Source organism: Erythrolamprus reginae, chromosome 1 (assembly GCF_031021105.1).
Source record: "Erythrolamprus reginae isolate rEryReg1 chromosome 1, rEryReg1.hap1, whole genome shotgun sequence".
Classification (NCBI taxonomy): Eukaryota; Metazoa; Chordata; class Lepidosauria; order Squamata; family Dipsadidae; genus Erythrolamprus; species Erythrolamprus reginae.
In genome coordinates this window covers 135,121,697-135,193,785 of record NC_091950.1, presented here as the reverse complement: position 1 = coordinate 135,193,785, position 72,089 = coordinate 135,121,697, and the positions used below count along the sequence as shown (strand labels likewise).

Sequence of the window (72,089 nt, the reverse complement as noted above, 5' to 3'; positions counted from 1 at the left end):
GGTGTAGAGCGGGACTGCACAAGCCATATTGGGTGCCCAAAGAAAGGCACCACATTCATTCATTCATTCATTCATTCATTCTTTCATTTAATTAGATTTGTATGCTGCCCCTCTCCGCAGACTCGGGGCGGCTCACAGCATACAATGAAACAATTCATAACAAATCTAATAAATTTTAAAAACTTTTTAAAAAACCCATTATTAAAACAGACTTACACACAAACATACCATACATAAATTGTATAGGCCCGGGGGGGTGCCTCAGTTCCCCCATGCCTGACGGCAGAGGTGGGTTTTAAGGAGTTTACGAGTTCCAGAGAGTCAGGGCCGCCACAGAGAAGGCTCTTCCCCCGGGACCCGCCAGATGACATTGTTTAGTCGACGGGACCCGGAGAAGGCCAACTCTGTGGGACCTAATCGGTCGCTGGGATTTGTGCGGCAGAATCTAATATATATCTTGCTCTAAGAACTGCACTGGGTACTTCCAGGTCCAATTTAAGTTGGCGGTTATTACTTACCGGATACCCATGCTTTGCTATGAAGCTGAACTCCTTATCATGGAGTAGAATGTCTAAACTCCCAGTCCATAGGCCGGATTAGTCGTGTGCTGGCCACGCCCAGTGGCAGTTGGAACAGAGTTCTTTTCAGGTGGGGAGGGAGAATAGAACACCTAACTCCTTAGCATCAGAGCATGTTAATAATAATAATATAAGAAATAACTAATGATCTGATGGTCATTTTTTTAAAAAAAAATTCTTAGCAAGCACTTAGAAGCCAAGAGGAACATAAGTGCCAAGTTTCAATTTTGTAGGTTTTACAGTTCTGGATATTTCATGATGAGGCATGAATGGCATTTGGCTTATAGATAGATAGATAGATAGATAGATAGATAGATAGATAGATAGATAGATAGATAGATAGATAGATAGATAGATAGATAAAGCCCTTCATGGCATGAGACCAACTTCATCCCATCACAAACAGCCTGTATCACTTCATCAGGAATCTTAGAATTTTATATTTCTTTGAAGTTTTATTATGTTTTACTCTCACAATTTAAAACTTCTTAAACCTTAATTTTAATATTCTTTTTTATAAAATTTTATTTATTCAATTTTTCAATTTTAAAAACCACAATAATTTTGCACAGATTAGAACCGATCTCTTATATTGTATCCGTTCCATAAATAGCTGTCATTATTTATATTTACATTATTTACACATATTATTCATATTGACATAATTCTTATATTTGTAAGTACTTTCACATTGCATCACCGTTTTTACATTTATTTTCCATCCAATTGTACCACCTTTGCCAGGTATCGTAATATTCTGAGTTATGTAATCCTTTGATCTGCACCGTCAGCCTATCCATTTCCGCACATCTGTACATTTTATGTATGACTCTGAATATTAATTTTAATATTCTAATGTTAACTTTAGATGCTGTTTTATATGTTGGTTATACTGAACGCAACCCAGAACCCCTCCTTGGGGGAGATGGGCAGCCTAGAAACATGAAAAATAAATAAATTAAAAATTGTATCTGTTGGAGTTCTTTAGATTGTGTCACAAGTTCTTATCAACTAACTAAGATTTGGGAAACCGGAGGTCCCTACAGAGAAATAAGATTGGTTTCAAATCCAAAGGGAATCCTTAAACAGCTAAATGTGCACTGGGTTTTGAAACTTGCTTGCCTTCCTGTTATTCTGGTTCCTTATAGGTCTGGCACAAAAAGGGAGGAACCCACAGTGGGTTATTTTTTTATTTCAGATCAAGCACCAGGAAACAGCAGCTGGGATCAAAACAGGTTACAGCCAGTCTCTTCCAAGAATGAGGAGAGGGAGAAAGATAGCTGACAACAGACGCAGGTCCATTTTCATCAATGACAATCACCATTTTTAAAGCTGCTGTCAAACACTGTGGCAGATTTATAAGTAAGTGCAGAAAGAGAAAGGATATTAGAAGGAGGTCAATTTCAAGAAATCGATCCTGAAAGTATCTCTATATTGTGCATACCTTTAAGCTGGTCAGGTGTGTAAAACAATAGTTAGTCCTTGACGTACAACATAAGTGCTGCTTATGACCTATAAAGCCCTACATTACTAAGGATCAGATTATGTTCGGGACTGTCTTCTGCCTCATGTATCCCAGCAGCCAGTTAGGTCCCACAGAGTCAGCCTTCTGCACGACAATGTCGCCTGGCGGGGCCTAGGGGACGAGCCTTCTCTGTGGCGGCCCCAGCCCTCTGGAACGAATTCTCTCTGCAGATACATACCGCCCCCTCCCTCCTGGTCTTTTATAAAGCTCTGAAGACTTACCTCTGCCAGTAGGCCATGGGGGGCCATGAGTGATGAGACTGTCTCCGGACAACACGAGATATGATTGGACTGGATGAATGTGCGTGAGTGTACATGGGGTCTTTTAAAAATTTTTTTAGTACATTTTCATAATTTTATACAGTTATTTAGATTTCTTATATATTGTGATTTTTAATGTTGTACGCCGCCCTGAGTTGCCTCGTGAAGGGCAGCATAGAAATCAAATCAAATCAAATCAAATCAAATCAATCATATAATTGGGACCAGAATTTATGTTGTTAAGCAAAGCAGTTGTTGAATCATGGGAATCATGCCACGTTTGTTAAATGAATCACTGCAGTTGTTTGGTGACTCATGCAGTCATTAAACAAATCTGGCTTCCCCCATTGACTTTGCTGGGAAAATTGCAAATGGCAATCAAGATGCTGCAACCATCAGAAGCACATGCTGGTTGCCCAGTGTCCAAATTCTGATTACATGACCCTAGGGATGCTGGAACAGTCATAAGTTGCGAGGATAGGTTGTGGGCAGGCTTGGTATTCCTACTTACCGCCGTTACCGGTGTGATGCGCATACAGCCTTGGGTGACCGGCCCATAAGATGCAGATCAAAGGATTACATAACTCAGAATATTTATTTATTTATTTATTCATTTATTCATTCATTCATCCATTCATTCAATCATTTATTTATTTATTGTTAGAGTTGAAAGGGACCATGAAGGCCATCGAGTTCAACCCCCTGCCCAAGCAGAAACCCTATAGTAGTTGGAAAAAAGTAACCTTTTCTTCTTTATGAATCCCACTGACATTTGGAAGCTTTGCTCTACCCTGATATTTTCAGAGATCCCAATCTAATCCATTTCATAAATCTCTATGTAAAAGTAAAAAGTTGAGGTTCGATGTTATTTCTTATATGGCTTCCATTGAGGACCTGTATACTGTACGAATCAAAAAGAGGGCCATGAAAATATTTACTGACCCCTCACATCCTGGACACAAATTGTTTCAGCTCCTACCCTCAGAACGATGCTATAGAGCACTGCACATCAAGATTGCTAGACACAAGGACAGTTTTTCCCCAAACACCATCACTCTGCTAAAAAAAATAATTCCCTCGCCACTGTCAAACTATTCACTAAGGCTGCATTACTGTTACAATTATTCTTCTCATCATTCCCATCACCCATCTCCTCCCACTTATGACTGTATGACTGTAACTTGTTGCTTGTATCCTTACGATTTATATTAATATTGTTTCCTGATTGCTTATTTGTACCCTATGACAATCATTGAGTTGTAACTCATGATTTTTGACAAATGGATTTTTTTTCTTTTATGTACACTGAGAGCATATGCAACAAAGACAAATTCCTAGTGTGTCCAATCACACTTGCCCAATAAAGAATTCTATTCTATTCTATTCTATTCTATTCTATTCTACTCTACTCTACTCTACTCTACTCTACTCCATTCCATTCCATTCTTATTCTACTGCACCAAAGGGAGTTAGAAGTCAATGCCTTTTTTCTTTTTCCTTTCTTCTCTACACTTTTCTCTTTCTTTATCCCTCGCCTATTTTTCCTATTATTTGCTTTTGTATTTTTGTATTTTATATTATAAACTAATAAAAAGGATTGACATGGGGTAAAAATAAATAAAAAGAATAAATCTCTTTCACCATTCCATAATGCCAGTAGATAATCCTTGTGGTTTTCTCCACTGATAAAAGTAAAGTGTTTCTTCACCTAGCAACAGTTACTATTAAAATTGATTTTATTGCAAATTTTTGAAGTGCATTATACTTGGGAGCCTTTAAAAAGAAAACTGCTTGAAATAACTGTCATCAAAAGAGCGCAAGGGAAAAAATGGATTCAGGAAAAAGTGGCATCAACAGGAATAGGTGAGTGGATGTGTACAGCTGTGTTATGCGATGGCTGGTATGCCTTCACAGATTTATGGCAAAAAGCCAGGAGGATATGATAAATGGATTTTTCCCCCCACAGAATTGTTTGCTTGGAATTTCTCAGAAATAAAGATGGGGATTTTTAAAAACGTTAGAATTAAAGGATTAAACATTCTTTAACATTAAAGAAAGCAATCAGAAATGAATGGAAGGAACCAGCTGTTCAAGTAACCTCTGGATTAAAATTGTTCCATTCTTTAATTCTGTCTACATATTTAACCAGAATTTGTATTTAAGTTGGAACTAAAATTAAAATTAGGTTAGAATTGTCATATTTTTAAGTTAGAACTATCGTATTTAAGTTAGAACTTAAACTAAAATTAAGTTAGAACCATAATTTAAAATGGTGATGGCATTGTATTTCTCTGAGCCACACAAAGCTTCCGGAAACCCCTGAAAAACATTGAAAATAAGCTGTATGCTAAAAATATGTCGCTTCTGCAGTTCCTGAAAGCATTGTGTGGCTTCAATACTTTGTTGGCTTGAGGAAGGGGAGAATGCTGCCTACATGTTTAGTAAAAGGCAGCCTATGCATATCTAGAAGTTATTCTTAAAGAAGGTTTTTAATATGGGGACTGCCTGTAATGGAAAACTTTATTGATAATTTGATACTACACACAATATTTAGGGGTACAAAGATAATGGGGAACAGAGAAAGTGCTGGAGAAATGCTTACAGTAGTATGGCTAATAATAATAATAATAATAATAATAATAATAATAATAATAATAATAATAATAAAATTAGACTTGTGTGCCGCCCCTCTCCGAAGACTTGGAGCAGCTCACAACAAAATACAAAGCACAAATCTAATACAGTGGAACCCCGACATAAGAGCTGCTCTACTTAAGAGCAACTCGAGATAAGAGCTGGGAGGGGAGAGATATTTTTGTTCTACTTACAAGCCCAAATTCGAGATACAAGCGCCAAGGAGCTGTCTCCTGAAGCCAAACGCTAACTTCCGCGTTCGGCTTCAGGAGACAGCTGCGAAGCGGCGCGCGTGTTTTAAAAGGTTGCAGCCGGCCTGGGGGGCTCGGGGGGGTGCTTGCAGCTTTCTTTCTTGCTCTTTTTCTTTCTCTCTTTTACCTTCCCTTCCTCTATTTCTTCTTTTCTTTCTCCTTCCCACCTTCTTCCCTCCCTCCCTCCCTTCACTCATTCCTCTCTTACTCTCCCCTTTCATAAGTTTCCTTGCTTCCTTCCTCTGTTCCTGTCCCTTCCCTCTTTCCTTCCTTCCTTCCCACCCTCCGTCCATTCATTCACCCATTCCTCTCTTGATCGCTTAAAGCCGGTCCCTGGTGCAAAAAGGGTTAGGGACCTCTGTCCTACAGGATTGGGTGGCAGAGAAGTTGAACATATGTAAATTTAAAAGTTTAAGAAAGTTTACAAGTTAAGTGAAAGAAACTTCATTATTCATTTATATGTACATGTACATTTCTTCATTAAAAACATGTCTTTCTGCATAATTTAGACTAACTTTGTGAGTTTTTTGAGGGCTGGAACCAATTAAAATTATTTACATTAATTCCTATGGGGAAAAGTCGTTCGAGATAAGAGCTGCTCGACTTAAGAGCCCAGGTCCGGAACGAATTAAACTCGTATCTCGAGGTACCACTGTACTGTATTAAAAACAATTATAAAAACCCATTATAAAAACAGTCATACCATCCAATTAAACCATACATAAAGTGAAACAGCTAAGGGTCAGTTATGTCCCCCAAGCCTGGCAGCATAGGTGGGTTTTCAGTAATTTGCGAAAGGCAAGGAGGGTGGGGGCAGTCCTGATCTCCGGGGGGAGTTGATTCCAGAGGGCTAGGGCCACCACAGAGAAGGCTCTTCTCCTGGGGCCCGCCAGACGATATTTTTTTGTCGACGGGACCCGGAGAAGGCCAGCTCTGTGGGACCTGATCGGTCGCTGGGATTCGTGCAGCAGAGGGCAGTCCCGAAGGTATTCTGGTTCGATTCCTTACAAGCAGCACCATTGCCTTTGGTTTATTGATGGCAAACACCCATCTGGAACAGCAAAGCAGGGTTGTCAGGATACAATTGAGGAGGGAGGGGGGAGGGGGAGGAGGAAGAGTAATTCCCTAGCTCAGTAAACCAATCCCAATATATCTGCAAAACACCAGAGATGTACCAAGGACAGGATTAAACAAAGTAACGATCACAACTATGCTGTGTCGGAACAGGGGGGGGGGGGGAACCTGAGCCACAATGGAATAAACTAGAATAGCAAGCAATCATCTGTAAACAATTAGTTCTTAATAATTTTAGTAGACTCCAAAAAACTTACACAACTTAAACATTCTAGAGTTTCAGTTTAAATTCAAAACAAACACTGCCTTACAATTACAAATGATACATTTTGTATGAACATTTTTTACATTTTATTTCTCAAGTAGATGCCATGCACTGACAGATATTTTTAATTTATTTGTCAATGAGGGGAACACAAAGCAATTCTTGTCTGCCAAGTGAGAGAAAACAATTTGAAGAGAATGCACTCTTTTTGCAGCAGACAAAAATAAGCTCTCTCTCTTCAAAGTTGGAAGCAGCAGCGATGGGCCGAAAGTACCTAGATGCTAGAATCGATCTTTCAAACAATTGTTTATGTTTTTTCAAAATGTTTATACTTGTACATACTATTTACTGTGGTTTTTAGCCTAGAAAACAGTGCATGTTTTGTATTTTAAATAATTCAGTGTACAGTATAAGGAAAGCTGATGCTTTTCCAGCCCCACAAACAAGAGCAATAGTTACAAGCTGCACATGCCAAACCTTTCATCCAGTATCATTTGTTCTAATGGCACCCAACATACTAACCAATACTTACTGGTGTTGCAACAGTATTTTTTGCCTTATGTACAATGTGAAAAAGGACACAAAACCAGCACCCTTCAACAAAGCTTTGGCTGCAATCCTCAAAAGTCTTTGTAAACAACTCTGCAAAAGTTGCTTTTGATGTCTACATTTTATACAAGTCCTCAATTTGCAACAGTTCATTTAATGACCAAAGTTACAATGACACTGAAAACTGTTTTTCACACTTATAATTATTGCAGCATCCACATGGTCACATGATCAAATCCATCTGCTTGGCAACTGGCTCATATTTATGATGTTTGTGATGTTCTGGAGTAAGGTGATCACTTTTTATCAAACAAAGTCAATGGGAAAGCCAGATTCACTTAGCGACCATGTTATTAATTAACTGCAGTGATTCACTTAACAACTGTATCAAGAAAGATTATAAGATGGGGCAAAACCCATTTTACAACTATCTCACTTAAAAACAGAAATTTGGGACTCATTTGTAATCATAAGTTGAAGACTGCTTGTACAAATTAATGTTTTGAGAAGAATATACAGGTAAATTGATGAAAATTTCCCAACTTTTTACACAAAAGCCAGTTTTTGTTTATTCTTCCATCCACTTGTTCGTTGAGTCATTTCAACATTTATATACTGTCTTCAAATCCAAATCAATGGTAAAACAATCATTTACTTTTATGAGCTGCCCAGAATTATTGGGAGTCAGGCAGTATAAAAGGTGGATAAATTATTTCTTATTAAAATAAAATTATATTAACATCATTTTGTTTTATCTCAAGTGCTGTTAACAGACATGAATATCTGGGCAGGCTGATATGCAATGATACAGTTGTTAAGCTATTAGTATTGATTGGAACTAATTATACATGTCTCTTGTATTCTCTAGGAACTTCAACACAATTTTTAATAAAAGCAAAGCAAAAAAAAGACAGAAAATAAGCTATTTTAATGATAAAATCCTTCACAAACATGTTTCTGGAGATCTTAAATTAACTATAATGATACCAATATAGTGTCCCTGTCTAACAAATAGTACCCCAAATTGGAATTGAAAGTGAACTGGCAAGCAATCAAATCTTCCAGGCCTAAATACTCCCAGTTAGGACTGTATTTGAACCAAAAGCTTCTGAATATTTCCCAAGGACATTCTGTGAATATTGTGAATGACACAGGTACCAAAGCATGAATCAAAATTGCAAGATTATTCCTGCACAAAAGAAATCCATGACTGCTATTACAGACTGTCAAGTACAACTCAACCTCAGGTGATGACAAAAATAAGGAGCACTCACAAATGGAAAAGTTTGAGTGTATTAAAACAGAATGAATTACTTTTTCCTTACACTGAAAACTTTCTACTCATGGTACTCTCATCTTATTAGGATTGAATTTCAGTGATGACCATTATACAGAGCATTAGTACATTGAGACAAAAATTTCAGCCTTCCTACTTACCTTTGACTCTTAATTTAAGGGACAAGGACGAGTATAGATGGATGAAGGGCCATGCTTAATAGCCTATAAATCTAAATGAATGAATGAATGAATAAATAATTAAATAAATAAATAAAATGTATTGCTTGAGGCAAAGAACAAGAGGTCTCCTAATTCCATGAATTCCTTATTGGTCTGGCAGCTGAATCACTAAGTTGACTGCTCCTCTTTCCTTCCCAGAATGTAACAGGTTAATTGAAGGAGAATACAGTATGGGAAAAATTTAGAGCACACATTTAGAGCTGAATTCGCTAACACATTACAGTAATCCCTCGCTACTTCACGGTTCATCTTTTGCAGATTCGCTACTTCACGGGTTTTCAAAGGGGGCTTAAATCCATTAAATCCATTGAAAATTCTAAATCCATTAAAAATTCATAAAATTCTTCTACATTACTACTGTACTTTATTAAAGAAACTGGTGTGATATCACATGTAGTTCCAGCTGAGAAACATTATAGAATGACTGTTTAATGCAAAGGGTGGGTTTTAAAAGTCCAAATACTTGTTAAATACATTTAAAAAATATCTTTCCTCTACTTCACGGAAATTCGTTTTTTCACGGGTGATCCTGGAACGCATCCCCCGCAAAAAACGAGGGCTTACTGTACTTCTATTCCTTCCTGACCAGCTTCAAATGAGAAGGTTGTCTTATTTTACATTATTCAGGGAGAACATTATTATTATTATTATTATTATTATTATTATTATTATTATTATTATTATTATTGTTATTATTTTTATTATCATTATCATCATCATTATTATTATTATTATTATTATTATTATTATTATTATTATTATTATTTATTTAGATTTGTATGCCACCCCTCTCCGAAGAAAATAATGTACAGTATAGTGAAAAAATTCGAATCGGAAATTTATGTCATTGACTGCTACTGTATTTGTTTAGTTTTAAAATGAATGTCACTATTTTTCTGAATGCTTTCAATCAAAAGATACGCACTGTTTACCACACAGGATAAAGAAGGAACGGAGCTCCTTTCATAGTTAGGAAAGATATAGCAAGAAAAGAACTTGTCTATCACACAATTAATGAGCAAATAATAGCAATTAAACTTCAAGGGCTTTTGGATATGACAATTACCCAACTTTATGCTCCAACCATTGATGCAGAATAGAAGGTTGATGAGTTTTATGATTAAGGTCAATCTGAAATCAACAGAATATGTAAGCAAGATATGCTACTTGTGTTTGGCGATGGTAATGCCAAAGGTGGAATTGATGAGGAGGAAAATGGAATTGGACTGTACAGCCCTGGAAACCCAAATGAAGCAGATTGACTTATCAATTTTTGCCAGTTCAATGATTTCCTGATTGCTAATGCAGTCTTTAAATAACTCAAATGACCTATATGCAGTACTGTATATGGATATCACCAGGTGGAGTATACCAAAATCAACATTATAATTATAATCAATTTCTTCTAAGTGATAAGAAGAACTCACTTATAGCACCAAAGATGTAGCTGATTATGGATCAGATAGTTCCAATCTCAAATTGTATGATTAAGGATGCCAATGACAGATAACAAGTAATTCAAAGAAGATCAAAAGAAACATTAAAGAAAGAGCACACTGAAATTGTGTACAATAGATACCAACATCCAAGATAAATTAGAATTTATTCTCTATTTAGAGGAATCTTTAGTACAGTGGTACCTCAAGATACGAACCCCTCGTCTTACGAACAACCCGAGATACGAACCCGGGGTTCAGAAAATTTTTGCCTCTTGTTATGAACTTTTTCGTCTTACGAACGCCAAACCCGAACTGTTTTAAAAGGTGACAGCTGGGCAGCGGGGCTTCCCAGCGGCCTCCCGAACCCCGACCTTTTGCCGAACTTCCAGGTTCAGCGTTCGGGAGGCAACCGAGAAGCCCCGCAGCCCGGCTGTCACCTTTTAAAACAGCCGGGGGGCTTCCCAGCAGCCTCCTGAACCCGGCATTGGGAGGCTGCCGAGAAGCCCTCCGGCTGTTTTAAAAAGGTGACAGCCGGCCTCTGAGAAGCCCCACTGCCCAGCTGCCGTCTCCCCCCAGCACTTCTCCCAGGACAACAGGCAGGGCGAAGCAGCGTGGGGCAGGAGAGGACCGGGCGACCGGAGCAGCAGTGCCGCCGCCACGCCCGGCTTGGCTTGGCTTCCCTGGCTACCGCAGGCACCGCGCGTTGCAGCGGCGGAAGGCGGCCGCTTGGCCGCGGAGGCTCGGCCGAAAGGGGCTGGAGCCGCAGAGCCGAGCATGCCTTCCGCCCGGGAATTCCTGCCCCTTCATCCCCGAAGGCCAGCCTTTTTGACTGGGAGGGAAGGTGACGCGTCGGCAGCCGGCTTCCGGGTTTCTGAAGCTTTGCCTCCCGCCGGGCACAGGGGCGAGGGGGGGGGATGAAGGGGCAGGATGTGGAGGAATGGGAAGCTCAAACCACCGCTGGCTTCATCTTCCCATCCGTCCACATCACTTCGCCCCTCCTGTCCGTGCTCAAGTGAGCGGCAGCAGACAGGCTTTGGGTTTTTGGCTGGGGGGGAGGGAGTTAGGAAGGTCCTACTTCTCCCCCCCAGCCAAAAACACAAAGCCGATCTGCCACCGTCCGCTTGAGCCAGGAGGAAGAAGCGGCGTGGAGGAATGGGAAGCTCAAACCGCCACCGGCTTCAGCTTCTCATTGCCCCACGGGCGGCGGCAGACCGCCTTTGTGTGTTTGGCTGGGGGGGGGAGCAGGAGAACCTTCCTAACTCCCTCCCCCCAGCACTTCGCCCAGCACCACAGGCAGGGCGAAGCAATATGCAGCAAAGGGAGGCTCAAACCGCCGGCGGCTTCAGCTTCCCATTGCTCCGCGGGCGGCGGCAGACCGCCTTTGTGTTTTTGGCTGGGGGGGAGCAGGAGGACCTTTCTAACTCCCTCCCCCCAGCGCTTCACCCAGGATGATATGCATGGCAAAGGGGCGGGGAGGATCGGGAGGCTCAAGCCTCCTTCGGTGGTGGCAGCCGGCTTGCACGCATTAATCACTTTCCCATTGATTCCTATGGGAAACAATGTTTCGTCTTACGAACTTTTCACCTTGCAAACCTCCTCCCGGCACCAATTAAGTTCGTAAGACGAGGTATTACTGTACTAGAAAATGATTTAGATCAGCACTCTAAACATTACCAAATTGGAAGACTATTAGAATTGATTGACTATCTACAGAAATATAGCAAGCAACAGAAAAAAAGTCTATAACTAATTTGGTTTTAACCTAGCTATACCAGCAAATCTGGAGAAAAACAAAGTAGTCAGCAGATTGAAAGAGGTCTATCCACCAAAACCAAAGAAAGGAGACAACAGATTAGGCAAACTATGTAAAGTACCCTTAATTTCACATGCTACCAAAACAATGTTTAGGATCATCCAATACAGATTAGACCTGTATATTGAACTAAAGTTGTCAGATGCTCAACCTGTTTTTAAACAAGGCTGAGGAATTAGAAACATTACTGCTGATGCACAAAGGATAATAGAGGAAGCCAAAGAACATCAAATTGAAGTCAATATGTTTCATTGCTTATAGACATACCTTAGATCAGGGGTCCCCAAACTTTTTACACAGGGGGCCAGTTCACTGTCCCTCAGACTTTTGGAGGGCCGGACTATACAAAAAACCTATTAACAAATCCCTATGCACACTACACATACCTTATTTAAAGTAAAAAACAAAATGGGAACAAATACAATATTTAAAATAAAGAAGTAATAAGTAATTAAGTAATTTATACTTCTTTATTAACAAGTAAATTTAAACTTAAATCAACAAACTCCATTTCTCCTTCCCTCCCTCCTTCCTCTCCACTTCTCTCTTCCCTCCTCCTTTTCTCTCATTTGTTTCATTTTCCTCTCCCTCGTTCCTTCCCTCCATCATTTTCTCATTTTTCTCTTTTTTCTCTCTCTCTCTTTCTATCTCTCCCTCTTCCTTTCTCTCTCCCTCTCTATCTCTCCCTCTTTCTCTTTCTTTCTCTCTCTCTTCTCTCACTAACTCTCTTTCTAACTCTCCCTCTTTGTATCTCTCACACTTTCTCTCTCCCCCCCTCTCTCTATTTCTCCCTTTCTCTCTCTCCCTTTCTATCTCTCCTCTTCATTTCTCTCTCCCTCTCTATTTCTCCCTCTTATTATATCGATCGGTAAAATCTCGTGTGCTGCCGCGGGCCGGTTAAAAGACCTCAGCGGGCCGCATCCGGCCCACGGGCCGTAGTTTGGGGACCGCTGCCTTAGATTGTATTGACCACAGCAAGCTCTGAAAAGCACTTAAAAAAATGAATACTGTATCCTCAAATATCTCATTATCCTCATGTGACCTATACATAGGTCAGGGAGCCACAATATGCATAGAACATGGCAATAGATTGTCTCCAGGTCAGCAATTGGGTGAGACAAGACTGTATACTCTCTATAGATAGTCCTCGACTTACAACAGTTCATTTAGTGACCGCTTAAAGTTACAACTGCACTGAAAAAAGTGACTCATGACTATTTTTACCCTTATGAATGTTGCAGCATCTTCATTGTCATATGATTTACATTACAGTTGCTTGACAACTGGTTTATATTTATTATGATTGCAGTGTCCTAGAATCATATGATCTCTTTTTGCAGTCTTCTGACAAGCAAAGTCAATGGAGAAACCACATTCACTTAAACCACCGTGCTACTAATTTAACAACTGCAGCAATTCACTTAACAATGTGGCAAAAAAAGTCGTAAAAGGGAGCAAAACTCGCTTAACAAATTTCTCACTTAGTATCATAAAGTTAGGGATCAATTGCGGTCATAAATTGAGGACTACCTGTATTTATTCAATCTATGTATATGCAGAATATACATTGCTCAAAAAAATAAAGGGAAGACTTAAACAACCCAATATAACTCCAAGTAAATCAAACTTCTGTCTACTTAGGAAGCAACAATGATTGACAATCAATTTCACATGCTGTTGTGCACATTCAACTTTGTACAGAACAAAGTATTCAATGAGAATATTTCATTCATTCAGATCTAGGATGTGTTATTTGAGTGTTCCCTTTATATTTTTTTTAGCAATATATCATGAAGGAAGCTGAAATGGAACAAGATGAGTACAGTTTTAAAACTGAACAAAGGCACATCAATAACCTCTGCTATACTGATGATACAATTCTGAGCCTAAAAATACAAATGATCTGTTAGGTTTTGTAATGCAAGTCAAGGATACAATTTGGGAAAAATGGGACTAAGATTATATATAAATAAAACTAAACAAATGACTACAGTTTTAGCAGCTATTCTTAAAATTTACAGTGAAAATACTGATAGACAGCTTCTGTCTTTAGGATCAACTATCAACATTAAAGGAATCAACAATCAAAGATTACACTATAGACTAGCATTTGGTAGAACAGAAGTGAGGACCTTGGAAAAGACGCCAAGTTTTGTCTATGCCTGCAAAGATTGTAATTGTTTGAAATTATATTGCCAGACAAACTGTCTGTCAAAGTCAAAGAGAGCACAGTTTGATATGCACATTCTACCAAATAAATAAATAAATCCAGTTATCTTGCTTTTAGCTTTACCTTCAAATGCCTTTTATTTTAGAGACCATTATAAGAAAAGTGTAATTATATGTGCATAAATGGTGCATTCAGTTTCTAGCAATACACTAAATATGTAACAAGAATTATTTCACAAACGTCAAAAGCAGATTGCAGATTGTTTGAAAAATAAAATATGGCCTTAAGAACGGAGGAGACAAACAATAGTTTGAAAGACTTATACAGAATAAAAACCATTGCTCTCTCTCTCTCTCTCTGTCTCCCTTGCTATCTCTTTCTTGCTTTTTTCTCTCTCTCTTTCACTGTCTTGCTATATGTCTCTTTCTTTCTCTTTGCCTCTCTTGCTATCTCTCTTTCTCTCTCTTTCTCTCTTTCTCTCTCTCTGTTGTTTAAGAGTTCCCTTCACTTTTTTTTGAGCAGTGTACTTTGAAATTAACTTGGATACCACGGGCTCGTTCAGACCTGCGTTCACCGATGGGCGTAAAAACTAGATCGAAAAGGATATTGAGATGTGAAGCAATATGAAATTGTATTTGGGTTTTTTTTAACAGCTCCTATTTTAATACCACTGATAACTACACAACCCCCTGGATAATTAGAATAGAATAACAGTGGGAAGGCACCTTGGAGGTCTTCTAGTCTAACCCCCTGCTTAGACAGGAATCCTACACTACTTCAGACAGATGATATTTTTTTAAAAAAGTAGTTATTATGTAAACATTAAAAAAATAAGATAGTACATAATCTATCATTTTACAATATACTTATTTGTTTGTTTAAATTTTGTATTTGCATTTTATAAGACAAGCAACAAAACAACACAACATAACAAACACCACCCCCGTCCCTTTTGAACTGTTATCCTCACAGTTCCTTCTTTATATAGTTATACGGCCTGTAACATCAGCGGTTATTATATGATTATTCTATAGTTCCAGTAAAACTAAGGTCAAATTGTTGCTATCATAATCTTATGAATAAAGTTAATTCTGGGAACATCGGGTTTTATTTACAGCTATTTTCAGATGATTATCTAACATCTTCTTAAAGACTTTAAAAAAGTAGTTTTAAAATGGCGGGGGGGGGGGGCAGACACTTAAGCTGTATGGGGCCCCAAAATTCCTGATGGTGGCCCTGCCCAGAGTACACTGGAGTTGGGCAGCATTTAAATCTTACTAAATAAACAAATAAATTGTTAAATAAATGTCACTCATTGTCTAAGATTTAAGATTAAGATTTATTAGATTTGTATGTCGCCCCTCTCCGAAGCAAACACACCAAAGAGATTGTCCTAAAGATCTGAAAAAATAATATCAGCTATCCAATCTAGAGCACCACTGTTGCTGAAAGTTTGCAAAATCATTCTTCATACATAGAAACTTACTCAGAGGTTTGCTTCTTTCCTATTTCTTTCCTGCCCAGTTTTCCTTAGGTCCCCTCTTTTTTTACCTTCCTTGAATCCCTTTCACAAATAGATCTTTCCTTGTTCTTTTAAACAGCTGATATAATGGTTATGTAACAGAAGCCATGCTTTTGAGCTCTGCTCAACAGTTGTGAAAACCGAATAATTCATTATTAACAGGACTGTAAATACCTGTACACACAACAGACCTAGTTAAAGGGAATGAGTAACAATTTAGTCTATTTAGGAAAGGAACCCCCCCCCCCAAGATGTATCTTCCCCAGAAAATGGGGAAGTCTACTATGCGTTCCTGCTCTCCAGAGATAAACCTTAAACTAGGCAAAAGACCCAAACTACTGCAAACTGAAAGGGAAACAGAAAAGGTTTGTGATTATGACAAAAGAAAGCGCTGAAAGGCTAGAAAAAGCTGCGCTGTTCGTGTACGGGGGTCAAGTTTTAGCGACCAAATGAACCTCCCAAGCCAGCCCTGGGAAGATCAAAGCTAGATGACAGCCGCCTACAGGATGCACTAAAAGAATATGACACCAAGTTGTCTATCCAGCCCTCTTTGGAAAATATTTGCTTAGGAGAGAGAACACACACACCCCATTGCGCATCGCATCCCCCACTCCCCTGGGTTTTCCAACGTCATCTTTTCCCCACGTTTTATTTTTCCCCGCGAGTAACGTATGCGAAAGGCTGCCGCTGCTTAACAAAATTCAGGGGGGGGGTCTCTTCCAGGTGACAAGCCCCTTGTCATCACCCGTCACTTTCCCTTTTGTTCGAGAAATGAAATGGGGGGAGGGGGGAGGGGGGCAAGCAACCCACGGCCCGTGCAAGGTTTGTTCAGTTTTTGAGGAACTAGAGCTCGTGCAACCTTTCCCCCCCCCCTCCTTAAGAGACCTTTGCCCCACCCAGGCTTCGCTTGGGCTAACTTGTGTAAAGGGAGTGTGAACAATCGGAGCTGGATTCGGATTCCTTCTTTTCGCGGACTCTTTAATACGGAGCCAAATTAGGAACCTCGAGTACCCGACACACATATACACACACGCAGCCGAATAACTCGAGGCCGGGGAGCCGCACTCGCCTCAGCCGGTCTCGGTTTTAAGGGCAGACGAAATAAGGTTGTTAAAGCGAAGCCCTCGAACCGAGCGGCCCGCGTTGGCCCGACAGGCTTCGTCAAAACTCGGGTTTATTTAAAGGGCTGGAGGGGAGGGAGCAGGGCGGATTGATTTTTTTTTTTAAATGGCTTTCTTTCGGTCTCTCAAAACTCTACTGAACATCCGTTGTTTATCCGTGTATCCCTCCGCTTCGAACCTTGCGAGGGATATGTAACCTTATTGGCAATGTTCTTCCGCCTCCCAGAGAGGTGTCGGTCGGGACTGCAGAGGCGATGCTTGGCTGGTACCTCTCTTCGGCCCCCTCGAGTTAAAACAGTACACTAAAGGTAAGAATCTCTGTGGCGACGTATCCCTCCGCTCTCGCAAAAGAGTTCCTCCCTTCCAGCCTGGAGTGTCCCTCCGCCTTCTCGGAGCGCACAAGCAGGAGGCGTTTCTTATGGCCGCGCGAGGAAGCCAGGGGGCCTAGAGGAAAGACAAAAGGCTTTGGCGCATAGCAGGATTTCGGCCGCGCGGGTCCGCCGGAGCTGACGGGCTCTCCTCGTAGAAGACCTCGCAACGTGCCGCGGTCCCGTTGTTAACGCTGCGGGGTCGTTCTGGTGCGGCCTCGGGGACTTCTTCTCGCGGACGCGGCGGATGGATCTCTCTTTAGGGTAGCGCTCGCCTGAGATAATTCGCCCTTCGGTGCCGCCATCTTGGATTTTAATCCGCCATTTTTCCCCCCTTGGAATTATTTTTATTATTTTTTTTATGATTATTTTTTTTTCCGCCTCTGGTTTGGGAAGTCTCCGCCTGGACGACGACAGAGGCTTTGGATTCGGGGGCCGCGGAGGGGGGGGGGCGAGCAGGACGGCGGGACCTCGGTGGCAATTGGGAGGTGAGTGCTTCGCGTGTGGACGAAAGCGGGGGGTGGGGGGTGGGGGGAGACGTAGGCATACGGGCAAGGGCCCCACTCCTTCCGGGGAGGGGGCGGGAGAGAGAAGCGAGGCCCGCTGGGTCGGGCCTGTCCGGGGGACATAGACTTTTTTGGGGGGGGGAGTGCTTCTCGTAGCTGAGGAAAAAAGGGGGGGGTACCCCTCGCAGAGAAGATGTGGGGAGAAGCTTTATTCCCCGCGGGGGTCGGTCTGTTGGTTCTCCCCGGAGAGAAGGACAATGGCGACAAGGGGGCTGAGGGGAAGTGCCGACTGAGGTGAGGTGTTGGGGGAGAGATAGGCAGAGAACCGGGCCTTCATCTCAGGGCGCCTGTCAGGCTGGAGAAGAAGGCAGAGGGAACCCGGCGGTAGCGGGAGAGGCCTTGGCCAGTCAGCGACCCCGGCTCGGCGCACCCCCTTGTGGGCTTCCTTGTATGCGGGCCGGCTGCTTTGGGTCGTTTCCTCCGCTCGCGTCCCCCAAGGAGCTGGGAAGGCTGAGCTCCCCCGGGGGGGCTTATTAGCTTCAGGGCTTCCCCTTGAGGGCAGGGCTCTTGCCGCAAGGAGCCTGCCGTTAGTAGTAAGAAAAGAACCGGAGGAGGGCATGTGGTCCTGGGCCTCGCGACCCGAGGCTCCCGCACACCCGCCTGAGGGATTTAGTGGTTATGACAGCTGACATTCCTGCGCTCCGGTGGCATTTCAAGAGAGATCGGCCGGGGCGAGACTTCTCCAGGAGGTTCGTTAAGCCCGATGCTGGTTCTGAGGGGGGGGGGGGGGACGTCGTTACTTCTCTTTAACGTTTCGGAGAGGTTTGGGGTTGTCGTGCCCAAACGAGGCAGAAACAAACAGGACTGGACCGGGTAGAAAAGATTGACTGTTGGAGGTGCTCGCCGCCCTCTCGGCCGCCTAGAAAAGCCAGAGGCGGCCTGTAGGGGGCGCTGGGAATTTAGAAAAAGAGTCTCTAAAGTAGCAGTAGGACCAGTAGGAGATGGAATAGGGGCTTGCTCCGTCCACTCCAAGCATCTGCCTGGTATTGCAGTACCTCCAGGAACGGTGCACACACACACAAAAAAAGACTTGTATCCACTGTCCCAGTCAAGCAGTGAGAGCAGTAGTTCACCTTATTCCTTGTCAACGATTTTTTCCAATAAAGGTAGTCCTCGATTTATAACAGTAATTCATTTAGTGACTGCAGTTATGATGACACCGAAAAAAGTGATTGATTGATTGATTGATTGGATTTGTATGCTGTCCCTCTCCAAGGACTCCAGGCGGCTTCCAGCATATCATAACAATATACATATCTTTAAAAATCCAATTAATATAGCTAAAAAAACTTAAAACTCTAATAACATTTAAAAGCATTCATTCCCATTCATACCTACTTCACTCTAAACTCGCCGGCCAGGGAGCTAGGGTCTAATGGCCCCAAACCTGGCAGCACAGATAGGTCTTTAAACTTTTACGGAAAGCAAGGAGGGTAGGGGCAGTGCGAATCTCTGGGAGGAATTGATTCCAGAGGGCCGGTTCCCCTCCACAGAGAAGGCTCTTCCCCTATGTCCCACCAAACAACCTTGTCTAGTTTATGACCATTTTTCCACACCTATGGCCATTGCAGCATCCCTGTGGTCACGTGATTCACATTCAGATGCTTGACAACTGGTTCATATTTGCGACGGATGCGGTGTCCCAGCATCATCTTTTGCAACTTTCTGATGAGCAAAGTCAACGGGAAAGCCAGATTCACTTAACAACCCTGTTACTAATTGAACAACTGCAGCAGTTCACTTTAACCTTGTGGCAAGAAAAGTTGTAAAAAAGGGGCAAAACTCAACACATTTCTCAGCAACCTAAATTCTGGCCTTGGTGGTAAGTCGAGAGCTACCTGTACTGGGATGCATTTGAAGAGGGTATTACCAATGTTGTATAATGAAACGCTCATTAGCCGGGAGGATAATTCTTAGGGAAAGAAACAATGCAACAGTCCCTTTTGATTATTGTGAATCTGAATCCTCTAATTTTTGATTAACATTTTTCCTAAAAAAAAATGTTTCAAAGAATATGACTATGCTTGCTAGATGGTAACATCAGCAAGGTAGTAACATGTTTAATGAGAAGAAAAATGTCTTTGTTGACTACAGTTTGATTAAAGTTGATACCTTACTTTGCTATAGTGTGAAATAGAAATAGATTTAAAGACTTTTGGCCCAAATATAACTGAGGGTGTGCTTTCAGTCAATGTACGATACAAATATTACACAAGTAGATCTAATCCAATATTCTCTATTCTGGAGCCTGCACATAAGAAACACTGGAAGATACATCTGAAAGGCACCAGTTATGGAAGATAAACTTAATCTGTGTTTTGCAGCAGGAGTGAGAGATAGATTATTGGATTATTTTTTCAATGTACAGAAATTCCATGGCGAATTAGTACCGTATGAAAAAAATACCCAACTATAAAAAGTTTGAAAATCCTTACTATAAATGGAGCTATATTTCATTCTTCCAAATTAAGGGCTAATGTAGCCTGTGAAGTCCTAAAGTTGTATGATGACTGGATTGTCAGGCAAACAGTGTAGAGATAGCATGGTAAAATGCTTCCCCATTTTCACATTAGGTAAGATTTGACTAAAATATTTGTTCTTTAGTTAATGTTTTCTCAATATGATTAGTTAAGTTTCAGAACATTAAAAATATATGAATCTCACCTGTTGTCTAAAGTGATTTGTCCAAACAGATATACTGTAGTTTTACATTTCTTTGTGCCAAATAAGTCAAAAGGTTCTAGGAAAGATAAAATTAGCCTTTTATTGTGGATGTATAATCTTTGGAGCTGTGTAGAATTTGAAAAGTTTAGTTGAAGACATCTGTTACAAAATTTAAATGTTATTTGGAGAGCTTTTATTTATTTACAAATTTATCTGCTTCATGAGTAGTAGCATAATCATGAAATTTCAAATATCTGCATTTTTAAAGATATCCATGCCAACTTAACTTCTTCTGTTTGAATCTTTGTTCCAAATGCATACTTTTTGTTCAGGTTAAATTAGGCTGTTTGATGGATTGTTGCTTTTTTGTATTTAAAAAAGTATTGTTTACTTTATTGTTTAAAACAATGCTAACCATTGAAAAGACAAAATCTGTGCACAATATTTATATTCAACTTGGTTGTAAAATTTTGTGTAAACTTGAAGTTCTCTACAAGATTCTTATTCAAGCCTAGATAGTAAACAAAGAGATGGGGGGGGGGGTCACTGTTATTGCATGTGTACATTAGTAACAGCTTTACTGAACAAAGAAAAATTATACTTGCAGGTACATTTGTTTCTACCTATTTTTCTTCTTTGTCCCTTGTCAATAGGTACAAACCCAATTGTTATTAATGATTTTATATACCATAGATAGTATTGTACTTGGGTTTTACAATGTATTATATGTATTTTTCTTTGTTTTAATTTCTCAGTGGTGTACATGGCTATGGTTTCCACTATTCCATTTTTTAAATGTTTCTTTTATTTCATAACCTATGAAAATTATATTAAATGTATTAATGTTGTTAGGCAGATATATTTTGCATTTTAGGTAGATCTTAAGGTAGTTTTTTTTCTTTTGAGAACGTGACCTACTTTTGAATTTCAGCCATTGTTGGAATGATTTTCTTTTTTATGTATCTAACTTGTAAATGCAGTAAGAATTCTGAGATTTGGAGTAGTTTTTTGTTATGTTTTTGTTTTGTTTATAAGCTGCAATTATTTAAAAATGTTTCATGTATATTGATTAACAGTGTGCCATGAAATTATAATAGTATGCAATGGGGCACTATCTTTACTAGGAGTGGTATTGATGTTAGAGAATGAGTAAGCTTTTAAATTATCTATAATCCTTAATTAGTCAACATTTGGTTCTGGCAGTTAACATTGCATGATATGCTGACAGAACTCTGCTGTATTTTAAGTTTAGCAAATTAGGCAAATCCAACCTATTGTATGTCTTCATATTTCCCTAAGGCTTTCATTGTTACATTGTTAGTTAATTCCATTGTGATTCAAAGGTTTGTGAGTTTACAAGTCCTCTCCTTTCTGCCAACCTCTAACATGCCATACATTCTTTAGAGAAACCATACATGCAGTAGATGTGGTAATAATAACTATTATATCAAATGTTTTCTATATCAGTTTGATATTCCTTGTGCTGGCACAATATACCAATAGTATAATTTATTTTTGATAATTTTGTTAGAATGATGTTACAAAGGCCAGAATTTCCATTGCAGAGCTAAGTGATTGTAAAGCTTGACTTCACATGACCTCATTGCTTAACAATGGCAATTCCAGCAGTTGCTAACCTTAACCAAATCACAGCTGGTCATTAGGCTAGGACCCATCCCAATCCAAACATTCCTGACTTGGTCCCTCCAGTCTAGAGCCTTAAGAAGGTAAAGAACTGCCTTTTCTTACCTGCCTATCTCCCCCCACTCTATTTCTACATTTTGGGACACCCTGCACTCTGTCCTGCCATTCTGTGCTTTACTGGCATTGCCCTTTGCCATCTTCTTGTTCCCACTGTCGATGGAATGTGCACAACCTGGCATTTTTGCAAGGCAGCAGCTGGCTGTGGCAGGCCTTCTTCCCAAGGCAATGTCCAATTCAAAACCTCATACAACGCCATGTGTAATTTGGACAAAGGTGCATGCAACCTTGGGAAAACAGTAGTAGAAGTAATAATATGTGGTGGGGGTTTTGTGTGTGTGTGTGTGTATTCCAGCATAACTCTGGAGGGTCTCGAGGAATTTGAACCAAACTTGGTACACATATGACTTACTATCTGGTGACAAATACTGTGGGGGTATAACACTCGTAGAGCACCTAGGTATGGCTTTTCTGATTAATGGTTGTGTTCTGTATACTGAGCCTAGCTCAGCATTTTTCTGAAGAGATTTAGACTTCCCTCACACAGTAGGCCTGTGAAGGGAGCCTGATTAGGCCAGTACAGAGATCTTTGATAAAGCCTAAGCCAGGCTAGGTAAAGTTGGCTGTTCTATGACTTGTAGACTTCAACTCCCAAAATTCCTGAGCCAATCTTGCAAGCTCAGGAGTTTTGGGAGTTGAAGTCCACATGTCATAGAAGAGCCAATTTTGCCTATCCCTGGCCTAAGCGAATCGCCCACCCCAACCTCATTTCGTTGACCCAATCTGACATGAAACAGCTTTGGACTGTGTTCCCAGATCATCCTTCACTCCAACTGAGACCTAGGCTTCTCTCACACAGTAGGCCTACAAAGCGGAGGGAGCCTGATTAGGCCAGTACAGAGGCCTTTGATTGAGGGCGCCATGGTTTAAGTGCATTGTCTACCCCCACCTCACAACTTCAGCCTGTGTTACCAGGATCGTCCTTCGTCCCAGCTCATCGTATGAAGGACAGGACCACCTCAACCAAGACGAAACAGGTAGGAAGGCCAGAGAGGAGACCCAACCTATTTCAGTGGGGGTGGAGGAGGCCCAGCATGGGCCAACTCAGGGATTTATGTTCCAGGCCCAGTTTGAAGAAATGGTAAAAAAGGTGGTGGCAGAGGCAGGTGGTGGCGCTTCTAAATGCCCCAGCTGTCCACAGGTTCTGTAGATGAGATTTGAATAAGGTCCTCATACTTTTAAAACCCTGTAAATAAAATTGATTTGATTTTACACTATAGATTTAATTCATTCCTTTTCCTGTCTAGTACAAGATTGGGATAAATAAATACATGGCCAACACAGATTAATCTAGTTTTTAATACAATGAATACTGGCTCAAAGTGTTCAGTAAAGACATAATACAGTATGGTGTTTGGGGTAATGTCTATTTAACCACAGTATCTTTTTTATTAATAGGCCTTGGATGAAGATTTGATCACATATCAATATTGCAAGATTATGCAAAGTTCTAAAGGATTATATTAATGCTATATATGTTATAGAAAACATCTTAATTTCACTGATCTAGATTTTCGTTTCTTTGAGTTAAATCAATCTTTTGTAACTGTTACAGTAAGCAAAGTAAGCAATTGTATATATTGTAGGGCAGTGATAGCAAACCTATAGCATGGATGCCACAGGTGACACACAGAGCCATATCTGTTGGCACACAAGCCATTGCCCTAGCTCAGCTCCAGTGTGCATGTGTATGCTGGACAACTGATTTTTGGCTCGCACAGAGGCTCTGGGACGGATTTTTTTGGCTTCCAGAGAGGCTCTGGGAAGGGAATGGGGGAGGGTGTTTTACCCTCCCTCAGCTCCAGGGAAGCCTTTGGAGCCTGGGCAGGGCGAAACACGAGCCTACTAGGTCCACCTGAAGTTGGGAAACAGGCCGTTTCCGGCTTCCAGAGGGCCTCCAAGGGGCAGGGAAGCTGTTTTTGCCCTCCCCGGGCATTGAATTATGGGTGTGAGCAGTCATGCATATGTGATAGCGCACGCGCATGCTCTTTCAACAACCAAGGAAAAAAAGGTTCGCTATCACTATTGTAGGGTTTGAATGGAGAAGAACAGACTTGCCTGACTCTTAACAAGAGTACACCTCCCCCCTCCCCAGATCAGGGATGTTTTAACCATTGGATGGATTAGGTTGTACTTCATTATTTGAGACTGGTACCGACTTGATCACGGATTTGCAGCTACTGCTTAATAGTAAGTGGCTGCCTGACCAAGATGGCTTTTTTGTGAAACTTAACTTGCAGTCATGGTTTCCATTTCTGGATGATAATATATGGTTTTTCTGGATAATAATATATGGTTTAAAGTTTATAACAAAAGTGTTATATGGGACAGATTTTGCACTAGAAGCTAGAAAAGGTTCTATTTATATACTCTTGTGTCTGTCTGCAACCTTCATTTGGTGAAATTATTGAATCAAGTAACTCAAATGACCTAATGTACAGAATATTAGGACCCGTGACACCCATAGGAATGAAATTTGGGGAAGTTGTGGCCGCTTCAGTGCCACTGTGCCTTCCAAGTACACTTTCTGTAGGTTGCGTGTGGTATAGGTCTATGTCCATATCCCTACTTTTCTTTCCCACATTCCTCTGCCCCCTGGATCTATTTAGATGGCAACAAGGCCCAACAGGCAAGCAGCAATTGCCTGGTTTGGAACTGAAGCTGAAATTTGAAAACTCTTAAGTGGTGGACCCAAAGGAAGGACAAAAGAGCAACTTGGATGCTTGCTGCTGAGGTAGGGTTTGGAGGACGCAAGTGGTTGACATGGGATCTCCCTAACTCCCATAGGATTGAAATTTGACAAAAATAAATAAATAAAATCACATACCTTTTAATAAATACACTAGTCAGAAAAGGTGTTCTGGTTTTAGGTGTTCCCAGAGTTCTGATTTTTGCTACCATTGACCAGTGATGGCGAACATATGGCAATGCTGCCACAGGTGGAACACAGAGCCATATCTGAGGACACCAAGACGTTGCCCTATATCAGCTCCAGTGCACACATGCGCACTGGCCAGCTGATTTTCAGCCTTCTTTTCAGCTATTTTCGCTGTCCTCGGGGTTCAGGAAAACCTCCTGATTCCTGAGCATGGCGAAAAACAGCTCAACGGCCCAACTGGAAGGCCGGAGGCTTCAGCAAGACCTATGCACACATGTGTGGGGGTCAGCGGGGAATGTGCATGCACAAAGGGGGGCAGCAGGGGAGTTGTGTGCAGGGGCAGGGCATCGCTTTATTTATTTGTTTAATTATCAGATTTCTATGTTGCTCTTCTGGGACTCAGGGCAGCTCACAACAAAAAATTAATACTTGAAAAAAGTCTAATATTTATTTTTTTTAAAAATAATATTTATTGAATATTTACGTTAAAAGAGAAACAAAACATATGATACACAGTATGACAATAATATAAAATGGACAGAAAGAAAAATAAAGAAAGTATTAAGAACAAAAGAGATAAATTAAGAATGTTAAGAACAAGATTAAAGAGAGAGAAAAAAATATTTTGTCAACTATATAGATGACATCTTAATCATAAACGACCTTTAATTTCAGATGTTAGGTAGCTGTAAATTTTCCTTCAGTTTTAGATATTTGTAGTAATGTTATTAAGTAAATTTGACATGTGGGTATAATTTTGTGTGGTAATTATGTTTTATCTAGGTAATCCAAAATTTTTGGGGTTTGAGTTATGGATTTTGATAAAAGTCTTTAGCTTGTCTTGATTGATGTCTTTTACTATTCAATCTATGGGTTGTTTTCAATTGAGGTCTTGTGTTGGGATTGGTTGAAGTTGTTGCCTAGCTTTCTTCTTTTTTAACGATATTTAAATATTTTTTGTGTGTGTTAACCATTGGTACCATTTCTCCCAGGCTTTGTAGAAATCCAATTCATCCCTATTTTGAATTTCCATTGTTAATTTGACATTTCTGTACATTTCTGAAATCTAATATTTAAATGTATTAAAATTCTCACTACTAAAAACATAAGCATCTAATTTAAGTTAATTCTAAAAAAACATACAGTAATTCTAAAAATTATGATGTGGGTATATGCACATGTGCACACTTTTGACTCCTGAGCCAAAAAAGGTTCAGTATCACTGCCATGCAGTGTTCCCTCTAATTTTGGGGGGGGGGGGGCGGAAAAGTATAGTGTCTGAGCGGCAGTCCCTTCGGGACTGGGCGGCACAGAAAAATAAATAAATAAATAAACAAACAAACAAACAAATAAAAAACCCACCCTGTTTTGCCTCAGAGAATTTCAAAATAAAATACTGTACTGTGTGTCTATAACAGTGAGCTCATAATAGGGCAACTCTATCAATATCAAAATGCCACTTAAATAGTTGAGCTAGTTTCAAACTAGATTTTGATTTTCTTTCTCTCTTCCTTACTCCCATTCTTTTTCTTTCTCTTTTCCTTCCTCTCTTTTTTCTATCTGTTTCTCTCTCTCTTCCTCTCTCTCTCCTTCCCTCTCACTCTTTCCCTCTCGGCTTCTGGGCAGGTTTGGAAAACTCTGAGTTGATGATGATTTTTAAGTGAGCGATTGCTCACTGCTCAGCTTAGAGCAGTGATGGCGAACCTATGACACGCGTGTCAGCACTGACACGCGTAGCCATTTTCGGTGACACGCGGCCGCCGGAGAAACGGAGCTTTAGGGAGTGCAATTGCAACCACAATTATTATTATTATTATTATTTTTCCTCTCCCCTTAATTAAGAGGCCGGGCGATTTTTGCCCGGCCGATATTTGCGATGGCTGGGAGGGGCGAGAACACCGCCTCCCAGCTGGGCGTGCCTGCGCGGAGCGGAGGCTCGCCCACACGCTGCCTTTGGCAGCACAAGCATGCCTGTCCGGCCGGGGGAAGAATCGCCCCGGCTGGACGTCAGTTTCAGCTGGGGGGGGGGCGCCGCCTCCCAGCTGATTGGCGCGGCACCAAGCATCGGAGCCCACCACAAACGGTGGTTGGCTCGTAGGGGCCGCTGGGAGCGAGGGGAGGGGTTGCAGGCCTATTTCAGGGTCTGGACCCCTCGCCCTCGCCCCTCTGCTCCCTGCTCGCCTTCCAGAACGGTGTTACAGGAGACGGTGCTAAGGTAAACCCTTACCGGGTTATTAATTTGTAATTTAAAAAAATCATGCTGGGCTCACAAAAAAGAGAGTCTGAAAAAAAACCCTGCGTGGACGTCGCACCATTTGCTTCCTCCTTTGGTGGCTCATAACTAGATTTTTACAACCCCCCACCCCCCTTGATAAGCTTTTTCTTGAATCTGAACAGTTTGGGGGTTCGCCAAAGAGAGAAAAGTGAACGAGAGGGAGAGAGAAAGGGAGGAAGAGAGGACGGAAGGAAGGAAGAGATAAATATAAAGGGAGAGAGGGAGAAAGAGAGGGAGGGGAAGAGGGGAAGGAAGGAAAATAGAGAAAGAGAAAAAAGTGGAAGAGAGAAGGAAAGAAAGGAAGGGGGGGAGAAAGAGAGAAAGAGTGAGAGAGAAGATAGGAAGAGAGAGAGAGAGAGTTTTAATAGTAATAGAGTTTGGTTTTGTTTTATTATTAATTTCTTTTAATAAAAAAGAAGGGATTTGTTATTTATTTATATTTATATTTATTTTTTGTTTGTTTATCTGTCTATCTACCTACCTACCTACCTATATATATATATATATATAAATATACTTCTATGCCGCCCAGTTTTTTTCTCAAGGTGACACACCACCCGAGTTATGTTCAGTTTTTTGGCGAATTTTGACACACCAAGCTCAAAAGGTTGCCCATCACTGGCTTAGAGGGAACTATGCTGCCATGAATCAATATAGGTTCCCCTCCCCCCAAAAAAATACCTTAATAACAATGGTCACTGTAACACACACATTTAATATAATTATTTTTTAAATTTGTATCTCATACTTTTACTGTGCTTATTTTGTATAACCCTTTCAAAATCTGAATGCGTCCCACAAGCTGAACTCGCAGCACGAGGGAGTCACCACAGCAAAGTGGTTTATTCCCTCTCCAAGCACCCAGAGAAAGGAAAATGCTTCGTTCACGCTGGACTGCCAAAGCCTCCTTAAGCGCCACCGAAAGGCTCCTCTGGCAGCCCAGAAAAGCCCGGGATGGCTGGGTTTAAAGGGGGAATGGCGGGAAATTGGCCAGGCCTTCGTGCTGCTCTCAAATTTCCTGGGAAATTTTTCCGGGCTCAGGTTCTTAAATAGAAAACGGTTCTTAAGAAGGGGCAAAAAAATCTTGAACATCCGGTTCTTAGCTAGAAAAGTTCTTAAGTAGAGGTGTTCTTAGGTAGAGGTACCACTATATAACTTTTCATCAATTATCCTCATGTTTCTTAGGGCAGAGATTTGTTGTATTTTTGCTAGACACAAATGTGTAGCTTTTTAAAATCATTTTCCATCAATAAATCAGCAAACAATATATTTGTTTAATTGGATTTTCTTTATCTGGTTTTAGAACTTGTGTGGCAAACATGACAATTTAGGTCATGTTTCTGCATAAATATTAACAGGGTTCATAAACTTTTAAATACAACTTATATAGGTGATAGTAAGGCAGAAGAATTATCAGTGTTAACACTATCATTAAACTCAACCTGCCACTATTAGAATTTTGATATAAATCTAGGTTACTGGGATAGGTGTAAACAAATTGTCAGAGGACATGATTAATCTCGTAAGACTGTAAAGTGCTGTGTAAATGGGAGGGATAGTTTCCTCTTTTCCTTTGTTTGTCAGTTGAAGATTGGAAGTTGTCATTTGCTGTTTTTCATACTATTTTGTTGCCAAATCTTGACAGATTGTTAGAAGTACTAAGTGAAAGTACTGTAGTAAATTCTAATGGAATTAATGTAGCTCTTATCTAATTTAGAATCTTAAATTTATTAATTAATGGGACTTTTATGCGGCCCCTCTCTGAGGACTTGGGACGGCTTGCAACATATAATAAAACAATGTACTGTATAACATTTTAGATCCAATTAATTAAATATAAAACCTAAAAAACCCAAGCCAGAAAAAGCAGTCATTCTCTTTCAATCAACTTTCTCTCAGCACATTCATCGGCCAGGGGGCAAGAATCTAACAGCCCCAAGCCTGGTGGCATAAATGAGTCTTAAGACTCTTGCGGAAATCAAGGAGGGTGGGAACAGTACATATCTCTGGGGGGAGTTGATTCCAGAGGGCCAGGGCCCCCACAGAGAAGGCTCTTCCCCTAGGACCCGCCAATTGACATTGTCTAGTTCACGGGACCTGGAAAAAGCCAACTCTGTTGGACCTGGCTGGTCGCTGGGATTCGTGCGGCAGAATGCAATCCCGTAGGTATTCTGGCCCGATGCCATGTAGGGCTTTATAGATCATAACCAACACCTTGAATTGCATCCAGAAACCAATTGGCAGCTAATGCAGTCTGTGGAGTGTTGGAGAAATATGTGCATGTCTGGGCAAGCCCATGACTGCTCGTGTGGCTGCATTGTGCACAAGTTGCAGTTTCCGAACGCTCTTCGAAAGTAACCACCTGTAGAGAGCATTGCAGTAGTCAAACCTTGAGGTGATAAGGGCATGAGTGACTGTGAGTAAAGACTAGGTTCGCCTAGGCCCACAACTGGTGCACTAGGTGAACCTAGGCAAACGCCCCCCTTGCCACAGCTGAAAGATGGTGTTCTAAACTCACCTGTGGATTGAGGGGGATGCCCAAGTTGCAGACCCTCTCTGAGGGGGTCAAAAGTTCCCCCCACCCAGTATAATGGATGGACAGATGGAAGTGTCCTTGGGAAACAGCACCCACAGCCACTCCATCTTGTCGGGATTGGCCTTGAGCTGTTAGCACCCATCCAGACCCTAACAGTCTCCAGACACCTCACTTCTACTGCTTCACTGAGTGGACATGGGGTGGAGATGTATAGCTGGGTATCATCAGCATACTGATGACAGCTCACTCCATGCCCTCGGATGATCTCGCCCATTAAACAGCAGGGGGGAGAGGACCGATTTCTGAGGAACTCCACAAGGGAGGACCTAGGAGCCAACCTCTGACCCCCCACTAACACTGACTGCAACCGACCAGAGAGGTAGGAGGAGAACCACCATAAAACGGTGCCTCCCAATCCCAACCCCTCCAGTCAGCGCAGAAGGATACCATGGTCGATGGTATCGAAAGCCGCTGAGAGGTCAAGAAGCACCAGGATAGAGGATAAAACCATATCCCGGGCCTGCCAGAGATCATCCATCAGCGCAACCAAAGCAGTTGCCATGCTGTAGCCAGGTCTGAATACTGACTGTTGAGGGCCCAGATAATGGGCTTCATCCAAGGACCGTTGGAGCTAGAGTGACATCACTTTCTCAGCAACTTTCCCTCTAAAGGGAAGGTTGGAGACAGGATGATAGTTGTTAAATATAGCTGGGTTCTGGAAGGCTTCTTGAGGAGGGAGCGCACAAGTGCGTCTTTGTAGGAAGCTGGAAATAACCCGTCCCTCAACGAAGCGTTGATAATCTCCTGGACCCAGCTCCATGTCACCTCCCTGTTGGCTGAAACCAGCCAAGAGGGACACAGGTGGCGGAACTCACAGCTCCAATGGCCTTGTCCACTTCATCAGGTGTTAATCAGGTCAAACTCCTCCCAAACAGATGGACTAGGACAGGCCCCTGTCATCTCGACTGACATGTGGCTCACCTACTACTCGCACAGAACCATCCTCTGCCCCCCCCCACCTCCTGCTGGGCCACCAAGCCAGAAAGGTTGGGGACCACTGCTCTAGACCAAGTTGGCTTAGTAAAAAAACTAACATTAACAGCAGTTTGACAGTGGAATTAGTTACCCTTGGGGCAATTTCTCCACTGGATGTGTTCCAGCAAGCATTAGATAGCCATGTATTTAGAAAGTCTTTATTTGGATTTTGTAACTTAGCCAAAGTTTGGACCTTGTAATTTAAATGGTCCTTTTCATCCCTATTTCAAATCTTCAATGCTTGAAGTAAACAAGCAGAATTTGCTAGACACACTCTGAGAAGGTTAGGAGAGAGAATGTGACTTTACTCCCTTAAATGCAGAGACATTGAAGTAAGTGGATGTGTGTATTGTACTGATGCTCCGTGCAATGTGATTTGTCTTAAAACTTTTCTTTCCTGTTTCGTCCTATAAACAAATACTCTAAAATGCAGTCAGAGTCATTTCAAACTTGAGACACTTCTGGCAGGATCAGAAGAGTATCATGACATTTCCTGTGAGATCCAAACAGCCTATTTCAAATTCAAACTATATAAAAAAGCTGTTTATTTTCAAAGTTTAAGTGTTTTCACTCCTTAGTTGAATGAATTAAATAAATAAATAAATAGATTGTAAATAAAATATGTCATATTAAAGTAATCAACTCAGTTTCTTGAAGATTTCTAAGGGGAGATACCCAGCTATGGGCAACAAATACATTGAATTATTACTGCCTATTTTCATGCCTAGCATACCACTTTTTCTGTTTCCATTTTTCATCTATTTTTCATCTCACTGTGCTGCAGAAACTAAAACAACAATAGCACTTTACTTCCAATAGGTGCTATAAAAATAAAAGTACCGTGTGTATGGAGATGTATTTGAAGGATATGTATTTGAAGATGTATTTGCGGAGAGGGGCGGTATACAAATCTAAATAATTAATAAATAAATAAATAAATACATGACTATTAAGTATCTTAGAAATGTAAAGGGTAGAAACATTATTGAGCCTAAAATTTCTGTTGTTAAGCAAGGCAGTCGTTAAGCGAGTTTTGCCCCATTTTGTGACTATCACACACACTTGTTAAGCAAATCACTGTAGTTGTTAAGTGAATTATTAGATAATTAAGTGAATCTGGCTTCCCCCTTGACAGTTTTAATTACAAATGGTCCTGAGAGAGTGCAACTGTCATAGATACATGCTAGTTGCCTGAATTTTGATCACATGATCGGAATGTGGGATGCTGGGGATGCTGCAGCAGTGTGAAAATCTGTCGCAAATTGCTTTTTGCAGTGCTATTGTAACTTTAAATAATCACTAAACTAATGTTCGTAAATTGAGAACTACCTAAACAAAATATGTTTTTAAAAGACTATGTGTTATTTTTATAGACTGGTATTAATAAAATTGATTGAACAGTTTGTTTTTGTTTGTGCATTTTTTTTCTGTTAGGAAACTGGACTACCATTAATTTCCAAAAGCCTTTGGAAGAAGGACTAAATGCAACGGGGGCAAATTGTCTGTGGGAATGAAGTGGTTGGGAGAATCCAAGAACATGGTGGTGAATGGCCGGAGAAATGGAAGCAGGTTATCTAATGACCACCATCAAAATCAGTCCAAATTACACCATTCTGGAAAGGAAAATCCAAAGACTGGCAAAAATGGAGTTGAGAGACGGTCCAGCAGATGTATGTATATTTGCTAGGATGATCTCAAATTACCACATTTGTTAATTTTTAAAAAGCTGTATTTGCAAGTATATTTTCTTACTTGTATATATTTACAAACTTTCTTATTTATATATGATGACACAGTAATGTGCACAAATAATTTATATTTTTTTAAATAAATTGAAGTCCCAATGAAAGCTTAAAAGTGAGCCTTATAGTCTTCCTTTCAATGTTAAAAAATATTGCTAATGCATAATTCGCAGTGGTAAGGAATTCAGTTTTCCACGTATTTATAATTTGTCCCAGAAAATGTCACCAGAACACAATCTACAGTCACAATATTCAGCGGAGTATATGTTTACAGGAGCAGTTTTAAAGGCTTGCTACTCATAATTGTTTAATTTCATTTTCATATAGATATTGGATCTGAGTTAAATAAATAGAACATTAGTTTAAAAGAAACAAATTTGAGTTTCCATTGCTGAACATAAGAGGGTAATTTATTTTGGGTTTTGATTGGTTTAAATGTTGCCATTTATTTATTATAATTGTTTCACAATAGAGAAACAAGTTACATGCTTTACTATTTTTAATGGTCATAAAGATTCATATGGCTTATATGGCTTCATTTTTCAGAGCAACTCCAAGTAAGACATTCTTGCTGTCACGTCATACTTCATATGTCATTATACAACTAGGCCAAGACCAAAATTACACTACTGAAGTCAGTACTAATTTAATAATCCCGCAGAGGTACATAACTTTCTACTTACAACAATCACTTCTTCTTTCCTTTTGTAACTGGAGAACTTTGAGTAGGATAGGAGACTTTGATTTGCTTTAGGTTTTTGGACGTAGAATGTGGTTTTATCCTGAAATCAAGCATGATCTAAATGTCAACATGTTAAAATTGAATAATGAATTATCCATTAGCAGACTGTGCTTGTATGATTTTTCTTTTACATAGCATATTTTATACAAAATCATGATTCCCTTATTATACAGTTTACTGAATGGACCAACTGCAAATCAATCATTATGTACCATTACACCTAATTTTAAGAAATGCCTGCAGGCTGCACTAATAATGCTGGTTGTCTATATGTGATACAATTTTAAAATCAGAGTGTGATTATTTTTATTTAATGTTTGAGGGATAAAATGAAAGAGACATTGAATTGATATCAGAATAGATAGAATTTGCTAGGACGCAGTGTTAGTATTACACAAAAGTAAAAATATACAAGTTCAAACCACTTCTGATAAAATACAGTATAAACTGTGTAAGCTAAATTAGTTTTTTCCTAATGAAAATAATTCATCAGAGATGCCATGCAACCTACATTGTAAAGCACTCATTAATTCATACAAAAGATGACAATTAATCATCTTTTGGCTCTTTATGATATATGCATTGTTCATTCCCTGAACATTTCCTATGGGGCCTCACCTGAAAGTCTCTATTCAGTCAGGAGTAACTTCTGTCATCACAAATATCCTGGTGAGAATGAATCTTCTGCATAATGGAAGTATTGTGCCCACCACCGGACCAACACATACTTGGGATAAGCTTCTGCATTATTCTCAAGATTCCTGTTTTTTCCCTGTTCTCTATACGAGGAGAAAGATCAATACAATTCAGTGTTCAGCATCAGCTAATCGTTTGTTTTGATTTATGCAGGTAGTGGTGGTTCGGGATTTGAGGGCCAAAGTCGCTACGTGCCTTCTTCTGGAATGTCTGCCAAGGAGCTATGTGAGAATGATGACCTAGCAACTAGTTTGGTTCTTGATCCATATTTAGGCTTTCAAACACATAAAATGAACACTAGGTAATTGTTTTATTATTGAGCAAACATAAAGCCTTGTTTGTTTTAGTTAAAATCTATGTGGATCTGACACATTTAAAGTGTAAAAAAAATAACTCAGAGCACTTGGAATTAGGTATTTAATTAAGGAAAATTTGACTGCTTTAATTCAGATTTATTTTTTGTGTTCATTAACATGTTCTTCATAATTCCTCAAGCTGTATTTATGAAAGGCAACCTGCATCATAGATGTCAAGATACTAGATTTGTTTCCTCCTTTCTATTTTCTGGACTATCCTGGCAATCAACCCATCTTTATTGGGTTTTCCTGAAGTTATTTGTTTTGCTTTTTAAGGATTTTTTATTACTCCATTTTATGTGTGAATAAAATTGCCCAAAAATTGAGATTGAATAGACCAGTACATAATAGCAAATGAATGGATTACAATAACATGAAAGTATTTTAATTAGCATCTGTAATGGCTGCTTTATTTTATTATATAAGTAGGAAAATTATTTAAAACAACTAAAAGAGAGAAGATGATAGATTTACCAGTTGTGTTTTTGAAAAAATCCTGTCTTATTAGAAATCACATTCTTTTAAGCACACACACTCTCTGTGTATGTGCTTGTGGTGTGTTAGGTAACTTTGTATGTGTTAGGTCAGTGTTTCCCAACCTTTTTTGAGCCGCGGCACATTATTCACATTTACAAAATCCTGGGGAACATTGAGCGGGGGCGGAGGGGGCGGGTGTGTGTGTGTAAAAAAAAGTTTGGACAAAAAATATCTCTCTTCCTCCCTTTCGCTCTATTTTTCTCTCTCTCCCTCTTTCTCTCTCTCTCTCCCTTCCCTCCTCTTTCTTTCCCCTCTCTCCATCTCTCCTTGTTTCTCCCTTCCTTCCTCTCTTTTTTGCCCTCCTTCCCTCTCTCTGTCTTTCCCTCACCCTCCTTCCCCTCTCTTTCTCTCTCTCTCTTGCTGTCTTTCTCTCTTTCTCTCTTCCCCCTCTCTCTCCCTCTCTCTTTCTCTTGCTATCTCTCTTTCTCTCTCTATTTTGCTTTCTCTCTTTCTCTCCCCCCTCTCTCTCCCTCTCTCTTGCTCTCTTTCTCTCTCTCTCTTTTGCTTTCTCTATTTCTCTACCCCCTCTCTCTCCTTCTTTCTCTCCCCCCTCTCTCCCTCTCTCTTTCTCTCTCTCCCTCTCTTGCTATCTCTTTCTCTCTCTCCCCCCTCTCTCCCTCTCTCCTCTCTCTCCCTCTCTTGCTATCTCTTTCTCTCTCTCTTTCTATCCCCCCTCTCTTCCTCTCTCTACCTCTCTTGCTATCTCTTTCTCTCCCCCCTCTCTCCCTCTCTCTCTCTCTCTCCCTCTCTTGCTATATCTTTCTCTCTCTTTCTCTCCCCCCCTCTCTTCCTCTCTTTCTCTCTCTCCCTCTCTTGCTTTCTCTTTGTCTCCCCCCTCTCTCCCTCTCTCTTTCTCCCAGTAGCCATGGGGCGACAGCAGGGTGATCAGCTGTGAAGCGGAGCTCCAGAACGTAGGCACAGACGGTGGTGGCTAGACGCCATACATTTCTCCGTACTGAAGGAGCGGGTCCAGCAGTCACATGGGTTGCTCATGTCCAATCCGGTGGAACTGAGCCTAGTGTTAAAAAAGCTTGCCGGATCCGCCCCTTCCCCAGAATTCGCTCAGTTCGCATATCCTGCGGTTGTATTGTGATAGCTCGTTCAACATTCTAACACCTTCCCTTCGATCTTTTCCTTCAAAAGTAGTAAGAATTGTTTATCCTTATTTGTTTACTTGCACTAATAGCGCCAGCCGTTTGTGGCTCGGCTTTTTTCCTTGGGAGAAGTTGCGGTTTCGTTTTCCCCCGGCTGTTTTGCCGTTTACGATCCCCGCTGCCGCTTGTGGATTCTTTTAATCCTTTGGCCTGGAGGTCCTGGTGCAAGTATTGATTCATTGATTCATTATTGTATTATTGTAAAAGGGCTTAAAAAATACCTCCTGCGGAGTGAGACGCTTGTTTCTAGTCTCCTGGACTTAGTCGATCGCTTCCCCTTTAAGAATTCTATTACGGAGCGATTTTTCGGCGCGAAGGCCTTCGCGCCCTTTTTAAATTTAGGCCTCTCGTGTTGGCCTCCTGCCAGCCGCGTAGGCCTCAGTCCACCGCGTGGATCCCGGAGTGGGCTTTGGGACGCTCAGGCTTAATTCTCCACCGGCTAAGCCTCCAACCAGAGTGCCTTGGTTTACTTTAAGTTAAGTTTAGGGAGGCTGGCCACGCTGTATTTGGGGACACGAACTCTGGGTTTGCCCAGATTGCCCTCAAGTCTCAGCAGCTCCGAGGCCTCGGAGCAGGATCCATACCTCTTGGGAATTCCTTGAAATCTTCTCCCTAATTATTCAGTTTTTGGCTCAGCCTGGTCTTCTGTTAATTGTCAGACTATGGCTACTTTTCCCAAGAGAGGCACAACTAAAGGTCCCAGAGAGGCCAGGCCTACAGGCGATGAGATTACCAGTATCCCCCAGGCCTCGACCTCCTCTTCTTCAGGGGCCCGCCCCTCGACCAAGGTCACCAGGGCTGAGAAGAGAAGGGACCTAGCCCTACAAAGAATCCATGACAAATCAGCAAAGCGTTTGAAAGTACAGGCCCAAGTACTCAGTAGTCAAGACCCCCCAGAGGCTTCTAGTCTGCCTCCTTCTGGGGTCCCTGTGTTATCTCTGGATGAGCCAAACCTAGACAGACCCCAACCTAACCTATGGGGAATAGGTCCAGAGGAACCAGATATTATTGAAGATTCCCCCCAGCCAGGATCCTCCCAGGCCTTCAGGGATTCTTCTGCCATTCCTGCTGATATTTCTAGTTTACCTCCTGAATTCCAATCTATTTTTTCTGTGTTGTCCAAGGCCATTGATGCTAAATTCTCTACCATCAATGAGCTTCCCTTACCTCCTCCACCTCCTCGCCCCTCCCGCCCCTTGGGTTCTTCCCCAGCGGTTAGAGCTCCTATTCAGGATGATTCAGATTCCTCTCAGGACGAATATGAGGATATGGAGGAGGATGAGGATCCCTTTCAAGGCCTCTCAGATGATGAGGAATCCCAAATAAAGGTTCCTTCTCCAATTACTATTTTTCCTTCTCAATTGTTCAAATCTCTCCTCCTCAAAGCTAGAATTTCTACGGGATTGGCGGCTCAGGAGAAACAGGCCTCCACATCCACTGATCCCCCGGAGGAGAATTTACCTTACTTCACAGAGGAACAGGAGGATAACGAGGTAATTCCTATGCCTAAATTGTTTAAAGATGCCTTACTTAAGCAGTGGGATTTCCCAGCCTCTGGGCTTAATCCCTCAACCAAGGACAGAAAATTGTACAAACTCTCCTCTTCCTATGAGGAGCTCTTATCCTTTCCTAAACCGGATGAACCTGTCAAGATCCTTCACTCGGCGGCTGCTGTGCCAGGCGAAGCAGAGGAAGTCCTCCGCCCAGAGGACAAGCGGATTGAACAAATGCTCAAAAGAGGATTCACCGCAGATTCCTGGGCCATTAAAAGTTCTGCAGCGGCTTCCTTTTTCTCCAGAGCCATGCTTCTGTGGCTTCGCCAACTTCAGCAGCATATTCCTCCCGATGACTTGAGAGGTCAACAAGACTTCAACAAGGTCTTTGCAGCTGCCCAGTACGTGGCTGATGCCACTTTACAATCTACTAGATTTTCTGCTAAGTCTATTGCAGCTTCTACAACGGCAAGAAGACTCCTATGGATTCGCCCTTGGCAAGCGGGAGTACGCCAGAAGTGGCAGTTATCCCTGGGACCCTTAAAGCGCGACCTTCTTTTCGGTGATCTTCTGGATCCACTCCTCACGGAAACCACGGACAAGAAGAAAGTTTTGGGTCCAACCACCAAAAAGGCTACCAAAACGCAGTCCTTTCGTCGCCCAGGGCGTCAGCAAGATCAAGCGGCTTCCTATCAGAGATCTCCAGGTCAGTATTCCCCCCGCTTTCGTTCCCAAGGTAGGAACTCCAGGGGCAGAGGCTTTCGCTTCCAAAGGGGAGCGTCCTCTAACAGGGCTTCAAAGAAACCTAGATGGTAATTTTTCCTCAATTCCCATAGGTGGTCGCCTAGCCCATTTCGCCTCTAGTTGGCGTCTCACCTCCAAGGACCCCTGGGTCATTGACACTGTTCAAACAGGCCTTCTTCTAGAATTTATTTCTCCCCCTCCGAAACGTTTTATTTCCTGCCCTTCTCCCAGGTCCTCCTCAGATTGTAACCGTATGGAGGAGGCCATTTCTCACTTATTGTCCATCAGAGCCATTCAACCGGTTCCCTCCGGTCAGAAGGGTCTAGGTTTTTATTCCATCCTATTTATGGTTCCAAAATCCTCCGGAGGTTGGAGAGCTGTTTTGGATTTAAAGAAGCTTAACCTATTCATCAAATATAGGAAGTTTAAGATGCACTCCTTATCATCTATTTTGGCCGCCATCCACACGGGAGATTTCATGGTCTCTTTAGACCTCACTGAGGCCTATCTCCACATTCCTATAGCCAAATGCCATAGAAAATTTTTACGTTTCTCTTTTCAAGGCAGGCATTTCCAGTATAGGGCGATGCCTTTTGGCCTTTCCTCGGCCCCTCGGGTCTTTACAAAGCTCTTGGGGTCCCTGGCGGCCTATATCCGGGCGTCTCCCATTCACATTTTATGTTATCTTGATGATATTTTGATTCATGGGAACTCCCTAGAGAAAGTGAAAACAGACCTTTCTATCACCATGTCAGTCCTTCAGGACCATGGATTTTCCATCAACTTTGATAAAAGTCATCTCCAACCTTCCACATCCATCTTACACCTGGGATCCATTATTAATTCAGAATCCTCCCAGGTTTTTCTCTCTCCCGAGAGAAAATTCAGTATAGGGGAGTTAATTTCTTGCATTTTATCTAAACCTTCAGTATCCATAGTAACCCTGTCTTCCCTTTTGGGGAAGATGGTGTCATGCATAGGCATCATTCCCTGGGCTCGCCTTCATGCTAGGGAACTTCAGTGGCTCCTATTACCCTTTCAGAGATCGGGGCACAGCAACTCAAATCGTCGCATTGTCATCCCACCAATTGTTCGCAGATCCTTCAAGTGGTGGAAGTCTCCGGCCATGGACAAAGGATCCCCGTTCAGGTGCCCGGATCAATTTGTCATCACCACAGATGCCAGTCTATCGGGATGGGGCGCCCACGCCCAGGGGATGATAGCCCAGGGCACGTGGTCCCCGGAGGAAGCTTCCAAGCCAATCAATTGGCTAGAGTTAAGAGCCGTTTCCCTGGCTCTGAAGCATTTCTCTCCTCGCATTCCCAACCGGCACGTTCTCATTCTCACCGACAACATTGCCACAAAAGCCATATCTGCAGACAGGGGGGCACGAGATCCAAGGCCCTCATGAGGGAGGCCCTCAAGTTAGGCCTTTGGGCGGAAAAACATCTTCGGTCGCTCCTAGCCGACCACATCTCGGGGAGCCTCAACGTTCAGGCGGATTGGCTATCTCGAGCACGATAGACCCAGGAGAGTGGAACCTCCATCAAGACCTGTTCCATCAAATCAGCCTCAGATTCGGCCTACCAATTCTGGATCTCTTCGCGACCAATGCGAACGCCCAGCTCCCTCGCTTCTTTTCCAGATTTCCATCCCCGGGAGCGGAAGCAATCAATGCCCTCCGGAGCCCATGGCCTCCAGGCCTACTTTACGCATTCCCTCCAATTCCAATTCTCCCGGACGTGATTCACAAGGTCCTCACCGAGAGGGCCCAAGTAATCTTAATCGCCCCTCATTGGCCCCGCCGGCCCTGGTTCGCGGATCTCCAACAGTTATCCGTCCAGGACCCTTGGCGACTCCCCGTTTCGGGGGATATGCTGCGGCAGGGGGCCTCATTCCATCCAGATCCGGAGTGGTTCCACCTCACCGCCTGGCTGTTATCAGGAGAGACTTAGAACTGCGTGGTCACGACCCCGATACAGTGGAGGTCATTTTAAAGGCCAGAAGGGGTTCGACCAATCGAATCTACGACCACACGTGGTCCAAGTTTCACCAGTGGTGTCTACAGGAAGGCCTCTCTCCCCTGTGCATTCCCATACACAGAATCATTTCCTTCCTTATGCAAGGTTTCCATAAAGGACTTTCCACCAGCACCCTCCGGCGTCATCTGGCAGCCATTTCATCTGTCCTAGGGGGCCCCCGCAGACAGCCTCTCCGATCCTTCCCAGAAGTTCAGGAATTCCTCAAGGGCATAGCCAACCTCAGACCTTCCAAGGTTCACAGGTACCCATCCTGGGATTTGCCACGGGTTCTCCATTCCCTCACGCAGGCACCATACGAACCCCTAAAATCGGCATCCCTCAGGTACCTATCCTTTAAAGTAGCATTCCTGGTGGCTATTACCTCTGCCCGACGCATTTCGGAGCTGGCTGCCCTCTCAATCAGGCAGGACCTTTGTCAATTTCATCAGGACAAGGTAGTCTTGCGACTGGACCCTACCTTCTTACCCAAGGTCAGTTCCATGTTCCACAGAACTCAGGACATTGTCCTACCTTCCTTCTGCCTCCAACGAGACCATCCCTTGGCAATTAGATGGCACACCCTGGATCTCATTAGAGCGCTGAGAATCTATATCCAACGCACAGGACCCTTTCGGAGGTCAGAAGCACTTTTTATAGCCCATCACCCCAGAGTCATGGGTGCCAAAGTGTCTTCAACAGTAATAGGCCGTTGGATCAGAGGGACTATATCTAAGGCCTATGAGTCGGCCTCCCTCTCAGTTCCAAGGAACATCACAGCGCATTCCACCAGGAGCGCAGCCACCTCGGCCGCTTGGGCAACTCAAGCCCCGTTGGAGGAGGTCTGCAAAGCAGCCACTTGGGCCTCGCCAAATTCTTTCATCAGGCACTACAAGATTGATTCTTACGCTTCAGCGGACGCTGCCTTCGGCAGAAGGGTACTCCAATCCGTTATCTCACATGATAGCAATCTAATCCCACCCTAGGGACCATCTATTGGGTATGTCCCATGTGACTGCTGGACCCGCTCCTTCAGTACGGAGAATAGGCGTTGATTGCTTACCTGAACGCCTCTTCTCGTACGGTGAGCGGGTACAGCAGTCACTTCCCGCCCTTGTATGTGTCTTCTTTACCTTCCTATAACCTTTCTTCCTCTAATAATAAGAGTTGAACACTACAGAGCTTCACAGCTGAGCCTAGTCTATGGATTCGCGAATTCTGGGGAAGGGGCGGATCCGGCAAGCTTTTTTAACACTAGGCTCAGTTCCACCGGATTGGACATGAGCAACCCATGTGACTGCTGTACCCGCTCACCGTACGAGAAGAGGCGTTCAGGTAAGCAATCAACGCCTATTCTGGTGTTGCGCTGGGCATGGACGTGGGGCTCGAGCCTCCGTCCTGGTCCAGCCAGCAGGCAAGTGCCAGCCACGCAATTCCAGCATTTCCAGCTGCCGCCGTCGGTGCCTCTGTTCCTCTGTTCCGTAGCTCCGCCTCACAGCTGATCACCCTGACGTCGCCCCACGGCTACTGGGAGAAAGAGAGAGGGAGAGGGGGGGGAGAGAAAGAGAAAGCAAGAGAGGGGGAGAGAGAGAGGGACCACCCTGCCACCACCCCACGGCATGGCTCCTGCCCGCTGCCGCCGCCATCACCCTCCCGCTGCGCGCCGCCCTCCCACTGCCGCTGCCCTCCCACCAAGCCCCAAAGCTCACCTGCTGACAGGGAAGCTCCAGCCGGGCGGGGCACCACAGCTGCTGGAAAACTTGGAAGGCGCAAAGAAGCAAGCTCAGCTTCCGGTCTCACAATTTTTTTCTCTTTGCAAAAAGTTGCGAGACCAGAAGCTGAGCTTATTTCTTCGCGGCACACCTGACCATGTCTCGCGGCACACCAGTGTGCCGCAGCACACCGGTTGGGAAACACTGTGTTAGGTAACTAGAATATAACATTTTTAAGCAAAAAACCTACTCACACTTCAGCAGCCTGTAAAAATGTTGATACAGTGGAGATATTTCTCATTTATTTTTAATACCAAGAAAAAAATAGGATTTTTTTTATTTATAGCCATTTCTAAATTTCAAGATTGACCTTAAAAATATCATGTTAAATTAAAACACCTCAACATAAATTATTAGGAGGGATTGTAGTTTCCTTTTTGGTTTGATTGACAAAAAAGCAAAAAGATACAAGAAACATACTTTACATAGAAGAAATATAATTGAGCCTCTCTCATTTTTAAACAGGTCATTAGAATTACCATATTTTTCAGAGTATAAGACGCACCAGAATATAAAACGCACCTTAACCTGGGGGGAATCAGGCTCTGACTGGGTGGCCAAGCTGCAGGGGCTTTCTGGGAAACCTGGTAGCATGATTATGAAATGGCAGGTCCAAGAAGATTGATGTGCTGCCTCTCTATCGGGCCTTTCTGAGACAAAGCCCAGCTTTCAATGCATTTTCCTGGGATGTTTCAGGAATCAGGCTCCATGTGGAAGTGAGGATCCCTGCTGCCTGGAACCACAAGATAATGTATCAATTCTATTACACAAGATAATGTATCAATTCTATTACATCAATAAAAAACTAACTCTCAAATAGAAGTAAACATGTATTTGTAATCCCAAATTGTAAATCTGAGTACCGTATTTTTCAAAGTATGAGACACCTCTTTTTCCCCAAAAAAAGAGGGTGTAGATCTGGATGCATGTTATACTCATAATGTAGCCCTGCCCACATGTTCCATGCATTGCATCTTCGAGTGGTTCCAGGCAGCAGGGATCCTCACTTCCACATGGAGCCTGATTTACAAAGTATACCTGACTCTCTCAGCCAGCTTTTGAAAGCAAAGTCAAATTCACTTAACGGTGGTTAACTTAGCAATTCTGGGATTCATATCTTAGCAGATATGGCAAAAGTTATAAAATCGGACACAACTCACTTAACAACTGCCTTGCTTAGCAATGAAAAGTCTTGTCTCATTTGTCATAAGTCAAGCACTATACATGTCTTATTAAAATGACATTTTGATATTTTTATACTTAGATTACCAACAAATCAAAAACAGATTGTCATACCAGATACATTTAAAGTGTCATGATACTTGGCCTGAAGTAATTAACAGATGTGCTTTTTCCAGGCCATGATCAATTCTCTAATCAGTTGTCTAAGAATCTAGAATTGTTCAGTCAACATTCTCTCAACCATTTATGCTAACAGTGCAAATTTGACAAAAGCATTATTAGAACAAGTGTATGTAATGATACTTCATTGAAAAGCATACAGAGCCGTACCTTCTTCAAATTAGGTATCACCTCACTTCCATGAAAGAGTATTGATTGTGGTGATGTTGATAACTGACTAGGTGCCCCTCAACTGATGCAGTCAGTATCGACCAAGAGGAGAACTATGCTAAAAGAACATGGGGTAGTCTGAATTTATCTTAATACTGGCATCTCCTCAAGGAACACAAAGTGAAGCTGATTGAACAATATGGGACAAGCAAATTGCTAGCCTCCCCCATTTGGCTTTTTCTGAATTTCCTTTTTGGCAACAGGAGGTCTTGCTTCAGCACAGATGTAACTTTGCTAAAATAACAAAAGAGGCAGTTAGCCTAACTTTCTGGCCTAAATTGCAAGTAGTCCTCACTTAACTAATGGCAATTGGGATTGGAATTTCCATCACTAAGCAATATGGTTGTAAGAGCTGCTACTACATGATTGCTTAGCAACAGCAACTCTAATACTTCTGGTTATTATCACCAGAATGTCATTTGATCATCTTTTGCTTTCCCATCGACTTCACTTATTGGAACCTGCAAAGTTGCAAATAGTGTTCACCTGACCGTAGAATGCCACAACATAGTTGAGAGGTGGGCCCAAACCCCCAGATCTCAATTGTAACCATAGGAACATTGTGACAGCTGAAAGTTCAAGGACCAGTCATAAGTAACACTTACTCAACACTGTCATAAGTTCACACAGTCACTGAATGAGTGGCTTAAGCAAGCACCACCTGTATGACCATTCATTCACCATCTCCTACAGATAATTGCAAAGCAAAGCAAAATAAAATATGCCATAGCAAAATCTGTGTCTCTGTACAATAGCTTCAAATAATCGTATAATGTTATATTTATTGTTTTACTGTTTTAATCTTTTATAATATTGTTTTATCATGTAAGCCATCCAGAGTCATGTGACAGCAAACTGAGCAACATTCAAATTTAATAAATAAATGAACCCAGTCATATTTATAGGGGCCAATGCATGAATTTGTACCAAAAAAAGGAGGAAGTAATTAGCCTACCTCACACCATTGCAAGAAAAATACAGGTTTCTTAATTAAAGTTATATCAAAATATTCTCTGTGTTGTTCATTAAATTGTGTGTTGTTATTTCAGTATTCAAAATCTAAAAACAAACATTGTTGCTAAAAGATCATATATTGTTTTATCTCAAAACAGATAGTCCTTGACATACTCATTTATTTTGAAGTTACAGTAGCACTGAAAAAGTGACTTCAATCGGTCCTCAACAATTGCAGTGATCCCATGGTCACATGGGCAAAATCTGGCTGCTTGGCAAAGTCATGTATTGACAATGGTTACAGTCTCTTGAGGACATGTGATCACAATTTATGACTTTCCCAGCCAGCTTCCAAAAAGCATAACCCAATGATGAAAGCCACATTCACTTAACCACCACACAATTCACTTAACTGTAGTTATTCACTTAACCATGGCAAAAATCTTTGCAAAACTGGATGTGACTTATTTAACAACTGTCTTGCTTAGCAATAGAAATTTTGATTGCAATTGTGATAGTAAACTGAGAATTACCTTTATATCAAATTTTCTCTGAAAGCTTATATCCCACCTATTCCTATGAAAAAAGAGCTCACAAAGCAAAGAAAATAAATAAAATTAATAAGCAGTTTATAAGAATATTGAACAGAACGAAAAATATCCAATTTCAAATAAAGTTTTGACTAAATTCCTAAGACATTTTTAACATACCACCTAACTGTACAATATCAGAGTTTTACACATCTTGCCAGCATTGCATAAGGTGACCTTATGCAATGAAGACCAAGTCTTAGGATTAACTACATTAATGAAATCAGGAGATAAATAATGCTCACAGGACTGAAGCGTGTAAATAGGAACATATGGAAGAAAACAATGCTCAACGTATCAAGAGAGGAATCTGTCCCAGGCAAATCATTATTTAGTGGATGTAATGGCCTGTAGGAAGGATCTTGGGAGCCTCAACTTACCAATTGTCATGCAAAAAATATGACTTATTGCATCTCATAAGAAACACTCTGATTTTGTGGAAAGTAAAAGTAAAGGAGGGGAGAAGTGCTTTCAGACTTGTAAGCAGAGGTGGGCTACTGCCCGGACGGGGGAGGGGGACACGCAGTGGGGTAGCAAAAATGGAGCTCCACCCCAGAGCACCCAATTTGTATTGAAAGATTTTGAAAGAAAATGCAGGGCATCCTGCGTACACCAGGCCCTCAGTGTGGTAATAAAATATTTGGTAGCCCTTCACTGCTTGTAAGATACTGTTACATTAAAGGTAGTGTTAGTAATTAATGATTTGTGTTGCTTGTTTGAACTACCTTGAAGGTTAACACTATACATATGTAAAACAAACCTCATTTGTGTTTTTAAAAGATTTATTTGATTAGTATGTCATGCAAATGAAATAGATATGTGATCACTGAGACAACAGATACTGTTCTGTATTTCAGATGTGACTTCCATGTTTTTTAACAAGGCTATTGATATTTCCTTGTCATTATTAAAAATGTTTCTCCTACTACAGTAACTATAATTATTCCTCTTTTAACCATTTGTATAAAACCTGTTGAAACAATATTCATTTCTACTTTTCATCCCATTGTAATTTAGTTTTTCTGAATATATAAAGTGGCTAAATAAAATTCACCCTGATTGAAGTTCTATCTTGGGTTTTTTTCCTTTTTTGCCTGAGGTTTCGACCAATAAAAGGAAGACAGGAGGAACTGAAGGAGGTGATTGAGCGTTTTAAAAAAGATGAGCACTTGGAAAAAGCCTTCAGGTCCTTGACGTCAGGTGACTGGGCCCGGCACTATTTTCTTAACAAGAACAAAATGCAGGAAAGGTTGTTCAAAGAACACGTAGGTGTATTTATACTTAATCCAAGTTCAGTTTGTTACAAGTACACTTTATAGGATATTGTGGATGTTAAACTGGAAGAAAAAAAATCTGTTTCTATCTTTAGCAAACACCCAGAGTCACTTGGAGTTGGATGATGTACAAATTTGATAATTTAATAAATGCTATGTCAGATTTTTTTAAATTAACTAGCTGGATAAAAATTAACACTGGAAAAAGGGAAAGTATTGAGGTAGAAAGCTTCAAAGAAAAGAAAAAACGACGTTATCAGAGGCAGCTGGAATCAAATGAAGGCAATTGTTTGCTCTTTATATAATGAAATGCTGTGTCTTGGAAAAAGTTTGTGCAGATATACTTGATTTCCTAATCATAAAGAAATAACTGGAATTATGTCCCCTATGAACATTTATTGAAATGGCTTTAAATTGATGCATTAGAATACAGCTTTTCTTAGTGAGTGGTATATAGGAAGTGAATAAGTATAAATTTGAAGACTGAATTTAAGGAATAAGCCAGAAACTCCTACTAACTCTTCAAACTTATATTTATTCACTTCCTATATACCACTCACTAAGGAAAGCTGTATACTAATGCACTAGGCATTAATGGTTTTATGAAGAGATGCAAATTTTAAATATTAAATAGCTAAAACAATTAGTGTCCTATTTTTATTGTTTTTTTAAAAGATATGATTTACATCTCATCTTTGCAGAATATTACACATTGAGGAAATTAGGGCTTCATACATTGAAAGTCTGTCCTTTGGAAAAAGGTGTGTTATTTTAAAAGGAATTCTTACTTGTATGATAAAGCCTTGAATACTATTGAATACCTTGGTAATACTGTGTCTCAGAGAATTGTAAAAATTGGCGTTTAATACATTCAAAAACTAACTTTCTTCCCTGGCTGGAGAATGCTGGAACTCCTGATGATAATGATTTAATACACAATGTGATAGTTGATGTGAAATTGGCTGGAAGTCTGTGTAAGGATATAATAATTTTTCCCTCCCCTTTGCTACATAAAAGTGATTTTGAAAGCTCAAATTTTATACTGTATGTTATATAAAATACATGCTAATTTGTATTTACTCTGAGGTTCTGTGAAGCATATAGGTGAGATGTTAATATTCTGACTTTTTAGCAAGTATAGCATCGATTCGGTGCAATTTGGCAGCACAGAATATACTGAAGTTCTTAGCAGGTTTTTTTAAAATATATTTTTCCCTTCTGCAGGTATTTATTTATTTACGAATGTTTGCAACTGACAGTGGATTTGAAATATTGCCATGCAATCGATATTCATCAGAGCAAAATGGAGCCAAAATAGTTGCAACAAAAGAATGGTAAATATTTGAGGGGTGTGTGGGATTTGTTGCTGAGCCAAATTTTTGAAGCAATAAAATTGTGTGGGGAGATATGCGGTGTAAAATGTGATAAATACAGTGTTCCCTCAATTTTCGCGAATAATAATAATAATAATAATTTATTAGATTTGTATGCCGCCCCTCTCCGAAGACGCCACGGTTTTTCAAAAAATATTAATTTAAAAAAACGTTGCGGTTTTTTCCCCCTATACCACTTTTTTTTCCACCCGATGATGTCATACGTCATCGCCAAACTAGTAATTTTTGCAAATAAATAACAAAAAAACCCCAATTATTGTTAATAAATAATTATGTTTATAAATATCAAGATCACTAAATTTCTTATTCAATGGCGAGTACCAGTAATAATGGTTGTTAAGGGAATGGGAAATGGCAATTTAGGGGTTTAAAGTGTTAAGGGATAGCTTGTGATACTGTTCATAGCCAAAAATGGTGTATTTACTTCTGCATCTCTACTTCGCGGAAATTCGACTTTCACGGGCGGTCTCAGAACGCACCCCCTGCGAAAATCAAGGGAACACTGTAAATAAAAACGACATTTTTTGTGCCAGGGAGGCCTTTTTAACATGCCCCTTCTAAGCTTTTATCTATTTTTCATTATTTTTGCTTTTCCCAGTCTGCTGCTACTTTAGCATTATTCTTTTTCAGTTGAAAGAATTTCCTCCTGGATTGATTGTCAGATGTTCACCTAACTTAGAAGTCAGGCAGTGCCAAAATTAAATTGAACAAACAAGTAAATAAAAGCTGTGTTGAACCATTTGTATAACCTCTGCAACCTTAAGTACTATTGAATTTAGCAAATTAAAGAGTTACTACTAGTAATTGGACTTTTTAAAAACATTTCATTAAGAAAGCTAATTTTCTACCAAAAAAAAGTCTGGTTGGCAGGACAGAATGGTAAGGAATTTATCCCTTTTGTATTATGGAAATTAAATTATACAAAATAATTTATTTCTTTGTTTATTAGGAAACGAAATGACAAGATAGAGTTATTAGTAGGTTGTATTGCAGAACTCTCTGAACTAGAAGAGAATATGCTGCTCAGACATGGAGAAAACGACTTTAGTGTCATGTATTCAACACGGAAAAATTGTGCTCAACTCTGGCTTGGTCCAGCTGCTTTCATTAATCATGGTAAGCAGACTTTTTTTTTTAGTTGAATTTGCAAGTCCTTCTTAATGTATTTTTATTTCGATCCTAATTTAATCTAAAATGATCTGAAATAATAATCCTATTTGAAATGGAGTTAGAATTATTTATTAAATATTTAGAATTTTGCTATTGTCTCTATTTTAGTTAAGTTGTGCTATAGATTATAAAACCTGTATAAAACCTTACTTTAGGTATCTGTAATTATTCATGTTTCAGGTCTTATCAACAGTTAATTGATTTTATCTTTTGGACCTTTTTCAGATTGCAGACCCAACTGTAAGGTAGGTGTGCAATGTTTTACATAATCAGATTTTTAAAATGAAATTACATTTTAAAAAACTTAAAAAAAATTAAAATAATTTTTAATTATTCATCTTTTGCAGTTTGTTTCAACTGGCCGTGATACAGCATGTGTGAAAGCTTTGCGAGATATTGAACCTGGGGAGGAGATTTCTTGCTATTATGGAGATGGCTTTTTCGGAGAAAATAATGAATTTTGTGAATGCTACACGTGTGAAAGGTAAAATGGAATACAGAGGTCATACAGAATCAACCCAAACCAAAAGGCAAATTGGAATAAAATAAATCTTACATCTCACATCAAATTGGTAGTTAACTTCCCTAGCACTTCCTTATAAGTGTTAAACGACATGGGGAAGAGCATTGTAAAGATGTAAGAGCTGAAGTGTTCCCTCCTTGATTCTGCAATGGTGGTGAATGCAAGAACCAATTGTAAATTTACTTTTCCAGCACCATTTTAATGTCAAATGGTCACTAAGGATGGTCATTAAGTGAAGACCAGCTATAAGAAAGAAAGAAAGTTTTAACAGCACCATCGTGCAAGAGACTGCTTAATTCACATCAAAAGTTTTTAGACCATCTAGGAAAAGTCTCAAGAAACACAATAGGTCTTTAACTCATTGCGATGGTTAATTGACAAAATAATCAGCCTCACATACAATTTGCATCTACATAACCAATTTGTCTTAGCTTCCCTTCCCTGGCCCTCATCTCATCACAGTTTAAATCCAGTATCAATCTAACTACTTTATGCATATGATGGTGAGCCACAAATAATTAAAGGTAATGCCTTTTAGTAAAATTATTTAGTTGAAAAAACTACTAGAATCTTGATTTAAAATATCTAAATGGTGCGTGTTTTGCTGCAGGTGTGGACCATCCAAAGCCAGTTGTTTACATGTATCTAATAACACTTTGTGCACATAATATCTTACACCTCTCTACTTTTTCTTGCTTGAGGATATTTAAAATGGAAAGTGTTAGAAATGCTTTTTCTTTATAGTGGTGGAAATAGCATTCAGGAATGAGTTAACCTCATCTGTTCAGCTGATTGGACTGAGCTTTTGACTCAGTCCTTCAGTCTGGACAGATGTGTCAGGAGTTCTCCTTCAAGGTTAATATGTTCCTGGATGCTTCTTCACACAGTCAGTTTGACAACTGTCTTACAATTGTGAGTTTAGACCAGCTGACTCCCCCTTGAGTGGTCAAGTCTCAGGGAGATACCCAGCAGCAAGGGCTTCGGCTCTAGCCTCAGGAAGGGCCCTCTGCTGTCAGATTAGCATTACCAGTCAGCCAAACAACTAATCATCATTCAGTTGAGCAGCAATTGCTCAGAATAAACTCTGGAGTTTCGCGTTCCCCTAATAGCAGCAGAGGCAGCCATCGAGAAGCTTCATGCTCCCTATAAACGGGAAGTAGTGGTTTTTGGAGCTTCACACTCCCATTTTGGGCGAGTAAGGCAGCCATTGCAGGAGCTCCACGCTCCATGAAGAGATTTGCTTTGCTGCCCGACAACTGCTTGAATCTCCCAACGACTTGACCACCTGAGGGGAGTCATCTGGTCCAAACTCACGATTGCAAGACAGTTATAAAATTGGTAGTAGTTGCTATCAAGTAGTAGTTGCAGTAACCTTCTCCTGGAGTGGGCAGGGGATGGAGATTTTGCAGTAAATTTCCCATGGAGCGGGTAGGGAATGGAGATTTTACAGTATAGCCTTCCTCTGCCACGCCCCCAGGCCATGCCCACAGAACTGGTAGTAAAAAAAAATTGAACCCCACCATAGGATTAACCCATTCTTGGATGCTATCTCTACCCCACGAGAAGGAGTGTATCAGGTAAGATCAACACCCCTTTTTTTATTTTGTTCAATTTTGCATTTAGTTATTTCTGGCATGCAGATAGAATTTTTTAAGATTAGATGGTTTACTAAAATGTAACTTTTTAAAGATTAGATGGTTTACCCAAATTCTTCTTTTTCTGTGTGAATAAATATTGTTTGACATCTAAGGAAATACATGAACATTTAAATATCCTTTTAATTTTAAACTTCATATCAATTTAATTTATAACTTTCATTTCTATTTTAAGATTAAAGTTTGCCAGGCAGTTATCTAAGATATTTGATTCATCGTTATTCAGCTTCATCAAAATTACTTTATCCTATACCTTTTTACTAAGTATATATTCAGTAAAACACATCTTCAGATCATATCCTCCATATCCTGAAGAAATAATACAAAATATTTTCTACAGAACACATGTTAATTCTTCTAATTAATAGTGTACTATCATATTTAATGAAAAGTTAGGTTCTAATTTTATGTTATTATTAATGAAATATAGTTCATTAAATTGAGGAATCGTATATCACTTGATATATGAATTTTTAAGAAAGAGAGTTAAAGGAGTATCTTTTAATTTTTTAAAAACTAACTTCCCTTAAATTATAATAGCAAAATTTTACTTGTATGAATGATTATTTTCTTTAAAATACCAATACAGACCCCAGAATTGACACTATTTAATTAGCTTTCATATTATTAATGTCATGTGTAATATAATTAATATATTTTACTCTTTTTTTCTTTTTTAGACGTGGAACTGGTGCTTTTAAATCAAGAGTGGGACTGCCTGCACCTACTCCTGTGATCAATAGCAAATATGGACTCAGAGAAACAGATAAACGTTTAAACAGGCTTAAAAAATTGGGTGATAGCAGTAAAAATTCTGACAGTCAATCTGTCAGCTCTAACACTGATGCAGATACCACTCAGGAAAAAGCTAATGCAAGTAAGCAAGTGGCAAGAATATTTTGAAATGTATTTTATGTAAGCATTTTTAACAAGATTGAGGTAGAATCTTCACAGGTCTTCTAAAGAGAAATAATAATTAATAATAATAATTTATTAGATTTGTATGCCTCCCCTCTTCGAAGACTCGGGGCGGCTCACAACAATAATAAAAACAATATTATAGCGAAACAAATCTAATATTAAAAAAGAAGCATATAAAACCCTATCATATTTAAAAACCAAACAACACATACATACCAAACATAAAATATAAAGAGCCTGGGGGAAAGGTGTCTCACCTCCCCCATGCCTGGCGGTATAGATGGGTCTTGAGTAGTTTATGAAAGACAAGGAAGGTGGGGGCAGTTCTAATCTCCTGGGGGAGTTGATTCCAGAGGGCCGGGGCCGCCACAGAGAAGGCTCTTCCTTAAACATTGTAAGCTTTATGGTGGCAAAGGATATTTGGGATAGAGAGTTCTGAGATTAATCAGTAGTTTGGAATCTAGTGCAATGACTAGTGGTTACACTTTTTCCATTTAAAAAATATTCAATATCCTTTTTGTGTGAAGAACACAAAAGGAACAAAAATCACAAAAATAAATAGAAGAAAAGAACAAAAACATTATTATTTGTGCTATTTGTTTGTTTATTTATTTAGTTATTTTTATTTGTCAAACATGTACAAGATAACAAATATAGGTAAGAACATAAACATGAACAAAGGAAGTAAACACAGATAAATGGGACAGCAAGACATGTGGCAGAACATTTCATGCCCATATAGGCCACAACCTGTTTAGATGTCAAGGTCCTCTTCAGACATGATGGATGAATATCATCCATTCAGTATTTTTTGGATACTAAAAATAGTAAAAGTAACAATAATAGATAATGCATTATTAAAATGTACAATTATATACTACAGATTCTGTTAATACAGTTATTGTATTATGGTTCCACAATTCTTGAAGGCTTTCTGGATGAATCAGATTTTTATCAGTTTTGGGGAAGCCATAAGAATTGAAGCAATCCTTTCCTCAGGGGAAATTGTTCCATAGGAAGTGCGCTTACTCAAAGACTACTACACTTGATCTATAGAAACACTTAGAAAATTCTCCCTGGCTTTCTGGATTGACAGAAATGGAAATACTGCCTCTTAGATACTTAGGCCCTGAAACAAGCTGACCAACACTTTAAATTGCACTTGGAAACAACATCTGCAGAAAAGTTATAATAAGTAAGATGACGTCTTCCTAACAAACACCGAATTCTGAACCAACTAAAGTTTACAGTGACCAGGGGCAGCTCATTCACAGCAAGTTATAATAACTTAACAATATAATAAGAAACGAGGAAGAGCCTTTGGGGTTGTGAATACAACTCCAATCAAAATCAGGTTTGCTTCAGTCTTGGAATCAGGTGTTTAAATTAAGAGTTACCCATCTTGCTTGCATGGAATCTCAGCCTCCTTTTCTCCACATTGTCAAACGTTAGAACTTCCACTGCATCTCTCTTTGTGCCCAGAACAGTGCTGTACCATAGAGTATCATCAGCATATTGACATTCAGGTAACATTACTAAGAGAATTTTAGCCACATCCTCAAGATGTGGCTATTATTTTTTATAATATCATAGGATATTGACTCTGTCATCTCAACAGCTTTCTTTTCCAGGGTTTCCAACTCAGAGTGAACACAAATAATTCTATCTATTAAATGCTGTACCAATGAACTATTATTCGTACTAGTTTATCCTAAAGGGTTCAGGATACCCTAATTAGTGGCTAACATTCTTCAGGGCCAGGATTTAAAGATATTATTAAATATTCAAATTGGGTAATATTGATTGGTCGCTGCATTACATTTAGTGGTAAATTCCAATTTATTGATATATAATATACTTGATATTCCAAGTATTTTTACATTTTTAAACCGCATTATGCTGATAATATATTAAAAATATGAAATGAAACCAAATGTGTTGATAAGTGGCTTCCCATTCACAATGAGATTTTTAAATATACTGTACATAATTTTACTACAATATTTTCATGCAATAAAAATATACAAAGAAAGATGAAAAAGAAAGGAATGACAAAACTTATCTTGATACCTTCAACCCTATATTCTATCAAGTAATTATCATCTTAATCTTTTTTTAAAAGTGCCACTTTTTCCCTAATTAGACTGATCACTTTTGCCATTTTTGTAAGTTTAGTTAATTTTATAATCTCATTTACTTTTCCGACTTTGGCATACAATAATCTTGTAGCAGTTACCATACAACATTAATTTCCCATATTTCTTTTCTAATATCACATTCACAAAATACAATAGGCATAATTCTGATTTCATCATGGTAAAATGGGAGTTCTGAAGGCCACATATTTCTGGAAAATTGCTCCATTAAAGGTTAGTTAACTGTGTTTGTCCAGGTTCGCCTGGTGCACCAGTTGCGGCCCTACCTGGACCGGGAGTCACTGCTCACAGTCACTCATGCCTTCATCACCTCGAGGTTTGACTACTGTAATGCTCTCTACATGGGGCTACCTTTGAAGAGTGTTCGGAAACTTCAGATTGTGCAGAATGCAGCTGCAAGAGCAATCATGGGCTTCCCCAGGTATGCCTATGTTACACCAACACAAGTCTGCATTGGTTGCCGATCAGTTTCCGGTCACAATTGGCTATGACCTATAATGCCCTTCATGGCATCGGACCAGAATATCTCCGGCACCGCCTTCTGCCACACATATCCCAGCGACTGGTTAAGTCCCACAGAGTTAGCCTTCTCCGGGTCCCATCGACGAAACAATGTTGTCTGGCAGGACCCAGGGGAAGAGCCTTCTCTGTGGAGGCCCTGACCCTCTGGAATCAACTCCCCCCAGAGATTAGGATTGCCCCCACCCTCCTTTCGCAAACTCCTTAAAACCCACCTCTGTCGTCAGGCATGGGGAAATTGATTCCCCTGGGCCGTTTCTGTTTTATGTATGGTTTGTTTGAGATGTATGATTGTCTTTTATATTAAGAGTTTTAAAATTGTTTTAATCATTGGATTTGTACTGTTTTATTGTTCTGAGCCACTCCGAGTCTTCAGAGAGGGGCGGCATACAAATCTAATTAATAATAATAACAATAACAATAATATATTGGTGCAGTGTTGGTATAGTCTGTACAGGGTTTTATTATTCAGTGCATTATTTTAAGTGTCTAAATTGTAAAAGTTGTTCAGGTTAGTGAATAGATTTTTACTTGTTAAATTTATTATAGCTTTTATACCCATTATTAATGGCACCCTTTATTTTCTATGTAGGATGTAACCCTGCAGTAAGCAAAAACATTATTTGTGCACATTTTGATATCAGTGTGAAGGCAGGATGAACTTTCTAAATATATATTTTGTTTAATTCTACAGCTACCCGCAAATCTTCAATTGGTGTAAAAAAGAACAGAAAGAACAGGACATTAACCAGGCAGTCTATTTCAAGAATTCCAACTTCATCAAATTCTACCTCATCCAGATTAACTCATTTAAATAATTCCAGGGTACCAAAGAGACTGAAAAAGCCTGCAAAGCCTTTACTTTCAAAGATAAAGTTGCGAAATCAGTGCAAAAGGCCAGAACAAAAAAATGCATCCAGGAAACTCGAAATGGGAAATTTGGTTCTTAAAGAACCCAAAATAGTTCTGTATAAAAATATGCCCATTAAGAAGGAAAAAGAAACAGAGGGACCAGTGAAAGTTGCAGTATCTAGTGGCTGCTTAACAAGGCATGCAGCGCGAGAATATAAATTAAATTCAGTGAAAGGTGCTCATGAACCCGGGGAAATATCACCCTGTACATACATAACACGGAGGTCAATGAGAACACGAACGAACCTGAAAGAGACCTCTGACTTAAAGCTTGAACCAAATATGCTAAACAGCTATAAAAACAGTTTGACAAGCATGCGAGCCAATAGCTTGGAACAGGAGTCTCATGTGATTCTGGAAAGCGAGCAATCTCTCATAGCAACACAGAAAGCAGAGGGGAGGTGTCAGAAGAGTGAAAGAGTTGCGGCCAAAAAGAAATCTCGACATGGGAGACTGGTGAAGCCATTGGCAAAAATGGAGGAAACTGATTGTGCGCATACATTGACTGACAAAGATAAATTGCCAGATTTGATCAGTTCACATTCTGACCTAGGAGAGATAAACAGTGTAATGGATTCGGCCATCGGGTATAAAGACTGTATTCCTGCATCTGGTGGCTGTTCCATTGTAACGTCTGACACTTTCAAAGTCAAAGAGCGCTTTAGAACTGCAAAAAGTAAAAAGAAAAGGCGAATCACAAGGTATGATGCACAACTCATTCTTGAAAACAGCTCTGGGATTCCCAAACTTACTCTGCGAAGGCGGCATGATAGCAACAGCAAGACTAACGACCAAGAAAATGATGGAATGAATTCTTCAAAAATAAGCATCAAATTAAGTAAAGACCATGAGAAAGATAATAATTTATATGTAGCAAAGCTTAATAATGGGTTTAACTCAGGATCAAGTAGTAGTTCAACAAAATTAAAAATACAGCTAAAACGAGAAGAAGAAAATAGGGGAACGTACTCGGATGACCTTCGTGAGAACGGAGTGTGTTGCAGTGACCCTCTTTCACTACTAGAGTCTCGGATGGAAGTGGACGATTATAGTCAATATGAAGAAGAAACTATTGATGATTCTTCATCTACAGAGGAGGAGGAGGAGGAGGAAGAGGAAGAGGATGAATATGACGATGATTTTGAGGATGATTTTATTCCTCTGCCTCCAGCTAAGCGTTTAAGGCTTATAGTTGGAAAGGATTCAATAGACATTGACATTTCTTCCAGGAGAAGAGAGGATCAGTCTTTAAGGCTCAATGCATAAGCTTATAGGTCTTAAATTTGAAGATGTCCATTTTTTTAAAAAAAACAAAATTCCAGACAATTATTCTTCAACTGATGAACTTTCTCAAAATGTTAGTGGAAGCACTTCTTTATTGTTTGTTCACTTATATCAACATAATATTGTAGAAAGTGTACAGCATATTGACTCCTTAAGTCAAGTTGTGCAGATTTTTATTGTACTTTTTAATAGCCTTCTTATGTGCAATTCTGAGTTAGAGGAAAAATGCTCTATTGTAAAATAAAGGCTCAAGCATAATTACAAAAATGCCATCAGATTTTTCCATGAAGGATAATTATATCACAATAATGTGGCTAAACAATTTTTTAATCTATCAAGAGCGTTATTTTGCTCTTACATCTGACTAAATAATCTAAAAGAAATCATAGTAGCGGCCTATTAAGGTTTCCTAGTATGTTAATATCACCAGCAATGAAATACAGCTTTTCCGTTTAATTGCTAGATGTTTTCCCCTCTGAAGTTTGTCAGTTTTAACACTGTATGCTGTCCCCAGACGTACTGTTTGTGGCCTTTGTTATAGTAGCAAACCGTTGGTTTGAAGTCAAATTGATTTCTTTAAAAAAAGGTGTTGACAGTTTGCTGACTTTTAGTACATTATATGTACAAGAGTAGCAGTATGCAGAATACAAGTTTGGATGGTGTATTTATTTCTTGTTATGTAAATTAAAACACCTTGTATTTAACACTTTTTCAATACTTTTAGATAAAATTGTTCTTTGCAAGAATGATTGGTGCTTATTTTTTCAAGAACTTGCTGTGAAACAATGATTACAACAGGCAACATTTATCCAATTAATTGCAGCCATTCTAATTGGATCCTCATAGTTTTCTGTTGCACTTGTAAAAAAATGCTACGAGGAATTTAAAGAAACCTATTCATTTTAACTTATGATAGTTTTATGAAATTTAAAAGAGAAGCCTAAGTCACAGCTTTTGTTCTGTGGTAATCTATAAAATGTTTGTCTTTTGAGATCCAGTGTAAAAAGACTGAAAAAGAAAATGTACATGTTGTAAATATTTGTGTGTTGTGCAAAATTTTGTCATAAAAATTGATAACTTACCAGAAGGGTTTTTAAGTTTAGAAATACATTAATGCCAATAAATAGGAAATTACAAACATAGTTTTAAGCTTTGACCAGTGGACTTTTTTTTTTTTGTTCTTGGGCTTATTTAGCTCATATCCTGAGCTTTGTATAGGGTTTTTTTTAAGAACTTTGATTTTTAGAGCTAGAATGAAAGGTAACATAATCAAAGCTGTAATATTAACAATGTATTTGATTGTAACCTCATTATTTTTAATAGGCATGTAATCAGGGCTGCTTGTTATTGTTGTCCTGTGTATAGAATTTTGCACAGAATCATCAGGTAGGATACCAAATTCCACAGAACATTTATCTCCCTCTTTCTAAGTTTCCAAACCACTTGATTTACTGGATATATGTTTATAAACAATTTTTCAAATCTTATCAATTTGGGAGTGACACAAGTAACACAAATTGTGCTCTGTTGAATAGGGAAGTTCTTGTGCAATGGAAAATTATTCCTGCTAAGCCTTCTGTAACCACATGCAATTGCTGAATTTCTGAGGATAGTTATCTTCTCTTCCAGTTGCACTACTTTTCCTCTACAGTTGTAATTCTCATTATTACCAGTCATTTTTAGACCTACTCGTATCATTCCTTGTCAGAAAGAAAATCTAGCATGGGCAAAAAAAAGAAAGAAAGAAAGAAAGAGTATTAATTTTGCAAACAGTAAATACATTCGTACATTATTTGGGGTGGAATTTGGGTATATTAAAAGCAGTTTTTAATTTGTGAGTAAATCTTTTTGCTAACCATAACGCTTTGTAACTACATCATAATTTTGCTAGGGCTGCCAAGAAGAACCTACAGTAACATTTGGTATATGGTGTGATAGAAGACTTTTAAAGTTACTCCGCCACAACCTTCTACAATATGCTCTCTTACTATTAAAATGAGTGTACAATCCCCAGGATGTCTATCCATGTGCTCACCCTCTGGAGGACAACTAGCTGAGTACTGAAGCCAAACTCCCTACTGCTGTGGTTCAAGAATGGCATTACTGTACTGTATACATTGCTGTGGCTGCATTAAGGATCCGCCTGTTTGCTTGGCAGCAAATAGCAGAGTGATTTTGGAGATCAGGATATAAGTGCACATCTTGAAGAATCTGTTTCAGTTATGTTGGCAGAGCTATTGAAGTAGTTTATCTCTAGAGGAGTTGCATCTGAGAGCACCCTACTTTCTTATGGTACAGGTGGTCCTTGCCCAAGGACTGCTCTGCGCCTGCCGTGCAATTACATTGTCACAACATCCCACAAGTATGTCTCACAACCACCTTTTGCAACCTTCACTGCCAGCACCCCACAAGCGAAATCAATATGCAACCTCTCAGGAGGTTGTAAATGGTGACCTCACGATGTCATTGTTAACAATGGTGCAGGACTTACTTAATAGCAAGTGCCATCACTAAGTTGCACATTCACATGATGTCCTAATGTACAACTGCTTTGCTTAGCCATATAAATTTGGATCTCGATTGCCATCATTCACAGGACGACCTGTACAAACATCAAGTCAAATTATTATTTTTTTAATAATAGTCACTCATAACCGGTTAAGGTAGAAATTTTTGCTACCTACTGTTAACAAAAAAAGTTATTCTAGAATTAGTATAATGCAAACCTGATGCTAGCGAAGCTACAAGAGCATTCATTTTATGCAAAACCTAACAATTCATAGTAGCAAGCTCTAAGATTTGCCCTGAACATTGGAATTTTCTCATGAATTAGTAACACATCTACAGTAGCTCTAAATTGCTATAGTTTTTACACAAGCTTGTTTCGTTTCTGAATCCCTGATGACTGTTCAAATCAGAGTTTTCTTGGCAAGATTTTTTTAGGTTTGCCCTTGCCTCCTTCCTAGGGCTGAGAGAGAGAGTTACCTGTTTACTCAAGGTCCCCCAATTGCCTTGATATCTAAGGCAGGACTAGAACTTAATATCTTCTAGTTTCTAACCCGGTGCCTAAAACATTACATCAAACAATCTCTCAAAATATGTACAGTATGTTTCTGTTATTTCAGATTTCACTCACGTGACAATAAAGTCAGGAATGTGGAACTGAAATTATTTTCTGGCATTTTTCCCCCATCCTTCCTACAACTTAAAACTATCCCAAGGATATTTTATTATAACTATCTGCAATATTCACGGTGATAATGGTGAAATATTTTCCTTCAGCTTTTGTGGGAAGCTCTAGTCCTTGCTCTTGAGTTATATTCAATATATAAAACATTAAGCAAAAGTGAATATAAATATCAGTGATCCATGCGCAAACACATTTGAAATAAAACAAATGGGAGTGGGGTTCAGAATTTAAATTTATTTAAACATTGAGTTGATTGTGGAGGGGGAAATTGATCTGTTTAATGCACAATATGATTATCTTTACACTATATGATTATGTTTATCTTTGTGATCATGCCTTTTTCTTTTAAATGTGAGGTGTGTATTTGTTACTTAAATGTGTTATTGGCTCGTTGTTTTTGACATACATTTGTGCAGAATGTTGTAAAAATAATTCAGTCAAATGTATTGTTGGTGAAATAATCTTTCTTATCAATCTGAAATAGCCTGAATGCCAGTTAAAAGCTGATTAGGAGTAATTTTTTTTATTTGGAGCCTGGTGATATGCACCATAGAATCTATGACATGAGCAAAAAAAAAGCATACTATATACTTTAACTTTCTTTTGTTTCCCATAAATCATTTCTTTTTAAAATCTGGAACATTAGAGCTGAATAAAAATAGTAAAAAAAACAACAACAATAATTTTAAAATGGAAATTTCTATGGAAAACCTTTGTTTTCAAAAGGCCTTTTTCCAATATGACTTGAATTTCAATGTATAAAGCGAGCAGTCCAAATTGTGACAATTGAAGAATTATTAAATGCAGGAATCTCTAGGTTTGTATAGAATGACTGGCTCTTGCATGTAAAGTTGAAAGACTAGACTTGGTTAATACCTGGATGAGATCAGCAGGAAATCTGAGAGCTAACAACAAAACCCATAATTAACTACTCCATTAAGAAAAATTGTAGCTGTCTTGGCTATATAAGCATATTGATGTGGCACCTTAGTGGTCTAAAAGTTACAAAAATAGTTACGCTTTGATGCTATTTTTAGAATTAGTGCTATGTAATAATACACTGGAGTTCACAATTTGAGCTACTTACGATAAATAATACTGTAGCATTTATATAGTAATTTCTTCATGTGTTCAGGATTCATTTTCTTGGAATCATTTTGGTAGAACTTCGAAGTATGTTTATTATTTATGTGGTGTGTTCTGTGTATCCTACCAGTTTGTGAACCCAATCAGCCAGTTGGTGAGATGATTGATCCATCGAGGTCTCAAGAATTCCATCCTGACCTGGGATCTTTATCATGAAAAGGTAAAGGTTGAGATCTTCCCTGAGTTATAGTCATGGTAATTAAGATACTGGTGAGGTGGGCTGAAACCCAAATCCTGCAAAGAATGAGTTCAAGGATGTGAAAAGCTAAGCCTAGAGGTTTTGTGGACTATGTTTATATGTGCCCTAAATAAACGAAGGAGTGTCATGTAGGAGATGATAGAAACATAGAAGACTGACAGCAGAAACACCTCATGGTCCATCTAGTCTGCCCTTATACTATTTCCTGTATTTTATCTTGCAATGGATATATGTTTATCCCAGGCATGTTTAAATTCAGTTACTGTGGATTTACCAACCACGTCTGCTGGAAGTTTGTTCCAAGGATCAACTACTCTTTCAGTAAAATAATATTTTCTCATGTTGCTTTTGATCTTTCCCCCAACTAACTTCAGATTGTGTCCCCTTGTTCTTGTGTTCACTTTCCTATTAAAAACACTTCCCTCCTGGACCTTATTTAACCCTTTAACATATTTAAATGTTTCCATCATGCCCCCCCTTTTCCTTCTATCCTCCAGACCAGTGTTTCCCAACCTTTTTTGAGCCGCGGCACATTATTCATATTTTCAAAATCCTGGGGAACACTGAACGGGGGAGGGGGGGGGGCGGCTAAAGAAAAGTTTTGACAAAAAAAATCTTCCTCCATTTCGCTCTATTTCTCCATCACTCATTCTCTCTCTTCCTTCCTTCCTTCCTTCCCTTCTTTCTCTCTATCCCTCTTTCTTTCTTCCTCTCTTTTTTGCTCTCTTTCTCTCTCCCTCCTTCCCTCCCTATATGTCTTTCTCTCTCCCTTGCTCTCTGCCTCTCTTGCTATCTCTCTTTCATTCTCTCTCTTTCTCTCTCTTTCTCTTTCTCTGTCTCTCTTTCTCTCTCTCTTGCTAGCTCTCTTTCTTTCTCTCTCTTTCTCTTTCTCTGTCTCTCTTTCTCTCTCTCTCTCTGTCTCTCTTGCTATGTCTCTTTCTTTCTCTCTCTCTCTCTGCCTCTCTTTCTCTGTCCCTCTTTCTCTCTCTTCCTTTCTTCTCTGCGGAGGCCGGCGAAGGTTTTTCTTATTTTAAATGTTCCGGGTGGCAGGGGGATGCAGAGCCCGCACGCACACACACCCGACATTCCAAATCCTGCCTCAGCTGTGAGAAGAACGCCTGCCCTGCCTGTCCTGTAGCCCTTTCACTGACAGCCTGGGACAAAAGCACTCGGTGAAGGGACTGCAAGAGGGGCCGGGCGTGCGTTAGCAGCCGGGTGAGGAGGACGAGAAGCTGCTGCCGCCACCCCCAATCCCCCCCCTTCCCTGGGTACCTTCCAAAGGCCCCTGGAAAAAGGCAGGAGGTAGCAACGAGGCGCAAGGACAAGCAGGCAGCTTGGCGGAGGGGAAGTGCTGAGGGGCTCTCCTCCTTCCCCACCCCCGCGCTTCTCTCCCGCCCTGGCTTTTGCTTCCCCGGCAGATTTTCCCGCAGTTCAAAAGGAGGCAAGAGGTGGCCTGGATGAAATTGCGGGGAAATCATGGGGCGAAGCAAAAGCCAGGGCGGACTCGCAAAGGTGGGCTCAGGCTGCATGAGGAGAAAGAGGCGGAGGGAAAGAAGGCAACGGCAGCGGAACCTGCAGCTCGGTGGGCGTCTCCTCATGGGATGGAATCCTCTCTTTCTCACGCTACTCCCACCATGGCTGCGCGCAGTCCCGGCGCCCCTGGCTGAAGGTCGTCCTGTGGCTGGTCTTGGGCTTTATGGTTGCTTCCTGGTCCCCTCTCCTCCCACCACCTGTGTCTACCGCCAGTACCTCATTCCTCGGGCCGGAGCTGCCGCTTCCTTCCAGGCAGCCCAGCCACGCTGCCGTAGAAAGTGCAGAGGTTATTGCCGCCGCCTCTGCCTCCACTCAGGGAGCCATCGTGGTTGAGCTGAGCGAGAGGAAAAGGCGCGGTGACCACGGTGGCTCCCTGAGTGGAGGCAGAAGCGGTGGCAATAACCTCTGTGCTTTCTATGGCAACGTGGCTGGGCTGGCCGGAGGGAAGCGGCAGCTCCCACTCGAGGAACCCACGGCAACGGCCGCCGGCTTAGTGGGAGGCGACGGCGGGAGACACAGGTGGTGGGAAGAGAGGGAACCAGGAAGTGACTGTGAAGCCCAAGACCATTCACAGGACGACACTCAGGCAGGGTCGCCGCCCAGCTGGAGCTTCCCTAGGAGCTTCGCGGCACACCTGACTGTGTCTCGTGGCACACTAGTGTGCCACGGCACACCGGTTGGGAAACGCTGCTCCAGACTATACAGATTGAGTTCATTAAGTCTTTCCTGATACGATTTATGCTTAAGACCTTCCACCATTCTTGTAGCCCGTCTTTGGACCCGTTCAATTTTGTCAATATCTTTTTGTAGGTGAGGTCTCCAGAACTGAACACAGTACTCCAAATGTGGTCTCACCAGCGCTCTATATAAGGGGATCACAATCTCCCTCTTCCTGCTTGTTATACCTCTAGCTATGCAGCCAAGCATCCTACTTGCTTTTCCTACCGCCTGACCACACTGCTCACCCATTTTGAGACTGTCAGAAATCACTATCCCTAAATCCTTCTCTTCTGAAGTTTTTTGCTAACACAGAACTGCCAATGCAATACTCAGATTCCTTTTCCCCAAGTGCATTATTTTACATTTGGAAACATTAAACGGCAGTTTCCATTGCTTTGACCATTTATCTAGTAAAGCTAAATCATTTACCATATTACAGACCCCTCCAGGAATATCAGCCCTATTGCACACTTTAGAGTCATCGGCAAATAGGCAAACCTTCCCTACCAAACCTTCCCCTCTGTCACTCACAAACATATTTAAAAGAATAGGACCCAGAACAGACCCTTGTGGCACACCGCTTCTAATCTGTCTCTGCTCAAAATACTCGCCATTAACAATAACTCTCTGATATCTATGCTTCAGCCAGCTTGATATCCACTGAACTATCCAGGGATTAAGTCCAATCTTCACTAATTGATGAAGATGTTTGCTTTGTAAGGTAGGCCAGACCAGAGAAATAAACCCGGAGTGCTAATTCTATATCTTTATTGTAAGGTTACATAACAATCAAGTATTTCTCCCTTCTTTTTTCTTCTACTGTCACTAAGACTAGGAGGGTATGGGGTTCCTTCTGAAATTTTTCCTACATCCTCTTTTCTGTGGACTGAGAAATCTTTTATATGCCAGTTGTCAGTTTGCAGCTTTCCTTCAATCTTCTCTAAGATCTTTCCTACATACCATTACAGAAGATGTCTGTGCTGTTCTCCTGAAGCTTTATATATGAAAATGTCAGGTGAAAAATTGTGAGTAAATGTAGAAAAATCAATTAAAATATTTATATATTGGATGAAATCAAACTTCATGAAGTGCCACAACTAAATCTGTTCTTTAAATTCCCTCATAAACTCATGGCACACAAAATTATAATAACATTGATATTAAGAGCGTACTATTAGGAATTATAAAACAGTGAAAGAATAAATCATTCTCCATAGTGGATGGAACTAACATCCAAGAATGGGATGACACCATCCCTTCAGCCAATGAGGACTGAGTCTGCCAAATAGATATCTCCGTCATCTATTTCCAATTCCCCTCTTTTGATTCGGTTCTCAGTCAGAATAGGACGCATGTCTCAGTTCCCATTCTCGTGAGGTTAATACATCTGTCTATTGAATTCAGCAATTGTGATTTTTTTTCTCGTTTTCCGGCTGCCTGCCATTTCATCTGCAGTTCTGGGGTTTAGCACGGCACAGGGCTTCGGCTCTAGCTGTTAGGATAAGATAGAATAGAATTCTTTATTGGCCAAGTGTGATTGGACATGCAAGGAATTTGTCTTTGGTGCATATACTCTCGGTGTACATAAAACAAACCTCATGAGGTACAACACTTAATGATTGTCATAGAGTACAAATAAATAAGCAATCAGGCTTCCAGCTGAGGTCCAATTCCTTTCTAAGCGAGCTACCTCGTGTTGACCTTAAGAGCTTTGCTCTGCCCACCTTTCTGGCTGTTGTAAAGTATTGCGGTCTGGCCACAGAGCTTGGCTCCGAGAGCGCTTTACAGCTGATTAGTGCTTGCTGGATCTGCTCACTTGTCACTGGAGCTTCTTGCTTGTGTGACCAACAGCTAGGGAAGTTTTGCGCTCCATACTGCTTGGCTAGGAAGGGAGAGCACAGACTAACAACTCATCACATGAGCTTCATGGTCAGCCAGCTGTCTCTGCTCTCTGGCATGGGCTTCCCCAAAGGCTGGTGTTATGCCCTCATAGCATAGGGCTGGGGCTGCACTCATCTCTGGCATAGGTGCGCCCTTCCCAAACGCAACTTATCCTTCCTGCCTCAGCACTGGTGACCGGCAGCCATTTTGAATGACTGGTGGCCATTTTGTTTTCTGATTTGGGCACATTTCAGCAGCATCCATTTTGTTAGGTTTAGCTACAGCGGCCATTTAGAACCTCTTAGTGAGGCAGCTGCCATTAACTGAGGCCACTTTTTCTGGGGTCAGCTATTGTCCTCACAGCCTAGTGACGAAGTACAATGGCACTAAGATGGTGGATCTGAAAAAGAAACTGCATAAGAGCCACTCCTCAGGGAAGCAGAAGCAACCTGAGGCTTCCTGCTCTTAGGAATCATCCAGGTCCTCCAGTAAGGGAAGGGTCTGTAAGTCACCTTCCCCTCAGTCTGTTGAAAACCTAGGGTCTCCAGGGTGGCCCAGAAGGATGAGAGCCACAGGGCCAAGGTGCTTGAAAACTTTGCGCCAAATCCAGCCATAGCTGCCCAGAGCCTCAGGTTTTTTTCTCAAGGTGACTTAACCATGAGCAGAGCTGAGGTGGCCTCTATCCATTTTTCTGAAGCTATGTCCTTGGATAACCTGGATTTAACCATTGTAGATAACAATAATTTGGAGTGTCAACTTTGCAGGGAGGCTTCTGAGGCTCCTCCTCTTTTGTTACCTTCGGCTACATTTACTCCGATGGTCACTGGACTTAAAGCTACAACTCCAATAGTTCAATTGAATTCCTCCAACAATTCATAGAGTTCTTCAACATGTTGTGTCACAGACTGAGACCACCAGCCAGTCCTAGCTCTCTCTGCAGGCAGACTGCTTTGGTATGACCCAATCTTGGATGTTAGCTCCACCCACTATGGAGAAGGGGCATTGGTCTTAGCTGATGCACTTCTTCTGGTAGGGTGGAGCTAACATCCAATCCCATCCAAAGTTAGTCTGATTTGGCCTTCAGGGCCTCAAATTGTTAACTTCTAGTTTGTGTGTTGTCCTTGGGAGCTACCTGCAGAATCTGTACATTGGTCTTCGTCAAAAGAAGGGGAATTGGAGATGGATTATGAAGATATCAATTTGATAAACTCAGTCCTCATTTGTTGAAGGGATGGTGTCATTCCATTCTTGGATGTTAGCTCCACCCTATGAGAAGAGGCATATCAGATAAGACCAACACCTATTTGCCAATCATATCAAAAGTCCTGTAGCATCATTGTGGCTTGGTCATTTGACCCTAAAATATTTTATGGATACCACAGAAAAGCTTTCTAGAAAAAGTAAATAAAATCTACACTAAATTTCACAAATCATTGAAGTTATAATGGTTTCATTATTTCAGAATTAAAAGTAACAGTTGTAAACTTTTTAAAAAGATTGTAGAAGCAACATTAATCATATGAATAACTGACACTGGAAAAACTGAATTTCTGTGAAGTAGATGCACAAGGACTATTGGCCCCAGGCCTCCCCCAATCCTTTTGCTAAATTTCTCAAGATTCTCCCAGAAATCAACAATTTGTTGCAAAGATTTATAAATCATAACAAATTCCAGGTAGAAAGTATTAATATGTACAACAGCAACATATGGATAAATATTAGATAATATCTGACATTCCAGTGATTTGTCTAAATGACCTGTGGGAATGAGATTAAAAAAAACACTTTAAATAGCTAAGGAAGAGTGAAGAAATTTGCCCTATATTTCCAGCAGCTTTCCACCAGTCAGCTCTAATGCTTTGGATTTACAGTGATACCTTGTCTTACAAACTTAATTGGTTCCGGGACGAGGTTCTTAAGGTGAAAAGTTTGTAAGATGAAACAATGTTTCCCATAGGAATCAATGGAAAAGCGATTAATGCGTGCAAGCCCAAAATTCACCCCTTTTGCCAGCCGAAATGCCCGTTTTTGCGCTGCTGGGATTCCCCTGAGGCTCCTCTCCATGGGAAACCCCACCTCCGGACCTCTGTGTTTTTGCGATGCTGCAATTTCACTGAGGCTCCCCTCGCTGGGAAACCCCACCTCCGGACTTCCGTTGCCAGCGAAGCCCCTGTTTTTGCACTGCTGGGATTCCTCTGCAGCATCACAAAAACATGGAAGTCCAGAGGTGGGTTTTCCCATGGATGGGAGGCTCAGGGCAATCCCAGCAGCGCAAAAACGGGTGGTTCACTGGCAACAGAAGTCCGGAGGTGGGCCATCCCAGCGGCGACGGTGGGTTCGTAAGGTGAAAATAGTTTGTAAGAAGAGGCAAAAAAATCTTAAACCCCGGGTTTGTATCTCGAAAAGTTTGTATGACGAGGCGTTTGTAAGACGAGGCATCACTGTATTTACAAAAATCAGCCCAAGCCAGTTGATGTTATCTTCTGTTTTTAACTAGTTCCTAGTAAGTCAAGCTAAATGGAAATGCAAAGCAGTGTGCCAGCAGTGCTCGTACACCCACGGGTACCACGATGTTTATAATGAGTATGTGTCAGAGAAATGCCATATTCACATTACATTAGTAATAATGAAATAAAAATAAGACTAAGAAATTGATAATGTATTGGTTTTGATCCCCTGTAGATGGTGCTAATACTCTACAGTTGTAACCTATTTCCCAATGGTGCTTACAACTGATCTTTTTTTTTTTTTATTTAAATGATTGATTAAAAAGCCGGGTTAGCTGTGCTTAATTTCTGACTCTCGGTAGAACCTGGCAAAATTAAAATTTGATTGGATGGGGAGAGATAATCTAACTTCTCTTGAAAATACCTTCAACTCACAATATGTGGAAGCAGAAGTAGAATGAAATATTTTAGACTTTGAAATACTTTTTAAATATTTGCATTCCACTTTCTAGAACAATTGTATTTGCATGAAGAACAGATTTGAGTGAGAAAATGATGTCTTTTCAGACATGAATGGTCTCCCTCCTCTGCCCTGGATCCCCATAACACATCATGGGCTTAAACCTCTAGTAGTTTATAAATAAGAAAGCCTCTTTTTCTTGGAGTGGGAAGTGATTTAAGAGGAAACATGAATTGGGAATTAATCTGAGGAAAGTTGAAGAGAAAAGACTCTACTGTTGTGTTGGTTAAATGGATCAGTTTTGAAGCAATCTGGCTGATGGAAGCAAATGTGGTTGTTTTAATTTATACCAATGGCTGAGAATGCTGGCAGTAATGGTCTAAAACATCTGGAGGTACCAACATGCTCAAATGCCTTGTTTACTCATATTTGGCTGCTCTGACAACAGGATGCTGTGGGAATCATGAACGAGAGATTCATTCAAAATGAATACTTACCAGAAATGAAGTGAAATCATTTCACAACTGATATGCAGAATTCAGATAATGTAGAATGACATACTTAAACTACTAGAAGTAGGACCCGAGTCTTGTAGTTTAAGTAGTATTAACTCCATTACCTGAATTCTGCCTATCAGTTGTGAAATAATGAACAATGAAAGCTCAGACAAGTTACAACAGAGATAAGAAGTGAATGGCCCCTTACATACACAGGAATCCATTTAATAATAATAAATAAATTTATACTTTTGTCTCCTAGGAATCAGGTTTACAATCCGAAAACTGAGCTTATTATTACTTTTGAAGCAGGGGTGGGTTCGCCTCGCAACATTCTGGCAGGTGAGCTTGCTCCACTCGTGCGCGTCCCTCATGTAATTCTGCTTCTGCACATGCTCAGTAGCTATAATCAGCTGGAAACACAACTGAGGAGCTGATCAACTGTTCTTCAGGCAAAGGAATAAAGGTTAGTATACACCTGGGGATGGGTGGGAAGCCCCTTTTTCAAGCAGCAGCAGAGAAAAAACAGTAAAAAAAATTCCCCCCAAAATCTGAAAAAAAGACAGTGGTGCCCACGGACTGGCACTGACCAAACTGGATCTGTGACCCCAATCGTGATGTCACCAGCGGGTCACTAACGGTTCGGGCGATCCAGTCCAAACTGGCAGGAACACACCCCTATTCTGAAGGTCAAGCTATTTACTTTAGCCAGCTGCTAATGTTCTTTTTTAATACCGTGTTCCCTCGATTTTCGTGAGTTCGAACTTCGCAAAAAGTCTATACCACGGTTTTTCAAAAATATTAATTAAAAAATACTTCTCGGGTTTTTTCCCTATACCACGGTTTTTCCCGCCCGATGACGTCATATGTCATCGCCAAACATTCATCCCCCTTTAATAAATATATTTTTTAATAAACTTTAAAAAATAAACATGGTGAGTAATAATCTAAATGGTGGCTAAGGAAATGGGAAATTGTAATTTAGGGGTTTAAAGTGTTAAGGGAAGGCTTGTGATACTGTTCATAGCCCAAAATAGTGTATTTACTTCCGCATCTCTACTTTGTGGAAATTCAAATTTCGCGGGCGGTCTCGGAACGCATCCCCGGCGAAAATCGAGGGAACACTGTATATAATTTTTACTGAAGAGTACAACGTAATATAAACCAAATTCATAGAAAGAAAAATAAAGTGCAAACAAAGTTAAAAGGAAGGAATTAAAGAGAAAGGAAAAAATGTAAAGAAGTGACTTCCAATCTTTATCATAACACAAATTGTAAGACAGATCTCTGTGTACTGTATTTTGCTTCTGGGTTGTCTCAAAATAGTAGTCATGCTGTGCACGCTATGACATTACAGTGTTTTGTTTTGTTTTTGTAAATTCCAGTTGTAATTAAAACCAAAGGCACTTTCATTTTCGCCTGAAATCTTTGGTCTCCTCTAGTGTCCCATATAAATAAGGACTCTAATCTCTGTTATGACCTACAGTAGGCAGAGTAATTATGGTTCCCGTGAAAAGCAGTTACTGTAGTTCCAAAATCCAAAACAGTAAAACTTTCAATATACCAAATTTGGACTTTTAATTTGTTTATAATTTCCTTGGTTTAAATTCTTACTTAACTTTTTGCCATTTATTTCAAATTCTTTTAAGTTCTTGTACTTACTTTTTCTTTTATTCAAAAATGAAGCTATTCTCCGGGTGGCTTTTCAAACTTGCCATCTCAAAGATCTTAATTGTTTTAAAGATAATTAGAGAAGCAAATTCCAAAAGTCATTAGAAGTGAAGCTAGAATACTTAGTGTCCAAAGGCTCTACCCTGGTTATGAATTGATGATTAATCCCTTACTTGTGTATAACATGAGGCACTCTCCCATCTTCTCCTTGATGGACAGATTTCAACAAACTGCTCTATTCACTAGTTCTTCCATCTTTGCCACCGGTTGTCACCTCTGTTCTCCACGGATATGTATTTAGTTTTGCTAGTCTTCCTCTTGAAGTCCTACCTTCCTTCCTTCTGCACTTCTATTCTTAAATCTGCACTTCTTTTTCTCATCATTCCTATCACCCATTTCCTCCCATGTTGACTGTATGACTGTAACTTGTTGCTTATATCGTAAGATTTTTATTAATATTGCTTCTTCATTGCTTATTTGACCCCTATGACAATCATTAAGTGTTGTACCACATGATTCTTGACAAATGTATATTTTATTTTATGTACGCTGAGAGTATATGCACCAAGACAAATTCCTTGTGTGTCCAATCACACTTGGCCAATAAAAAATCTATTCTATTCTATTCTTTCTTTTCTCTCTACCAATATAAAAAATAATAAATAATAATAAATTATTTTTAATGTTGGGAACTCAGCACAGAAGTTACTTTACATGTTTATGTTTTTGTTCTGCCAAAGCCAATTAATATAAAACAACAGAAAGCTATTGTTGGATTTTAAAATTTGGAAGAACAAAACCATTTGGATCATACAGAATGCAGCAGAAGTCTTTCTTCTCCATGTTTTCTTCATTAATGTTGATTTATTATGTGCCAGAAAGATGTTGAATCTAAGTAACCATAGATATACAGGTAGTCATCAATTGAGCTCAAAATTTCCATTGCTAAATGAAACAAGTTTTGCATTGTTTTATGACCTTTCTTGCCATAGTTGTTAACTGAATCACTGCACTTCTTAAATTACGATGGTTATCCAGAAAGTAAGGTTACAAGGCATGTAGCTCTCTCGGGGAATGTTCGCAGGAGAAGTTGATATACTGTTGTGTAATAGTAACAGCCAGCAGAAGAGAAGGAGCAGCGCCAGTGGTCAGTAGATCATTGACTGGCGTTGTAGTGAAGGTTAGAGATGAGTGTCCTCATTCCATTTCTTTCCAAGTGCAAAGTGCGCACTGTAATACGCTAGGTGAATGCTAAGGGCATGAACGCTGCTGCGATGGATGCCCAAGATGCTTACTGAAGCGCACAAAATCAACAGAATCAGTCCTGCCAAAGAATTTCTGGACTATTTCGAGATTGAAGGCGAG

At 40.4% G+C, this 72,089-nt stretch overlaps 1 protein-coding gene across 8 annotated transcripts; it reads left to right on the top strand.

Annotated features, from left to right (window-relative positions):
- Positions 1-16,794: 16,794 nt before the first annotated feature.
- KMT5B (lysine methyltransferase 5B) lies at positions 16,795-57,723 on the top strand. Of its 8 annotated transcripts, none has more exons than XM_070765819.1 (10): positions 16,795-17,027; positions 32,237-32,472; positions 34,136-34,283; positions 46,272-46,437; positions 47,671-47,780; positions 48,790-48,956; positions 49,236-49,255; positions 49,358-49,494; positions 51,869-52,065; positions 55,479-57,723. In XM_070765819.1, exons 2-10 carry the CDS (start codon positions 32,313-32,315, stop codon positions 56,960-56,962), a joined length of 2,589 nt encoding a protein of 862 aa, XP_070621920.1. In that variant the 5' UTR covers positions 16,795-17,027; positions 32,237-32,312; the 3' UTR covers positions 56,963-57,723. The 8 variants fall into 8 exon arrangements, with proteins under 8 accessions (XP_070621920.1, XP_070621880.1, XP_070621889.1 ...); XM_070765779.1 differs by having other exon boundaries at positions 16,851-17,027; positions 46,266-46,437; XM_070765788.1 differs by lacking the exon at positions 16,795-17,027 and adding an exon at positions 17,095-17,575 and having other exon boundaries at positions 46,266-46,437.
- The last annotated feature ends 14,366 nt before the right edge of the window (positions 57,724-72,089 follow it).

Bases quoted from the DNA above. Each gene is read 5' to 3' on its own strand.
- KMT5B (XM_070765779.1), top strand. From the start codon at position 32,313: ATGAAGTGGTTGGGAGAATCCAAGAACATGGTGGTGAATGGCCGGAGA. The intron at 34,284-46,265 runs GTAATTGTTTTA...TTTCCTTTTTTG, and splicing joins ACACATAAAATGAACACTAG to CCTGAGGTTTCGACCAATAA. The intron at 47,781-48,789 runs GTAAATATTTGA...TTTGTTTATTAG, and splicing joins ATAGTTGCAACAAAAGAATG to GAAACGAAATGACAAGATAG.